Here is a 72,089-nt window from a genome sequence, read left to right as displayed (position 1 = left end):
TGCATACATGGGAAGGCCCCCCTTGAATTCCTATGAAGAACCCTTGATATAAAAGCACTGGCAAGTATCACGATGATTTAAAAGAGACAAATAAAAGTATTTTGTTTGATGGGGCTCACTTCAGAGAATGGCTGTCAGAGCTTGAAACGCTGTAAATGAGTAGTCCAATCCACAGCTGGTATAGACAACCCTTCATCATCATGTATACTTATATCACACTCAGCCTCAACACCTTTAGAAGTTATGTTGCAAATTTTAATGTGTGGGCTTTGCTCTTGGGAAATCACACATCATAGTTTTTAAAAATGCTATTGGCAAATGGTCTAGTGCCTTCTCACGTGTTATGCAATCAGTATTACTATGTTGTTACCATGTAACATTACAAAGGTTAGCAATCTATCTACACATTTTGTTGTTAGGACAATTTGTTTTTAATTGTTTTTCTACAGAACTCAGTCAAATGGGATCTCACACAGTGTCAATATACATCTCCCTCCCTTCTCCCCCCACACACAAATCCACATACATTCAGTCTCACAGAGGGATACGCAAAGAAAAACACAAGGGCAAAAAAATCTATCCAAAACAAATTGACATTCACAAATAGAAACAACTCAAAACAAGACACCCACTATACAGCATGTTCTCTAAGGGTGTTTTCAGACTTGGTCCCTTTCAGACAGTTTTTGTGACACTAAGCTCCGCAGTTGGCTTGTCATTATTCCCACACCACACACTAGACTACTGCAACACCGTTTCCACTGCCTTAACCCTTTCACATTGGAGAGAGAAGTTGATGATGTGCCTGTTCGCGGAAAAAAACGTGTGCTGTTTTTGGATATTGATTAGCGGTTGTCAAGGATGCACAGAAATGCCAAAATATGTGTGGAGTTTTGTACTGACATGACGTCCAGATGATTTGTTTGCATTATGTTGATCAATAGTCTAAGAGCTTCATAAACTGTTTATTCAATTGTGGGGTTTAAATAGTGTGAGAAGACAACATATTTGGTGAGAATCACAACATATGTACAAAATCTGATCTCGCTCTTAAAGGGGCAGTAGCCTATACAATTTTCAATTAGGCCTACATGATTTATTCTGCAGTTATTCTACTGGTATTTGATATGTTACCAATAATATTTACATGTTAATATTATCTTCGCATTACAATGATTATGTCTCATCTTTAAAGAAAATGCAATCAATTAGCTTCCAAAGTATAAGTCGGTATATCTAGAGTGCATTGAGTGAATGTTGGAAAAATATCTTAGTAACTTTCTTAACATAGCAATGTGAATGCAAAGAGGACTTGGACCTCAAAAAAGGTGAAGTGAACTGGCAAATAAGTTGAGTCCTCATTCAAAGGCAAGGACAGTGTGAATACAAAAAGAACAGAGTATTTTTCTTCTTCTTTCTTTTACCCCAGAGGACTGAGATATATTAAAGAGGACTATATGTGAAAACACCCTAAGATTCCACATTTGATCAAATATGTCTAGTTTATGTTTGATGTTATATTATATAGAGTCTAATGGGATGTATACTGTAGTTCAGTCCTCCAGTTAGTTATTGCGGGTGGATATGAGGCTTTCCAATTGAATGCTATACATTTTTTGAAGCAATTAGACCTAGATTACAAAAGTTCTCTGATATTGATCACTAATATTTACATTTCTCAACAGACATGATCGTGGTGATGGGTGGCTATAAATTCCTAGACACAATGAAATGAAAGCACATGCAGTACCAGTCAAAGGTTTGGACACACCTACTCATTCAAGGGTTTTTCTTTATTTTTAATATTTTCTACAATGTAGAATAATAGTGAAGACATCAAAACTATAAAATAACACATATGGAATCATATAGTAACCAAAAAAGTGTTAAACAACTAAAAATATATTTTATATTTGAGATTGGCCACCCTTTGCCTTAATGACAACTTTGTACACTCATGGCATTCTCTCATCCAGCTTCATAAGGTAGTCACCTACATGGAACTCAAAAGAGTTTTGAGAACCAAAAAAGGCTTCTACCTGGAACCAAAAAGGGTTCTCTTATGGGAACAGTCGAAGAACCCTTTTGGAACCCTTTTTTCTGAGTGTACAACGTTTCGCAAAATGACTGCATACTCTGAGGATGATATACATTACCAGTCAAAGCGTTGGATACACCTACTCATTCAAGGGTTTTTCTTATTAAAAAAAAAAACTATTTTCTACTTTGTAGAATAATAGTGTAGAATAATAGTGAAGACATCAAAACTATGAAATAACACATTTGGAATCATGTAGGAACCAAAAATGTGTTAAACAAATCAAAATATGTTTTACATTTGAGATGCTGCAGCGATACGCCATCCCATCTGGTTTGCGCTTAGTGGGACTATCATTTGTTTTTCAACAGGACAATGACCCCAAACACCTCTCCAGCCTGTCAACGGGCTATTTGACCAAGAAAGAGAATGATGGATTGCTGCATCAGATGACCTGGCCTCCACAATCACCCGACCTCAACCCAATTGAGATGGTTTGGGATGAGTTGGACTGCAGAGTGAAGGAAAAGCAACCAACAAGTGCTCAGCAAATGTGGGAACTCCTGTCATGTTTTGTCATTGATTATCATGTCTTGTCCCTGTGCTTCCCCTTCTATTCGTTTCCCTCTGCTGGTCTTATTAGGTTCTTTCCCTCTTTCTATCCCTCTCTCTCCTCCCTCCCTCTCTCCCTCTCTCGCTCTCGCTCTCTCTCTCTCTATCGTTCCGTTCCTGCTCCCAGCTGTTCCTCATTCTCCTAACTACCTCATTTACTCTTTCACACCTGTCCCCTATTTTGCCCTCTGATTAGAGTCCCTATTTCTCCCTCTGTTTTCCGCTTCTGTCCTTGTCGGATCCTTATTTGATGTTTGCTGTTCTGTGTCCTTGTTCCGCCCTGTCGTGTTTCTGCCTTCTTCAGATGCTGCATGTGAGCAGGTATCTATATCCGCTACGGCCTGCGCCTTCCCGAAGCGACCTGCAGTCTGTGGTCGCGTATCCAGTTGTTCCCCTCTACTGCCTAGAGGCTCCTTGGCAGAGGCTAGTTTGGGGAGAGGAATGAAGTGGGCCGCTTTGGAAAACCGATCCACCACAGTCAGGATGGCGGTGTTTCCATGAGATGGTGGAAGTGGGACCAGGGACGGTGAGGGACAGGCAGAGGTTGGAGGAGACCAGCCGAAGCTTGTCAAGGAGTCTTGTTTTGTGCACACACCGTGCAAGCGGCGATGAATGCTGAGACCAGGGACCATGGTGGGCCACCAAAAGCGTTGTCACACAAAAGCCAGGGTCCGGCGGGAGCCCGGTTGGCAGGCCAGTCTGAAGGAGTGGGCCTACATCCGGTTATCTGTACCCCCCCCCCCCCCCCCCCCCGTGGCCAGGCACGAGGTGGGAAGGATGGTCTTGGACTCCGGGGTAATAGCCGTGGGGCTATAACGGCGAGGCAGTGCATCCGGCTTGACATTCTTGGATCCCGGACGATATGAGAGGGAGAAGTTGAACCGTGTGAACAGCAGGGCTGTTTGGAATAAGTCATGCACCAATTTATTGCAATAATTACATTATACTCATATGCCCAGTGCAGTTGTATTCTCATCTTAACCCAATAACCAGTGCTGCATTTCACAATATGGCTAAGCACACCTAGACCCTTTTTGTTCATTGCTGAATGTCCGGAAGAGCATATGACCCATGACCTTACCCTCCTATCATTTTAAAATGAACCATATTACAATATTGTCATAGGCAGACTGAATACAGAACTTAGTAAAGAACCCCAGATATTCGTATCCCTCTTCACCCCGTCATTGACTGATGGCCATGCTGTTGCTTAGCTAACCAAAAGCTAACGAGGCAGCTAATGATTAACGTGTGGGTGATTAATGATCGTGCTAATTAAAGGGACAGAGGTTAGAAGCTGAATTACGTGACGTGACATTGGATGTGGCTGGAGGGGGCAGATATTTCTCCTCAAGTTACCTTCAAAATAGCCTGGTCCCTGATCTGTGTGTGCTGTCGGAAGACAACTCCTAATGTAAGACTACACAAATAGATCTGGAACCAGGCTAACCTTTGAAAATATGAAGATAATAAAACTCCTTTGTGAAAATGTCTCTGCCAGTTCAAGCCTCTGGCGAATGGGGTGCTGTCAGTAGTGATAGTCCCGTCCAAGTTGAGGTCCCTATCTGGGACAATTGGCAACAGCAGAACCTTGTCAGACACATAGGTATTGTCTTACTGTCCTTCAGCAGCAGGGGGCACCAGAACTGATGGGTAGACTGAATGTTCTCTAGTCTAGTGAACTGTGAGGTGGAATACAAAGCTCCTGATGTGTGTGGATTTCCTCACATTATAGTTTTCCATATTTACTGTCACCTGTTGCATTTGTGTCTACTGTACTTTTATTTAACTCTAGTGTCTAAAAATAATTTGTGTAAACTTCTGTTAGCTTGTGCCCTTTAGGTGATCTGAGAGGGACTAAAATGGTCATGGCAGGCCGATGTAAGAGGTCACCAGACCAGTCTGGTTACTTAGCCTGGCCCACTGGGGACAGACAGGCCTGGTCTGGGGCAGTGTGTGTGTGTGAACAGACAGAGCTGTCCTTTCTGATCTTGTCTATCTGTCCCGACAGACACCACACTAACCCGGTGGGCACAGAGTGGCGCTGGAAGATGGACCTGCTGAGAAGATACTACTGGAGGCTGTGGAGAACCACCAGAACATGTTCTGACAGTTGAGCTGAGTAACACACACACACTAAAAAATATGATCCGACAGTAGACAGGTAACCTTAATAACACTTTGGCTATGTTTACGCTTATAACAGAAAACAAAATTGCAACCAATTCTGGAATAGGTTGGCCTAACAGCTCATCACAATACCTAATCTAGATTCAAGAGGCTATACTTCACCATCAAGTTGAGAGTCACGACACATGCTTTAATGAAGCAGAGCTGTATGAGCGCTAGAACTGTGTCACAGACCTGGTCAGGCTAACAGACAGACAGACGCTGGGCCTGGGGGATATTTGGCTGACACTTCGGTCCCCACAGTGCAGTGTCATCATAGTTTATGCGTCCCAAATGGCACCCTATTTCCTACACAGACCCCTGGTCAAAAGTAGTGCACTATAAAGAAATAGGGTACAATTTGGGACACAAAAAGTGCAGTGAGGCTCTGGGCTGATTCAGTCATCAGCACCCTGTCTGTCCAGCCGCTGTCACACCTCTCCTCACCGGGCCCAGAGTGTGACGCACTTGTCACTGGGCCTGTCTCTGACCTGTCTATGCTTTGTCCATGACAGTTCATGACATTTAGCCATGACAGTTCCAGCAGTTAGTAAAGAGAAAAACATGGCATCTATCTTAGTTTGTAATCAATGGATGATGTGCACACTCGGCTTGACTGCAACAGCAGCTTCTACCCCCAAGTTATAAGACTCCTGAACAGCTAATCAATGGCAACCCAGACTATTTGCATGCCCCCTCCCTTCCTCTTCTACTCTGCTGCTACTCTGTTATTACCTATGCATAGTCACTTTAATAACGCTACCTACATGTACATATTATACCTCAATTACCAATACACCGGTGCCTTCGCACATTGACTCTGTACTGGTACCCCCTGTATATAGCCCGTCTATTGTTATTTACTGCTGCTCTTAAATGATTTGTTCTTATCTCTTACTTTAAAAAAAAAGTGTGCTATAGGTATTTTCTTGAAACTGCACTGTTGGTTAAGGGCTTTAAAAGTAGGCATTTCACTGTTGTACTTTGCGTATGTGACAAATCATTTGATTTGAAAAAGCATCCTCTCACTATATTATTCAGTGGTTTATTAGATGGCCTTTGACTATAGCAGTTGATGATTTATTCTAGGATAACCCAAACGTGTCACACATGACCCATCACAAAACAATATAAATGCCTCCCCATTGGGATCAACGGAGCTCCCTCTCCCTGCCCTCTGTCGACTGCACTGATTCAGTCAGTTTAGCCAGGAATGACTCAAGTGTCCCTGTTTCTCTCTTCGTCAAGTGCCAATTCCATCCACTCAAAGGAACATGTCATTGCAATTTGTTTCTCATACTCAGCCCTTTGATGGACATCTGGATTGGAGTAGTTAGCGACATGTCTACTGGGACTGAAATGAACCCAACCCAGTTGCATTGCTGATTAGTGAGCTTGTGGTTGAACCAGAGGGTTGCTGTTGGCAGGTGTGTGTGTGTGTGTGACTCCTCTCCAAAGTTCCTGATTTGCTCAGTACTGCTTGTCACGTTCATCAGTGGTGGTGATCTGTTTTCATTTGACCACCTAGTTTAACTGAGTTATGTCGGCACAGAATAAAGCCATTTGGAGTCCGTTTTGGTTTTTGATGTTTTTTTTTCAATTAAACGTTCAGGGTTAATGATTGGCATTAGGTCAAGTCAATCTTAGGGGCTCTCTTGAGGACTTCTGATGGAAATGTAATCCGGATAGTCGGATCTGATCACTAAACCCCTTGGGATAATGGTCTTGGAGTATAAACATGTCTATTGTAGAGAGCTTTAGAGGACAATGGTAATGATGTGGATGTATTCCTGCAAGACACTAATACTCAGATTCATAACCATTTGGTCCTTCTGTAGCTCAGTTGGTAGAGCATGGCGCTTGTAACGCCAGTGTAGTGGGTTCGATCCCCGGGACCACCCATACGTAGAATGTATGCACACATGACTGTAAGTCGCTTTGGATAAAAGCGTCTGCTAAATGGCATATATTATTATTTCCTTTCCTCCGTCCCGCTATCCATCGTTCTCGTTAGAATAGATACTTTTAATGGAGCACCATGTCAGCATTGATACAGTACTGTATGAACAATCCACTTTAGAGGGAATGAGTGCCCTTCCAGAGGACAGCCAGCGACCCATGTGGGAGTGTAATGTGATTCCACATCACATAATATAAATAAAATAAACACATAATGAGGCCTGAGGGACCTGTGGGGGGTATGTGTGTGTGTGTGTGTCAGCATGGGCTGGTGATATGACTGAATTAAAGTGTGATTTCTCCAAGGGCCCTGTATGAGGGCCCGGGGAATGTACAATTATCTTTTTCAGTTTGATGTCTCTGTGTGAAGCTGTTCTGTGATGTGATTTACCCTTCAAATGTATCAGAGGCAGCAGCCATTTACCTGGCTTCATCAATGGAAATAATTATATGGATTTGTTGTCGCTTGCTGCCATTATTCAGGTTAATGTTGTTTCATACTGCATTGATCCACAGCATATAACTTTTGGGGGGGTCATGCAATTAGTGCATGAAATCAATCTTTTGAAAACTTTACTGTTTACTTTTCGAATCAATTTTGGTTAGTTTTTTGGGCTTGTGTGAGAGTGCTTGGCATGTGCATCTGTATGTGTGCGCATCGGTGTGTTTGTGTGTGCATGCAAGGAAAAATATACTGAGTGAGTGTGGCGTGTGTTGATTCTAGGCAAGGGAGTAACGTCTAGGCACTGCCAGGAGATCCATAGTGATCAGTGGTAGCTGAAGAGACTGAGACCTCCCAGTGGGAAGAGGAGAGGGACTTGGCCTGGCTCCAATGTACTCTCTCTCTCTCTTTCATTTTTGTATATCTCTCTCCCTGACTGTTCTCTGATTCTCCCACACCATTTTCTTCCCACCAGTCCATTCCTTTTAAAGGGGAATGGGAACACAACCCTAAATAACCCCTTTCTTGCTTTTATTATTCATAATAAGACATTGAGGGGGAGTGAACAAGTGTACATCACAGGCAGAGGAGGTTTGTGCAGTCATTAGGCTCTCCAGCTTCATGGCTTCATGGTCCCCAAGGCACAGTTCCCCCAGGAGATCAGGTGGAGGTGCCACTGAAGGTGTTGGAGGTGAAGAGAAGTTGTATTGGCCCAACCCTAAGGGAGAGGAGAGATGGCTTCTCCAGCTTTGTCTCTTTCTTTCTTTGGGTCTCCCTTTCAGTCCTAATGCCATTTGGCCTGACAAAAACATAATCCGTTTCTTTCTTTTCTTACTGTAACCGTTCCTTTCTCTAGGGTGTGTTCGGGCGGCGCTCTTTCGCTCTGACCGTCACCTCTTCTCTCTTTTGAAGTCTATACAAACACAGAAGCACATTGAGGCTTCTGACTAAGGCAGGGCCGAGCCAGGTCATAGAAGAGCCTTAATCTTGAACAGAATTGCAAATCACAGTTTCAACTGTCTGTCAGCCTAGCATCGTCTCCGTCTCGCTCTTTTTACCAGCATCCCTGAGGAATGCTTTCGACACCTTGCAGATTCCTTGCCCAGACAAAATGGTGCTGTTCTGCTGTGTACAGTGAATTCGGAAAGTATTCAGACCCCTTGACTTTTTCACATTTGGTTATGTTACATTATTCTAACATGGATAAAAAATAAATAACAAATCTCATCAATCAATCTACACAAAATACCCCATAATGACAAAGCAAAAGCAGGGTTTTAAGAAATGTTTGCAAATGCATAAAAGTGAATAAAATAAATATCACATTTACATAAGTATTCAGACCTTTTACTCAGTACTTTGTTGAAGCACCTTTGGCAGAGATTACAGCCTCGAGTCTTCTTGGGTATAACACTACAAGATTGGCACACCTGTATTTGGGGAGTTTCTCCCATTCTTCTCTGTAGATCCTCTCAAGCTCTTTCAGGTTGGATGGGGAGTGTCACTGCACAGATATTTTCTGGTCTATCCAGAGATGTTCGATCGGGTTCAAGTCCGGGCTCTGGCTAGGCCACTCAAGGACATTCAGAGACTTGTCCCAAAGCCACTCCTGCGTTGTCTTGGCTGTGTGCTTAGGGTCGTTGTCCCATTGGAAGGTGAACTGTCTTCCCAGTCTGAGGTCCTGAGCACTCTGGAGCAAGTTTTCATCAAGGATCTTTCTGTACATTGCTCCGTTCATCTTTCCCTTGATCCTGACTAGTCTCCCAGTCCCTGTCGTTGAAAAGCTTCCCCACAGCTTGATGCTGCCATCACCATGCTTTACCATAGGGATGGTGCCAGGTTTCCTGCAGACCTGACGTTTGGCATTCAGGCCAAAGAGTTCAAACTTGGTTTCATCAGACCAGAGAATCTTGTTTCTCATGGTCTGAGAGTCCTTTAGGTGCTTTTTTGGTAAACTCCAAGCGGGCTGTCATGTGCCTTTTTACAGAGCACTGGCTTCCCTCTTGCCTCTCTACCATAAAGGCCTGATTGGAGGAGTGCTGCAGAGATTATTGTCCTTCTGGAAGGTTCTCCTATCTCCACAGAGTAGCTCTGTCAGAGAGACCATTGTGTTCTTTGTCATCTCCCTGACCAAGGCTCTTCTCCCCCGATTGCTCAGTTTGGCAGGGTGGCCTGGTGGATCCAAACTTCTTCAATACACACACACACAGTCCCCCTTATCGGCAAGAAGGGGCATTGAGGAGCACAATAAGAGAAGCAGGTTAAGTGTCTGAGTCTGGGGAACAAGAGAACACAACAGCACACTGTCAGTTCAGAATGTCTCTCTCTCCCCCTGTAGAAGACACTGTTTTTCTCTGCTAAGCATTCTGAGGACAGAACAGAACACTTTGGCAACACACAATTAAAACCTCTTTGGAACTGCTGAATAGATTAGAGAAGTCTTGGAGAGGCGCTGACTGCTCTGCTTGCCTGTGTCTCTGATTCAACAACCTCCCAATGTTCCTACAACGTGTTTGTACAACATTTCCGTTCTTATGAGAAAGCTGAAATGGAATTTGATTGAACATGTTAAAAGCAGACTTCACAGCATTGTATGTGCGTTTTTATTTGCTACGGCTACCTACAGTGCTGTAACACTCTACTCACGTTTGTGTTATGTTAATGTTGTCATCTAAGGTGACATTGACACACAGGCACAGAGGCTCAAGACTAAGGACATTTTATTTTGATGGCATTGGGATTTTTGTAACTTCTTACCTATACAATACTAAGGTCCCTCAGTTGCCAAGTTATTGCCAAAGCATTGACCTCAAGTCACATATCAGTTTTAGAGGTAAACATTGACACTCATGCCCACATATTTACCTTTGTGGTCCCTGATTTCAAAGCAACCTCTGACCTTTGAACCACATCCAAACAGATTATTCCTCACAGGCATATGCCCAACCAGACAGCTTGTTCCTTCCAGGTCATCCTATCGTGTCAATAGTTGTGGCCCTGCCTTGTCTGTCAGAGATCTGACTTACAGTATAGTCCCTGCTCCCTGGTCTGTCAGAGTAGGTGATGGCACCACATGACAATACCCACAGCCACGGACAAGCTGTCTGAATTTATCGAGCCAGATGCCCAGACATGACTTTGATTGGAAAACGCAAGTGTTCACTTAGGGAAGGGGAGGTTGTGCGTGTATGTATGTGTGTGTGTGTGTGTGTGTGTGTGTGTGAAATCCTTCCAACAGTTGCTTATTTGGCTAATTGAACTCTGCCATTGCCTGTGTCCTTGCCACTCTGGGTAATTACTATGGTTGTACTGTGGGATATTTATTGGATTTAAAAGTGTTTGTGTGGTTACAACCTCTACCAAATCTCTTTGACATTGTCTGTTTCCTTTGTTTCTCATGTAGCTACATCCTCCTCCTGCTGCTGTACTGGCAGTTTACAGCCAATTGCAATCAAGCCTCCCCTCTCAAAAAAGACCTGAATACTAGTAACGATGGTGCGCTCGCTCCTTTTTTATATCCTTATACTCACTCACTCACTCACTCCTGAAATGGCAGAGATATCAGTGTACAGCAAAGTGTTTTCAATCACTGCTGAACGAACTACTTCCTTTGCTTGGCTCTCTTATGTTGAACATAATAAACGGCTCCTTATCCTCCGGATGTGTACCAAACTCACTAAAAGGGGCAGTAAATAAAGCCTCTTGAAAAAGTCAAACCTTGACCCGGAAAATTTAAAAAACTATCGGCCTATATTGAATCTCTCATTCATTAAAAAAAATGAAAAAGCTGTTGCTCAGCAACTCACTGCCTTCCTGAAGACGAATAATGTATACAAAACCCTCCTGTCTGGTTTTAGACCCCATCATAGAACTGATACCGCACTCGGTGAAGGTGGTAAATTATCTTTAAATGGCGTCAGACCAAGGAACTGCATCTATTCTTGTGCTCCTTGTGCTCCTAGACTGCCGCTTTCTAGAGTATCGATCACCACATTATTTTGAAGAGATTGGAAACTGTAATTGGTCTACGCCAGGCCTGGTCAAAGGCCAGCCCATATGCGTCCCGCAACCTGATTCAATATGGCCCGTGGAATCATGCTCAGCTCACAAAGAATTTGCAATAGTAAAATTGAAAAACGTATTTGTTATTCAAATTAAAAGCCCAATGAATACTCGCCTTTGTGTAATGATTTAACTCCCACCGCTTGTGGGACATTTTATTTTGAAGGCACTTATAAATCACAACTGCACGAGCACAGACAGTGACTGACGGATCCTGTGTTCTGCCTTTCACCCAGGACAACGGAATGGATCCCAGCCGGCGACCCCAAAAAACGACTTCATAAAAGGGGAAAATGAAGCAGTCTTCTGGTCAGACTCCGGAGACGGGCACATCGTGCACCACTCCCTAGCATTCTCCTCACCAATGTCCAGTCTCTTGACAACGAGGTTGATGAAATCCGAGCAAGGGTAGCATTCCAGAGGGACATCAGAAACTAACATTCTTTGCTTCACGGAAACACGGCCCACTTGGAGCGGCATTATCGGAGTCGGTGCAGCCAGCTGGTTTCTTCACGCATCGCGCCGACAGAAACACACATCTTTCTGGTAAGAAGAGGGGCGGGGGCGTATGCTTCATGGTTAACGTGACGTGGTGTGGCCACAACAACATACAGGAACTCAAGTCCTTCTGTTCACCTGATTTAGAATTCCTCACAATCAAATGTCAACAGCATTATCTACCAAGGGAATTCTCTTCGATTATAATCACATCCGTATATATTCCACCCCAAGCAGACACATCGATGGCTCTGAACGAACTTTATTTGACTCTTTGCAAACTGGAATCCATATATTTCCGGAGGCTGCATTCATTGTAGCTGGGGATTTTAACAAGGCTAATCTGAAAACAAGACTCCCTAAATTTGATCAGCATATCGATTGCTCAACCAGGGCTGGAAAAACCTTGGATCATTGCTATTCCAACTTCTGCGACGCATATAAGGCCCTGCCCCGCTCTCCTTTCGGGAAAGCTGACCACGACTCCATTCTGTTGATCCCTGCCTACAGACAGAAACTAAAACAAGAAGCTCCAGAGCTGAGGTCTGTTCAACGCTGGTCCGACCAATCTGATTCCACACTCCAAGACTGCTTCCATCACGTGGACTGGGATATGTTTCGTATTGCGTCAGACAACAACATTGATGAATACGCTGATTCGGTGAGAGAGTTCATTAGAACGTGCGTTGAAGATGTCGTTCCCATAGACCCTGGGTCTCGACCCCGCCCTGTGCAACTGGGTACTGGACTTCCTGACGGGCCGCCCCCAGGTGGTGAGGGTAGGCAACAACATCTCCACCCCGCTGATCCTCAACACTGGGGCCCCACAAGGGTGCTGTCATGTTTTGTCTTATATCATCTTGTCATTTTGCTTTTCCTTCTGTTCGTTTCCCCCTGCTGGTCTTATTAGGTTCGTTCCCTTTTTCTATCCCTCTCTCTCCCCCTCCCTCTCTCTCCTCTCTCTATCGTTCCGTTCCTGCTCCCAGCTGTTCCTATTCCCCTAATCATCATTTAGTCTTCCCACACCTGTTCCCGATCCTTTCCCCTGATTAGAGTCCCTATTTATTCCTTTGTGTTCCGTTCCTGTCCCGTCGGTTCCTTGTTTTGTATTCACCATGCTGTGATTGTGTTTCGCCCTGTCCTGTCGTGTTTTTTGCCTTCATCAGATGCTGCGTGTGAGCAGGTGTCTCTGTCTACTACGGCCTGCGCCTACCCGGCGACCTGCAGTCTGTGGCCGCTTCTCTTGTTATTCCCCTCTACAGACTAGAGGATTTCTGTTACTCCCTGTTTGGATTTGAATAAACTCTGTTTCTGTTAAGTCGCTTTTGGGTCCTCTATCACCTGCATGACAGAAGGAACCGACCAAGTAATGGACCCAGCGACTTCAGACGCTCGTTACACTGCCGTCGAGATCCAAGGAGCCATGCTCGGCAGACACGAGCAGGAATTGTCTGCTGCTCGCCATGCCGTGGAGAACCTGGCCGCTCAGGTTTCCGACCTCTCTGGACAGTTCCAGAGTCTACGTCTCGTGCCACCTGTTACTTCCTGGCCTGCCGAGCCTCCAGAACCTAGGGTTAATAACCCACCTTGCTACTCCGGGCAGCCCACTGAGTGCCGCTCCTTTCTCACGCAGTGTGAGATTTGTGTTCTCTCTCCAACCCAACACATACTCTAGAGAGAGAGCTCGGGTTGCTTACGTCATTTCACTCCTTACTGGCCGGGCTCGAGAATGGGGCACAGCTATCTGGGAGGCAAGGGCTGATTGCTCTAACAAGTTCCAGAACTTTAAAGAGGAGATGATTCGGGTTTTTGACCGTTCAGTTTTTGGTAGGGAGGCTTCTAGGGCCCTGGCTTCCTTATGCCAAGGTGAACGGTCCATAACGGATTATTCTATTGAGTTTCGCACTCTTGCTGCCTCTAGTGAGTGGAACGAGCCGGCGCTGCTCGCTCGTTTTCTGGAGGGACTCCACGCAGTGGTTAAGGATGAGATTCTCTCCCGGGAGGTTCCTTCAGATGTGGACTCTTTGATTGCTCTCGCCATCCGCATAGAACGACGGGTAGATCTTCGTCACCGGGCTCGTGGAAGAGAGCTCGCATCAACGGTGTTTCCCTGCTCCGCATCGCAACCATCTCCCTCCTCTGGCTTTGAGACTGAGCCCATGAAGCTGGGAGGGATTCGCATCTCGACTAAGGAGAGGGAACGGAGGATCACCAACCGCCTGTGCCTCTATTGCGGAGTTGCTGGACATTTTGTTAATTCATGTCCAGTAAGAGGCCAGAGCCCATCAGTAAGCGGAGGGCTACTGGTGAGCGCTACTACTCTGGTCTCTTCATCTAGATCTTGTACTACTATGTCGGTCCATCTACGCTGGACCGGTTCGGGTGCTACATGCAGTGCCTTGATTGACTCTGGGGCTGAGGGTTGTTTCATGGACGAAGCATGGGTTCGGAAACATAACATTCCTTTCAGACCGTTAGACAAGCCTACGCCCATGTTTGCCTTAGATGGTAGTCATCTTCCCAGTATCAGATTTGAGACACTACCTTTAACCCTCACAGTATCTGGTAACCACAGTGAGACTATTTCTTTTTTGATTTTCCGTTCACCGTTTACACCTGTTGTTTTGGGTCATCCCTGGCTAGTATGTCATAATCCTTCTATTAATTGGTCTAGTAATTCTATCCTATCCTGGAACGTTTCTTGTCATGTGAAGTGTTTAATGTCTGCCATCCCTCCCGTTTCTTCTGTCCCTACTTCCCAGGAGGAACCTGGCGATTTGACAGGAGTGCCGGAGGAATATCATGATCTGCGCACGGTCTTCAGTCGGTCCCGAGCCAACTCCCTTCCTCCTCACCGGTCGTATGATTGTAGTATTGATCTCCTTCCGGGGACCACTCCTCCTCGAGGTAGACTATACTCTCTGTCGGCTCCCGAACGTAAGGCTCTCGAGGATTATTTGTCTGTGTCTCTTGACGCCGGTACCATAGTGCCTTCTTCTTCTCCGGCCGGGGCGGGGTTCTTTTTTGTTAAGAAGAAGGACGGTACTCTGCGCCCCTGCGTGGATTATCGAGGGCTGAATGACATAACGGTTAAGAATCGTTATCCGCTTCCCCTTATGTCATCAGCCTTCGAGATTCTGCAGGGAGCCAGGTGCTTTACTAAGTTGGACCTTCGTAACGCTTACCATCTCGTGCGCATCAGAGAGGGGGACGAGTGGAAAACGGCGTTTAACACTCCGTTAGGGCATTTTGAGTACTGGGTTCTGCCGTTCGGTCTCGCCAATGCGCCAGCTGTTTTTCAGGCATTAGTTAATGATGTTCTGAGAGACATGCTGAACATTTTTGTTTTTGTCTGTCTTGACGATATCCTGATTTTTTCTCCGTCACTCGAGATTCATGTTCAGCACGTTCGACGTGTTCTACAGCGCCTTTTAGAGAATTGTCTCTACGTAAAGGCTGAGAAGTGCTCTTTTCATGTCTCCTCCGTTACTTTTCTCGGTTCCGTTATTTCCGCTGAAGGCATTCAGATGGATTCCGCTAAGGTCCAAGCTGTCAGTGATTGGCCCGTTCCAAGGTCACGTGTCGAGTTGCAGCGCTTTTAGGTTTCGCTAATTTCTATCGGCGTTTCATTCGTAATTTCGGTCAAGTTGCTGCCCCTCTCACAGCTCTTACTTCTGTCAAGACGTGTTTTAAGTGGTCCGGTTCCGCCCAGGGAGCTTTTGATCTTCTAAAAGAACGTTTTACGTCCGCTCCTATCCTCGTTACTCCTGACGTCACTAGACAATTCATTGTCGAGGTTGACGCTTCAGAGGTAGGCGTGGGAGCCATTCTATCCCAGCGCTTCCAGTCTGACGATAAGGTTCATCCTTGCGCTTATTTTTCTCATCGCCTGTCGCCATCTGAGCGCAACTATGATGTGGGTAACCGTGAACTGCTCGCCATCCGCTTAGCCCTAGGCGAATGGCGACAGTGGTTGGAGGGGGCGACCGTTCCTTTTGTCGTTTGGACAGACCATAAGAACCTTGAGTACATCCGTTCTGCCAAACGACTTAATGCCCGTCAAGCTCGTTGGGCGTTGTTTTTCGCTCGTTTCGAGTTTGTGATTTCTTACCGTCCGGGTAGCAAGAACACCAAGCCTGATGCCTTATCCCGTCTGTTTAGTTCTTCTGTGGCTTCTACTGATCTCGAGGGGATTCTTCCTTATGGGCGTGTTGTCGGGTTGACAGTCTGGGGAATTGAAAGACAGGTTAAGCAAGCACTCACGCACACTGCGTCGCCGCGCGCTTGTCCTAGTAACCTCCTTTTCGTTCCTGTTTCCACTCGTCTGGCTGTTCTTCAGTGGGCTCACTCTGCCAAGTTAGCTGGTCATCCCGGTGTTCGAGGCACTCTTGCGTCTATTCGCCAGCGCTTTTGGTGGCCGACTCAGGAGCGTGACACGCGCCGTTTCGTGGCTGCGTGTTCAGACTGCGCGCAGAAGAAGTCTGGTAATTTTTTTCTGCTTCTGCTCCTGGTCTTGCTGGGTCTCAGTCTGTTCCCTGCCATCGCATCTCTCCTGTTCTTGTTCCTGCCCTTGCTGTGTCTCAGTCTGTCCCTAGTTCTCATTTTTTTTTAGAGTAGTACCCTAGTTTCCCTTTTTATCGTTTTTGTTACGGTCCTGAGGAGAGGAGTTGGGTTCTTTCTCGGGACGTGCTGGACCGTTTGATCTATGATTTCCTCCGTTGCCGCCAGTGTTCCTCCTCGAGAGCGCCAGGAGGCGCCGGTGAGTGGGGGTACTGTCATGTTTTGTCTTATATCATCTTGTCATTTTGCTTTTCCTTCTGTTCGTTTCCCCCTGCTGGTCTTATTAGGTTCGTTCCCTTTTTCTATCCCTCTCTCTCCCCCTCCCTCTCTCTCCTCTCTCTATCGTTCCGTTCCTGCTCCCAGCTGTTCCTATTCCCCTAATCATCATTTAGTCTTCCCACACCTGTTCCCGATCCTTTCCCCTGATTAGAGTCCCTATTTATTCCTTTGTGTTCCGTTCCTGTCCCGTCGGTTCCTTGTTTTGTATTCACCATGCTGTGATTGTGTTTCGCCCTGTCCTGTCGTGTTTTTTGCCTTCATCAGATGCTGCGTGTGAGCAGGTGTCTCTGTCTACTACGGCCTGCGCCTACCCGAAGCGACCTGCAGTCTGTGGCCGCTTCTCTTGTTATTCCCCTCTACAGACTAGAGGATTTCTGTTACTCCCTGTTTGGATTTGAATAAACTCTGTTTCTGTTAAGTCGCTTTTGGGTCCTCTATCACCTGCATGACAGGTGCGTTCTGAGCCCTCTCATGTACTCCCTGTTCACTGACGACTGCGTGGCCACGCACGCCTCCAACTCGATAATTTTTAATTTTTTTATTTTTTATTTTACCTTTATTTAACCAGGTAGGCAAGTTGAGAACAAGTTCTCATTTACAATTGCGACCTGGCCAAAATAAAGCAAAGCAGTTTGACACATACAACAACAGAGTTACACATGGAGTAAAACAAACATACAGTATAAACAAGTCTATAGACAATGTGAGCAAATGAGGTCAGAAGGGAGGTAAAGGCAAAAAAGGCCATGGTGGCAAAGTAAATACAATATAGCAGGTAAAACACTGGAATGGTAGTTTTGCAATGGAAGAATGTGCAAAGTAGAAATAAAACTAATGGGGTGCAAAGGAGCAAAATAAATAAATTAAATACAGTTGGGAAATAGGTAGTTGCTTGGGCTAAATTATAGGTGGGCTATGTACAGGTGCAGTAATCTGTGAGCTGCTCTGACAGCTGGTGCTTAAAGCTAGTGAGGGAGATAAGTGTTTCCAGTTTTAGAGATTTTTGTAGTTCGTTTCAGTCATTGGCAGCAGAGAACTGGAAGGAGAGGTGGCCAAAGAAAGAATTGGTTTTGGGGGTGACTAGAGAGATATACCTGCTGGAGCGTGTGCTATGGGTGGGAGATGCTATGGTGACCAGCGAGCTGAGATAAGGGGGGACTTTACCTAGCAGGGTCTTGTAGATGACATGGAGCCAGTGGGTTTGGCGACGAGTATGAAGCGAGGGCCAGCCAACGAGAGCGTACAGGTCGCAATGGTGGGTAGTATATGGGGCTTTGGTGACAAAACAGATTGCACTGTGATAGACTGCATCCAATTTGTTGAGTAGGGTATTGGAGACTATTTTGTAAATGACATCGCCAAAGTCAAGGATTGGTAGGATGGTCAGTTTTACAAGGGTATGTTTGGCAGCATGAGTGAAGGATGCTTTGTTGCGAAATAGGAAGCCAATTCTAGATTTAACTTTGGATTGGAGATGTTTGATATGGGTCTGGAAGGAGAGTTTGCAGTCTAACCAGACACTTAAGTATTTGTAGTTGTCCACGTATTCTAAGTCAGAGCCGTCCAGGGTAGTGATGTTGGACAGGCGGGTAGGTGCAGGTAGCGATCAGTTGAAGAGCATGCATTTAGTTTTACTTGTATTTAAGAGCAATTGGAGGCCACGGAAGGAGAGTTATATGGCATTGGTCCAGATTGTCTAGCCCGGCTGATTTGTAGGGGGTCCAGATTTTGCAGCTCTTTCAGAATATCAGCTGAATGGATTTGGGAGAAAGAGAAATGGGGAAGGCTTGGGCGAGTTGCTGTTGGGGGTGCAGTGCTGTTGACCGGGGTAGGAGTAGCCAGGTGGAAAGCATGGCCAGCCGTAGAAAATGCTTATTGAAATTCTCAATTATGGTGGATTTATCAGTGGTGAGTGTTTCCTATCTTCAGTGCAGTGGGCAGCTGGGAGGAGGTGTTCTTATTCTCCATGGACTTTACAGTGTCCCAGAACTTTTTTGAGTTAGTGTTGCAGGAAGCAAATTTCTGCTTGAAAAAGCTAGCCTTGGCTTATCTAACTGCCTGTGTATATTGGTTTCTAACTTCCCTGAACAGCTGCATATCACTGGGGCTGTTCGATGCTAATGCAGAATGCCATAGGATGTTTTTTGTGTTGGTTAAGGGCAGTCAGGTCTGGGGAGAACCAAGGGCTATATCTGTTCCTGGTTCTAAATTTCTTGAATGGGGCATGTTTATTTAAGATGGTTAGGAAGGCATTTTAAAAAAAAATATCCAGGCATCCTCTACTGACGGGATGAGATCAATATCCTTCCAGGATACCCCGACCAGGTCGATTAGAAAGGCCTGCTCGCTGAAGTGTTTCAGGGAGAGTTTTACAGTGATGAGTGGAGGTCGTTTGACCGCTGACCCATTACGGATGCAGGCAATGAGGCAGTGATCGCTGAGATCTTGGTTGAAGACAGCAGAGGTGTATTTAGAGGGGAAGTTGGTTCGGATGATATCTATGAGGGTGCCCGTGTTTAAGGCTTTGGGGGGGTACCTGGTAGGTTCATTGATAATTTGTGTGAGATTGAGGGCATTAAGTTTAGATTGTAGGATGGCTGGGGTGTTAAGCATGTTCCAGTTTAGGTCGCCTTGCAGCACGAGCTCTGAAGATAGAGGGGGGGCAATCAGTTCACATATGGTGTCCAGAGCACAGCTGGGGGCAGAGGGTGGTCTATAGCAGGCAGCAACGGTGAGAGGCTTGTTTTTAGAGAGGTGGATTTTTAAAAGTAGAAGTTCAAATTGTTTGGGTACAGACCTGGATAGTAGCCTGCAGAGTTCTGTCCTATCTTTGCAGTAGATTGCAACACCGCCCCCTTTGGCAGTTCTATCTTGTCTGAAAATGTTGTAGTTTGGAATTAAAATTTCTGAATTTTTGGTGGTCTTCCTAAGCCAGGATTCAGACACAGCTAGAACATCTGGGTTGGCAGAGTGTGCTAAAGCAGTGAATAGAACAAACTTAGGGAGGAGGCTTCTAATGTTAACATGCATGAAACCAAGGCTATTACGGTTACAGAAGTTGTCAAAAGAGAGCGCCTGGGGAATAGGAGTGCAGCTAGGCACTGCAGGGCCTGGATTCACCTCTACATCGCCAGAGGAACATAGGAGGAGTAGAATAAGGGTGCGGCTGAAAGCAATAAGAATTGGTCGTCTAGAACGTCTGGAACAGAGAGTAAAAGGAGGTTTCTGGGGGCGATAAAATAGCATCAAGGTATAATGTACAGACAAAGGTATGGTAGGATGTGAATACAGTGAAGGTAAACCTAGGTATTGAGTGATGAAGAGAGAGATATTGTCTCTAGAAACATCATTGAAACCAGGAGATGTCATTGCATGTGTGGGTGGTGGAACTAATAGGTTGGATAAGGAAAAGTGAGCAGGACTAGAGTCTCTACAGTGAAATAAGCCAATAAACACTAACCAGAACAGCAATGGACAAGACATATTGACATTAAGGAGAGGCATGCTTAGTCGAGTGATCAAAAGGGTCCAGTGAGTGGAGAGGTTGGTTGGGGGTCACGGCGATTTAGACAGCTAGCCAGGCCATCGGTAACAAGCTAGCATAGGATGGAGATCTGTTGTTAGCCACCTCTTGTGTTCCGTCAGTAGATTAGTGGGGTTCCGTGTGGTAGAGGGGATTAATCCAAATCACACAACAACAACAAAAATAAAAACAATAGATATAGTTACATAATATTATTATTAATAATAATAATAATAATAATAATAAATAAATTGTCCGATTGTCTATTCAGATAGTAGCCGGTAAGACAGCTAACGGTTAGCAGGCCGCAGATGGGCGTTCAGGTAACGTCGCGACGGAGGAGCCAGCCGGATCTCCTTCAGGTAGATAACGTCGGCAGTCCAGTTGTGAAGGCCCGGTGGGGCCTAGTAGGCAGTAAAACGGGTCCGGATAGGTGACTGCAGCCCCGGAGAGATTGATGGAACTCAGGAGTGATTGACGGAGCTGGCTAGCTCCGGAATAATTGATGTTTGCTCCGGAATCAACGAAAGCCGATAGTCACACGGATAGGAACTAGCTAGCTGTGAGATCCGGGTATGAATGAATCATCAAGTTTGAGGACGACACAACAGTGGTAGGCTTGATTACCAACAACGACGAAACGGCCTACAGGGAGGAGGTGAGGGCCCTCGGAGTGTGGTGTCAGGAAAATAACCTCACACTCAACGTCAACAAAACTAAGGAGATGATTGTGGACTTTAGGAAACAGCGCAGAGGGAACACCCCCCTATCCACATCGATGGAACAGTAGTGGAGAGGGTAGTAAGTTTGAAGTTCCTCGGCGTACACATCACAGACAAACTGAATTGGTCCACTCACACAGACAGCATCGTGAAGAAGGTGCAGCAGCGCCTCTTCAACCTCAGGAGGCTGAAGAAATTCGGCTTGTCACCAAAAGCACTCACAGAGGGTAGTGAGGTCTGCACAACGCATCACCGGGGGCAAACTACCTGCCCTCCAGGACACCTACACCACCCGATGTTACAGGAAGGCCATAAAGATCATCAAGGACAACAACCTCCCGAGCCACTGCCTGTTCATCACGCTATCATCCAGAAGGCGAGGTCAGTACAGGTGCATCAAAGCTGGGACCGAGAGACTGAAAAACAGCTTCTATCTCAAGGCCATCAGACTGTTAAACAACCACCACTAACATTGAGTGGCTGCTGCCAACACACTGACTCAACTCCAGCCACTTTAGTAATGGGAATTGATGGGAAATTATGTAAAATATATCACTAGCCACTTTAAACAATGCTACCTAATATAATGTTTACATACCCTACATTATTAATCTCATATGTATACGTATATACTGTACTCTATATCATCTACTGCATCCTTATGTAATACATGTATCACTAGCCACTTTAACTATGCCACTTTGTTTACTTTGTCTACATACACATTTCATATGTATATACTGCACTCAATACCATCTACTGTATCTTGCCTATGCCGCTCTGTAACATCACTCATTCATATATCTTTATGTACATATTCTTTATCCCCTTCCACTTGTGTCTATAAGGTAGTAGTTTTGGAATTGCTAGCTAGATTACTTGTTGGTTATTACTGCATTGTCGGAACTAGAAGCACAAGCATTTCGCTACACTCTCATTAAAATCTGCTAACCATGTGTATGTGACAAATAAAATTTGATTTGACAGGCTGACACGCATGTCACAAATTGCACAAAATGGACACCAAAATATTTATTCTTAGCTTCCTACTGCCTGAGCTATATTGTTGATGCAAATTGAGAAGAGCGTGGGGCCTAGGATCGAGCCTTGGGGTACTTACTCCCTTGGTGACAGGCAGTGGCTGAGACAGCAGATTTTCTGACTTTATACACTGCACTCTGAGAGAGGTAGTTAGCAAACCAGGTCAAAAACCCCTCAGACACCAATATTCCTTAGCCGGTCCTCAAGAATGGAATGGTCTACCATATCAAAAGCTTAGGCCAAGTCGATAAAAATAGCAGCACAACATTGCTTAGAATCAAGGGCAATGGTGACATCATTGAGGACCTTTTAAGATTGCAGTGACATATCCATAGCAGAGACCAGATTGCATACCAGAGAGAATACTATAGACATCAAGAAAGCCAGTCAGTTGATTATTGACACGTTTTTCCAACACTTTTGATAAACAGGGCAAAATAGAAATAGGCCTATAACAGTTATGATCAGCTTGATCTCCCCCTTTAAATAAAGTATGAACCGTGGCTGCCTTCCAAGCAATGGGAACCTCCCCAGAAAGGAGAGAGAGGCTTGGCGGTGATAGGGGCAGCAACCTTAAAAGAAGAAAAGGTCTAAACCATCTGACACAGATGTTTTTTGGGGTCAAGTTTCAGGAGCTCCTCCAGCACCTCGGATTCAGTGACTGCTTGCAGGGAGAAAGTTTATAGCGGAGCAGGGGAAAAAGAGGGAAAAGCATCGGGGATAGTCACATTAAAAGGGGTGGGAGATGAGGAAATGTTGGACGGGCAAGGAGACATGGCTGAGTCAAATAGGAATTTAAAGAGCTCAGCCATGTGCTTATTGTCAGTTACAACCACATCATCAACTTTAAGGGACATGGGCAGCTGTGAGGAGGAGGGTTTATTCTCCAGGTCTTTAACTGTTTTCCAGAATTTCTTGGTGTTAGACCCACAGAGAGAGAACTGCTCCTTTAAGTAACTAACTTTGGCCTTCTGGATAGCCTGAGTGCACTTATTTCTAATTTGCCTGACCGAGAGCCAGTCAGCCTGAGTATGCGTATGCCGAGCCTTTCGCCAAATGCAATTCTTGCGGTGGAGTAACTCTGCAAGGTCACGGGGGCTGAACCTGTTTTTAATTCTAATTTCCTTCATGGGGGTGTGTTAACAATACCTCTGAAAATATAAAAAAAATAGGTCCAAGCGTCTTTGACAGAGGGGATCAAGTTGATTCTATACCATTTTACAGAGGCGAATTCATGAAGGAAGGCTTGCTCATTAAAGTTTTTTTACCTTGCATCTAGGACAAATCAGGACAGGTCATGGCATCATGGCCCTCATGAATGAACTGAATTCCAAACTACAAGGCAAAAGCCTTTTTGCACATCAGATGTACAGCCTTGTCAAAGCCTTGAAGGAAAAATGACTCCTCCTGACCCGCCAAGTAGAAGTCAACAATCTCACCCACCTTCCGATACTACTAGTCTGTTCCCTAGCAGATGACAACAATCTCCCCCACCTTCCGATACTACTAGTCTGTTCCCTAGCAGATGACCACAATCTCACCCACCTTCCGATACCACTAGTCTGTTCCCTAGCAGATGACAACAATCTCCCCCACCTTCCGATACTACTAGTCTGTTCTCTAGCAGATGACCACAATCTCACCCACCTTCCGATACCACTAGTCTGTTCCCTAGCAGATGACCACAATCTCACCCACCTTCCGATACTACTAGTCTGTTCCCTAGCAGATGGCAACAATCTCACCCACCTTCCGATACTACTAGTCTGTTCCCTAGCAGATGACCACAATCTCACCCACCTTCCGATACCACTAGTTTGTTCCCTAGCAGATGACCACAATCTCACCCACCTTCCGATACCACTAGTCTGTTCCCTAGCAGATGACCACAATCTCACCCACCTTCCGATACCACTAGTCTATTCCCTAGCAGATGACCACAATCTCACCCACCTTCCGATACTACTAGTCTGTTCCCTAGCAGATGACCACAATCTCACCCACCTTCCGATACCACTAGTCTGTTCCCTAGCAGATGACCACAATCTCACCCACCTTCCGATACCACTAGTCTGTTCCCTAGCAGATGACCACAATCTCACCCACCTTCCGATACTACTAGTCTGTTCCCTAGCAAATGACCAGCAGGAGAAGTATACGCTGCTGCGTACTTTGAACGGTGAGTTGGTGTTGGTTTCCTCTCCTTTCACCTTCAATGTGGATAACGCTCCCACTGACCTGCAACTTGAGCTTATCGGTCTTCAGTCTGATGCAGTGGTTGATTTGAATAGTTCTCCAATGTCACTGACGATGTTCTATGCATCTCTCGATGAACAAAACTTTCAAAAGATTAGGAGTCATGCTCAGAAGATGTTTGTACTGTTTGGGTCAACCAATGTATGTGAAGACATTTTCAGTGATAGAGAAATAAAACAAGTCAAGGAACAGCTCATCTCTTACTGACTCTCACCTTTCAGCAATCCTGTGCATAGCGACGTCAGAAACGATACCTGACTTCACTGCTCTAGTCAATGCCCATTAGAGACTTCACTCCTCACACTGATTGAGTAGTTTAAATGTAATGCTGAGCTCTCTCTTTGTGTTTTTGTGCATTCCTGTTAACAAGAGTTCTGTCCGTGGTGCTGAATGCAAAGTGTACTTTTCCCTCTGAGGTCATTGCATGTTTAATAATGAAAATACCTATCAAAAGGAGAACATGGTGTAACGATCTTCGTCGGATGAGGAGTAGGAAGGATCGGACCAAAATGCAGCGTGGTAAGTAAGTGTCCATGATTATTTATTAGAACAGAACACGGACATACAAAATAACCAAGTGAATGTAAGCAATTAAAATCGAAACAGTCCTGAAAGGTGAAAACAGGAAACAACTACCCACAAACACCAGGTGGGAAAAGGCTACCTAAGTATGGTTCTCAATCAGAGACAACGATAGACAGCTGCCTCTGATTGGGAACCTTACCAGGCCAAATGCATCGAAAAGAAAACAGAAAAACAACAGAATGCCCACCCCAACTCAGGCCCCGACCAAACCAAACTAGAGACATAAAAAAGGAACTACGGTCAGGGTGTGACACATGGAGGGAACATTATTTTTGTGCATGTTAAAAAAGTAAAATAATTAGCATATTTGGATGTGATTTACAGTAGATATATCTGTCAACACAGTCATACACATGATATATAATTCTGACCCGCGATGGAAAAATATATTCTAATGTGGCCCTCATGGATAAATAATTGTCCAAGCCTGGTCTACACGGTCAAGTTCTTGCCTGGTTTAGGTCTTATCTGTCGGAAATATATCAGTTTGTCTCTGTGGATGGTTTGTCCTCTGACAAATCAATGGTAAGTTTTGGTGATCCTCAAGGTTCCATTGTTTTCACTATATATACTACCTCTTGGTGATGTCATTCGGAGTCTCGATGGATGTACAGTAGTTTCAAATAAAACTGTGAAGGACCTTGTCGTTACTCTGGACCCTGATCTCTCTTTTGAGGAACATATCAAAAATATTTAAAGAGTAGCCTTTTTCCATCTTCGTAACATTGCAAAAATCTTAAACTTTTTGTCCAAGACTCATGCAGTAAAGCTAATCCATGCTTTTGGTCCTTCCATACATACCTACACGCACACTACAGTCACAAGACGCAGGCCTCCTTATTGTTCCTAGAATTTCTAAGCAAACAGCTGGAGGCAGGACTTTCTCCTGTAGAGTAAAATATGTATGGAATGGTCTGCCTACCCATGTGAGATGTAGACTCGGTCTAAACCTTTAAGTCTTTACTGAAGACTCATCTCTTTAGTGGGTCATATGATTGAGTGTAGTCTGGCCCAGCAGTGTGAAGGTGAACGGCAAGGCACTGGAGTGACAGAACCACCCTTGCTGTCTCTGCCTGGCCGGCTCCCCTCTCTCCACTGCAATACTCTACCTCTGACCCTATTACGGGGACTGAGTCACTGGCTTGCTCCCACTCTCCCATCCTTTCTGTCCTCGGGCTCGTACAGTGGTGGGCTATATATCTTTGTGGGCTATACTCAGCCCTGTCCGGGAGTAACTTTGGATGGGGCCACTGACTTGCTCACCGGACTTGCTACCTTGTTGTGCTGCTGTTCCAGTTTCTACATTTACATTACATTTAAGTCATTTAGCAGACGCTCTTATCCAGAGCGACTTACAAATTGGTGCATTCACCTTATGACATCCAGTGGAACAGTCACTTTACAATAGTGCATCTAAATCTTAAGGGGGGGGGGGTGAGAGGGATTACTTATCCTATCCTAGGTATTCCTTAAAGAGGTGGGGTTTCAGGTGTCTCCGGAAGGTGGTGATTGACTCCGCTGTCCTGGCATCGTGAGGGAGTTTGTTCCACCATTGGGGGGCCAGGGCAGCGAACAGTTTTGACTGGGCTGAGCGGGAGCTGTACTTCCTCAGTGGTAGGGAGGCGAGCAGGCCAGAGGTGGATGAACCAGTGCCCTTGTTTGGGTGTAGGGCCTGTCAGAGCCTGGAGGTACTGAGGTGCCATTCCCCTCACAGCTCCGTAGGCAAGCACCATGGTCTTGTAGCGGATGCGAGCTTCAACTGGAAGCCAGTGGAGAGAACGGAGGAGCGGGGTGACGTGAGAGAACTTGGGAAGGTTGAACACCAGACGGGCTGCGGCGTTCTGGATGAGTTGAAGGGGTTTAATGGCACAGGCAGGGAGCCCAGCCAACAGCGAGTTGCAGTAATCCAGACGGGAGATGACAAGTGCCTGGATTAGGACCTGCGCCGCTTCCTGTGTGAGGCAGGGTCGTACTCTGCGGATGTTGTAGAGCATGAACCTACAGGAACGGGCCACCGCCTTGATGTTGGTTGAGAACGACAGGGTGTTGTCCAGGATCACGCCAAGGTTCTTGGCGCTCTGGGAGGAGGACACAATGGAGTTGTCAACCGTGATGGCGAGATCATGGAACGGGCAGTCCTTCCCCGGGAGGAAGAGCAGCTCCGTCTTGCCGAGGTTCAGCTTCAGGTGGTGATCCGTCATCCACACTGATATGTCTGCCAGACATGCAGAGATGCGATTCGCCACCTGGTCATCAGAAGGGGGAAAGGAGAAGATTAATTGTGTGTCGTCTGCATAGCAATGATAAGAGAGACCATGTGAGTTTATGACAGAGCCAAGTGACTTGGTGTATAGCGAGAATAGGAGAGGGCCAAGAACAGAGCCCTGGGGACACCAGTGGTGAGAGCGCGTGGTGAGGAGACAGATTCTCGCCACGCCACCTGGTAGGAGCGACCTGTCAGGTAGGACGCAATCCAAGCGTGGGCCGCGCCGGAGATGCCCAACTCGGAGAGGGTGGAGAGGAGGATCTGATGGTTCACAGTATCGAAGGCAGCCGATAGATCTAGAAGGATGAGAGCAGAGGAGAGAGAGTTAGCTTTAGCAGTGCGGAGCGCCTCCGTGATACAGAGGAGAGCAGTCTCAGTTGAATGACTAGTCTTGAAACCTGACTGATTTGGATCAAGAAGGTCATTCAGAGAGAGATAGCGGGAGAGCTGGCCAAGGACGGCACGTTCAAGAGTTTTGGAGAGAAAAGAAAGAAGGGATACTGGTCTGTAATTGTTGACATCGGAGGGATCGAGTGTAGGTTTTTTCAGAAGGGGTGCAACTCTCGCTCTCTTGAAGACGGAAGGGACGTAGCCAGCGGTCAGGGATGAGTTGATGAGCGAGGTGAGGTAAGGGAGAAGGTCTCTGCTGTTCTGCCTTGTCCTGGACCTGCTGTTTCTACCTTGGAATGTTTGGCTATGAAAAGCCAACTGACATTTCCTCCTGAGGTGTTAACCTGCTGCACCTTATATAACCACTGTGATTATTATTTGACCCTGCTGGTCATCTATGAATGTTTGAACATCTTGAAGAATGATCAGGCCTTAATGGCCATGTACTCTTATAATCTCCAACTGGCAGAGCCAGAAGCGGACTGGTCACCCCTCAGAGCCTGGTTCCACTCTTCCTAGGTTCCTGCCTTTCTAGAGATTTTCTTAGCCACCGTGCTTCCACATCTGCATTGCTTGCTCTCTGGGGGTTTTTAGGCTCGGTTTCTGTATAAGCACTTCGTGATAACTACTGGTGTAAAAAGGGCATTATAAATACATTTGATTGATCTCTCTGGAGAGAGAACCCAATCCTGTGGCGTTATTGGAGTCGACCGTAATCCAGTAACATTCACCGGTTAACATGTTGCGGTGCAAAATCGTCTTGGCATTCTGCCAAACTCAAGGAAGAGAGGAAGAGCGAGGCGGCGCAAACCAAAATGTTTCTCACCTGCTGTGTCCCACACTGATTTCTCTCTCGCTCTCTCTCGCTGTGATCTCTCTCTCACTATCCCCTTGTTCTCTTTCTCTCCCTGTCTCCCCATTCCCTCCCCCTCTCTCGCTCTCATCCCTGTATCCTATTCCTCTCTGACCTCTTCCCCTCCAAGAGTCTGGTACCGGTGACCAAGCTGTATGTGAGTGTGGGTGCCGGCACCAAGGGCAGTCTGAAAAAGATCGACCGGCTGCTCTTCAATGACTTCTGGCTGAGGTTCCTAGACAGCCTCAAGGATCTGGGTGAAAAGGTGAGTACCTCTAGTACCCTTCGTTCTAACACTACTAAGATAAACCGAGCCAAGGTAAGCTGTACTACACTGTGCTGGCCTGGATACAACACCACAACAGTTGTTGGAACCATGCTGGGAATGGGAATGGAAAGCAACTTGTTCATTTTATAAATACTAGTAGCCAGTTTGGACAGGCTCAGTGCTCCAGCCCCAGCCCATCAAAACTAATTGACTAAGTTGGTGTCAAGCCAACCAAACCCTCGCCTTAATTTTTACTGAATGTTCATCCAAACATCAAAATCATTGTTATGGAAAAGCCCTGATAAGTACTGTTTCTATTAGCTGAGTGACTGCTATTGTGTCCTCACATCAGGGATTCAATATTATAGCCTGTTTATTATCCAAATGAATTGTAGCATTGAGCCTCTTTCATTATCTGCCTGTTGCGCTTCAATTATACGGTAATTGGCTTCACACCACTAGCAGATATCAATAAATGGCAATTTTCCACTTTTATAACACTGTAATACAACCGATGTTCATTGGGGAACAAAGACCAATTTAATGCGTAGGTAAGTTGCCGTTTTTTCCCTTGTATGTGAGTCATGTTGCTGTTTTATACTGTGACTAGCCTGGTTCCAGATCTGTTTGTGCTGCCTTGCCAATGCATGCCAATGACTATAGGAGTTTGGTTGAAAATTAAAATCTGTCCAATAGCATGATCATTATCATTATCCATGGAAAGTGTCCTAATTTGATGAGGCAACAGTAGAGAATTCTCATCTCCACGATTCAAAATTAAAAGCCAGGAGAGTTAAAAAAGAAACTCCAAACAGATACGAGTGGTTGGCGATGAGGGACACCTTCTGATGCCTTATATTTTCACTCTCAAGGAGCGCAGTGCATCCTGGGAGTTTTCCTTTACCAATCAAAGCGGAGAGGGAATACAGTAGCACTCTCCCTGTCCCCTCTATGAGAAGTATCACTAGCTTTACATACTGGCTGGCATAACAGGAATATGCTACACTGTGATTTCTATTCAACAAAAATATAAACGCAACATGCAACAATTTCAAAGATTTTACTGAGTTACGGTTTATATAAGGAAATCAGTCAATTGAAATAAATACATTTGGTCCTAATCTATGGATTTCACATGACTGGGCAGGGGTGCAGCCATGGGTGGGCCTTGGAGGGCATAGGCCCAGTCACTTGGCAGCCATGCCCAACCACTGGGGAGCCAGGCCCAGCAAATCAGAATGGGGTTTTCCCCACAAGGGCTTGATTACAGACAGAAATACTTCTCAGAAACCCTCCATGCCCTTCAGACGATCCCGCAGGTGAAGAAGCCAGATGTGGATGTCCTGGGCTGGCATGGTTACACTAGGTTTGCTGTTGTGAGGTCAGTTGGACATAATGCCAAATTCTCTAAAAACTATGTTGAAGGCAGCTTGTGGTAGATAAATGAACATTCAATTATCTGGCAACAGCTCTGGTGGACATGCAGTCTGCATGAAAATTGCCCAGCATTGTGTTGTGACAAAACTGCACATTTTAGAGTGGCCTTTTATTGTCCCCAGCACAAGGTGAACCTGTGTAATGATCATGCTGTTTAATCAGCTTCTTGACATGCCAGATCTGTCAGGTGGATGGATTATCTTGGCTAAGGAGAAATGCTCACTAACAGATATATATATTTGTATATACATATTTGTACCCAAAATTTGAGAGAAATAAGCTTTTTGTGCACATGGAACATCTCTGGGATGTTTTATTTCAGCTCATGAAACATAGGACCAACACTTTACATATTGCGTTTATATTTCTGTCAGTGTATATGTAAATTCTGAAATTCACATTCACAGACCTCGCAATGTCACTTTGCTGGATGGTTGGAGAGGTATGGTACAGTGTGATGATAATATATGTTCATACATCAGGATGCTGATCCTTTATTGTGGCTGAGGTTAGTGGAAATGTCTATTTCCTCCTGATTATAATGGTATACAGTACCAGGAGCACTGAAGTGTAATGTGGTTCCATTCATTATCATATATTTCCCTGTACTTGAAATGAGAGAAATATCAATACGAAAGTAGGAAAGGTCTGTTTACCTCATTGGGGAACTTTGAGTGACAAATAATGGCAGTGGTCTCTGCAGCTTTCTACTCAAGCTTTTTTAGTTGGTCAACGACACCTCAGTGTAATGGGAATCTCAGTGTTTCTTTGTAATCCATTCCAAGCCTATTTTTAATGGTTTGTTGTTGCCAGATAGCTTCTCAGCTTCTTGAGGAACCTCAACTCAACTCTGGGACTGATTTTATGAACAGTGACCCCCAAACGAATCTCTGAAAATGCAAGTCACTGGCAAAGTCTGGAATTGAAACCGTCTTCATTTCATTGTACCCTCTGGAAAATGCAAGGAACTACAGATGTAGGCTGTTTTATGAGTCGAGTTTTACAGTAACCCTCTCTTATTCTCCCAAGACTTATATTCCCTGTGAAATGTTTCAAAGAGAGAGACTTAATATTTTGAGAAAGTTCTGTCCGCTATCATTTGCTGCCATATCAGACTGGAAGAGAAACATTGTCTGCCATCCTGATTGAAAACAGTTCACAAAGTTCACTCTGCCCTGCGATGCACTGGAGAAGTAGAAGAGGGGGAATTTTTGTTCTAACTTCTAAGAAGAGGACCTTGAGTCTGCTTGCAGCACATGTTTTCCATCTGAATAGAATAGTTGGAACTCCAATGCTTTCATCAATGGTGACGTTCCGTAGAATAACTATTTATATTTAATCATGCCTTTTATTACAGACTTGCTCACTGTCTGACAGACACAGCCATTCAACACAACATTCTCTCCATCTCCACACACACACACACACACACACACACACACACACACACACACACACACACACACACACACACACACACACACACACACACACACACACACACACACACACACACACACACACACACACACACACACACACACACACACACACACACACACACACACACACACACACACACACACACACGTACACATAGACACTCATTCCCCCATATTTTTGTGTTTCTCTGACTGAGTCACCCAATGAATGAATTCCAAGAAGTGACGTGAGGAATAATAGGAAATGTACAGTCCACTCCTATAAGTTTTATCAGACACTGTGGATGTGTTCTTTCTTTGGAGAATTTATATGACAACATGAAGTTGCTACGGTGAAGGTGGTAACTAGAAAATGAGTCTCCTCCCCAACTCTCCCTTCCTATCCTTTCAGGGTAGCCTGATTTTACCCAGTATTATAAGAATACCTAGCTTCTAACAGTGTGAACACACACACACACACTCTCCCTCTAACAGCGTATCTAATTTCAATCTCCTTCATTAGCCCTTTTCTAGAAAGCATTGGAAGAAAAACTGCACTCAGTGGCCTCGTAGCATAACAACCTTGAACATAGATGTGGGCTGTAAAATGTTTTATTGGGATTTCTTCACTTCCTGGCTACAATCAACCTGCCAGCTTCCCCCCCCTCTGAGGCACAGTCTACTCTAGACAATGGACAGGTTTATTACAGCTTCATGTGTGAACCTCTTTTCACTGTAAATCTGGTGCTAAATGCAGCCAAATGGATTGCTGTAATTGCCGTCCGTGTGAGGCGTTTCACCAGTTATCGAAGTGATTTACTCGGTGATTTACTCGGCATTCGGGTAACTCATCGTTATCCACTACCTATGAATGTTTTTAACACTTAATAAAGCAAATTTCATGGCAGAAAAACATTCACTATGCACCAGGAATAGTTGTGGTTAGCGTTTCTTTTATTGTCAAGTGAGCAAATTACTGGTAGACTGTATAAACTGTTGTTTACTTATTATCACTTAGTACCTGTACCCAGTGGTTTTTATTCAGTTCTGCCTGGTTCGTTTTCTGCAGCTAGTAGGATAGACCAGTCAAGTTTCATGTCTAGGAGTAGTGAGGTCTCAATCTGTCTCTTGTCTCTCTTTCTTTCTCTAGCTCTCCTTCTCGCCTTCCCTGGCCCAGTGACTTGTGATGATGTAGATCTGTACATTCTTGTGATGGATGGTGCAATATTGGCAGATATACATGGTATATACAGTAAGGGATGGCTGAAGAAGGGGTTGTCAATGTATCCTTTTACATGGTGTATGGGATGCTTACAAGAAGGTTGCTTCTGAAGAACAAGGTAGTTACAGACATATTTTTTGTCTGCATTCCTACGATTCTATATACAGTATATATATATATATATATATATATATATTAGACAAAGCACCTGTCTGCCGACCAGACTCAAAATATGACCAAAAAAACAGGTGTGCCTGCCTGCCAGTCTTGAACAGCCTCTCTAGGGAACAGGCAGAGACACTAACAGAGGTAGTGAGTTAGGCCATAGTGATCCCATCTCTGTGTGGCTCAGCTTCCTCTCATGGTGGGCTCCACCCCCATCCCTGGTTGCTAAGCTCCCTCTCCCCTGATATTCTCTTCTCTCATTCTGACCATTCCCTCTTTCTCTCTGCTCTGCTTTCCAACCTGGCCTCATCCCTGTGCTGAGGGACTGATGGAGCTGTGCTGTGGCTGCTCTGTTAGCTTTGGACGGGAGGTGGTTGCAAATACCTCACCTCCCTGCCTTCCTCCCTGGCACCATGGCCCAATTATCCATACCCCACTGAGCTGACGGGGCCAGAGCCACCACTTCTCCCTCTCTCTGAGAAGAGGATAAGGGTAGCGAGAGAGAAATGGAGTGAGATAGAGAGAGAAGTATAGGAACAGGGGAGGAGTGTGTACCCAATTCCCATTCTTTTCTTCTCTCCCATCACCATTTACTTAGTCTTTCTGCTAGCTCCAACCTTTTCTCCCCTCACCTATTTACTTTGAGAAAATAGGCAGTATGAAGTATACTGTGCTTAGTATAGATGTGAAATATGAGGCAGTTAATCCGGGGAGAACCATTCCTTTGTCAGGGAATGGGGGTTTTATCCTATTTATTTCGACCCCCATTCCATTTCCTGTTGGTGTGTTCCTGACCGTCACAGGTTAATAGATTGCCAGGGGACCTCAGCAGGTGGAGCTCGCCCCTGGATGACAGGTGTTAGGGGCGGTGACCGTGATGAAGGTTCACCTGTGGGTTGACCTGTTTGACAGCCGTAAAATGACAGGAATGAGATTGATAGAGGGGCCTCTTACAGACAGTTCCATGGGTGGTTTTTCATGTCATTATACCCTACAGATATGGGGTAACAGCTCGGGAAACACCTTAGCAGTGTACAAAATCATGGAGATCTTTCGAAAAACATAACATTTCAAATACTCTGCACAGCATTTAAGACAAAATGACATTCTAAATGTGCAGCTTGTGGATGCATCATGTCTCACTCTCCCTCGATCACGACAGACAGATGGGGGTGAGGCATGAAGCATCATCACAATCTGGATAGAGACGAGTGACATTAATACATTTATTAATTCTTCTATACGTCCCAATGCTGGCACTCTCAATTGAGCATGTCTTTTACTGTGCTGTGTTTATAATTAACGGTGATTACATTCTATAGGTCAATCGGCTATGGGGCGGCAGGTAGCCTGGTGGGTAGGAGTGTTGGACCAGTAGCTGAAAGGGTGTTGGATCGAATCCATGAGCCAACAAGGTAAAAATCTGTTGTTCTGCCTCTGAGCAAGGCAGTTAACCTCCAACAACAACTACTCCCCGGGTGATGATGATGTTGATTAAGGCAGGCCCCCTGACAGAGGGGTTGGGTAAGATGCAGAAGACACATTTTAGTTGAATGCATTCAGTTGTGCAACTCCCTCTCTCCCTCTCCTCCCCCCGCCCTCTTTCTCTCTCTCTCAATTGTTTCAATTCAATTTAAGGGCTTTACTGGCAAGGAAAACATATGTTAACATTGCCAAAGCAAGTGAAGTAGATAATAAACAAAAGTGAAATAAACAATAAAAGATGTACACTCCCAAGTTCCAAAATAATAAAAGACATTTCAAATGTCATATTATGTGCAAATAGTTAAAGTACAAAAGGGAAGTCAAATAAATATGGGTTGTATTTACAAATGTGTTTTTCTTTTGGCAATAGGTCACACATCTTGCTGCTGTGATGGCACACTGGTATTTCACCCAATATATATGGGAGTTTATCAAAATTGGGTTTATTTTCAAATTCTTTGTGGGTCTGTGTAATCTGAGGGAAATGTGTGTCTCTATGTTCATATATTTGGCAGTAGGTTAGGAAGTCTCTCGACAGAGGACAGTGTACAAACTGACTGGTGAAGACGTGGACTGTAGACAAACTGAAGGCCTACTCAGAGCTCGCTGGGACAACTTGACTTCATTGAGGTCGAGGTAGGTGGTGACTCTTCCATCCAATCCATCTCTGCCCCCTCCATTCCTCCACCCTCATTCTTGTTCCATGGCAGGAGCTATGAAAACAACAATATCTAGAATTCAGAGCTCCTTGTGGAGTGCAGTCAAGTCATTTCTTGGAAAACCCTCTTTGGTAGTGTCTCTATCCTCGCCTCATTTGCCTTGTTTCTCTGCCTCTTTCCCCCTCTTCCTCTCTCTGACAGTGCTATGTTATGTATATAGGGAGTACAACCACTTAATGACCAGACTCACATTTACTCTCCTCATTACGATGTTTGTGTGAAAGCAAACCAATCACTGACTGACTCTACTGCAAATTAACTCATATAGGGGGCATAGAAAACACACAACATATGGTTAAATACCTCAGAAATGCAATACAGCTCCCCCTTATATTCCCTGCAGTATGTCAATAAATAATATTTAATGACAATGTAATGGCAAAACTCCCAATGAATACAGGTTTAATGAAGTCTGAGCATGTCATACCCAATTATCTGCATTTTGTGCTGCACGTCTTCTTCCGACTCAATTTACTGACGGGGTTTATCGTCCTCTGATAACGGTCAGCTGGCCCTGTTTAGATGTGCCCTTCATAAGAACTGAAGTGCTAAGAGAAAATGGCTGATGTATAATGTAAAAAGGGAATTATCTGAACAACTGAGTCCGATCTGATGGCTTTTTCATGACATCCCAGATTAATCTCGCCGCACGCCAAACGCTGTACCATTAGTCATTGTTGAGTGATCTCCCACCACACGTATCCCAAGTGGCACCCTATTCCCTTTATATTGTAGGGCCTAATGTTTTTGTTCAGGTGCCTTAGTTCACTATATAGGGAATAGGGTTCCAATTGGGACACATACAGTGTGTGTGTAATTCATCTGAATGGCAGGGAGACTCACTACAGTACAGTACATTGACCCTGGCGTAGTAATTAGGCTGATAAAATATTAATGTGATGGGAGGAGGAAGGCTGAGCCGTTCCCTTGTTGCACCACCATCATCATTTGATCCATCTGCAGTTGTCATAGTGACACACGCTGGTCTGGGGCCCCTGCCATTATTTAATTCAATACTCTTAAAGGAGATCGCTACGCCATTTCCTGGTTGCTAAAATTCGAATAGTTTGCTTGTTTGTCACAAACAAGAAATTAGGCGATGTATAGTGTAGAGAATCATTGCAGACTCTAAACCGCTGTGAAATATCCTTTCAGTAAACAAAAATATAGTATTTTCAGCTGTTTGAAGCTGGTCTACAAAACCTCAAAAGATACAAAACTTAAGAATGGGAAGCATAGAAATAGCACACATTGAACAGATATAACGCTTCTTAGACTTGCTTTCAATGACAATCACAGATCTATAACTCTCATTTCTATGTACATTTTGTCAGGTCCCCCAAAAAGTTACACATTGCAAGCTTAAGCTTTGTTCTTTGTAGTGCTGTGGAGATTGCCATTGTCTCAGTGACCTAAGCGTAGAGACTTGAAGGAAAAGACTGAAAGCTAGACAAAGGTCGCCTTGATTTGAAGTGAACTAAAAAGGAAACCATGTAAGAACCCCGACTCTTGAGGCCACAGGTTGCCTAGTGGTCAGAGCGTTGTGCCGTAACCGAAAGGTTGCTGGATCGAATCCCCGAGCTGACAAGGTGTAAATCTGTCATTCTGCAACTGAACAAGGCAGTTAACCCACTGTTCACCTGTAAGCTGTAATTGTAAATAATAATTTGTTCTTAACTGACTTGCCTAGTTTAAATAAAGGTTACATTGAATTTTGTTTTTGAGCAGCCTTGTCTGGCCAGCATGTGGTTTGGATAGTTGGTTTGTCTTCATGCCTTTTTCTTTTTAGATTTTTTTAGGGTATTCCTTTTGACCCCTTTCTCCCCAATTTCGTGATATCAAATTGGTAGTTACAGTCTTGTCCCATCGCTGCAACTCCCGGACGGTCTCAGAGCCGAAGAGAGCCATGCATGCTCTGAAACACAACCGCCAAGCCGCACTGCTTCTTGACACACTGCCCACTTAACCCAGAAGCCAGCCATACCAACGTGTCGGAAGAAACACTGTACAGCTGGCGACCAAAGTCAATGTACATGTGCCCGATGGGACAAGGACATCCAAGCCGGCCAAACCCTCCCCTTACCCATCGAACGCGATGTAGTGCCTTAGACCGCTGCGCCAATTGGGAGGCCCTCTGTATGCCTATTTCAGTTGGTCTTCTAGATGCAATTATTTATTATTATTTATTTTGTGTGTGTTTTCATTCATCCCTTGAATGGGATGCTTAACAACATTCTACAACTGCAATTCACTGCAATATCCGTGAGGCATGATACAGTTTAGTTCAATAGACTCAGGAACTTGGGGGTAAACTGTTGAACCTGTAAAATCTCCTCATATTTACTTCTCACAGCTATGCTGTCCAGTGCTGTCAGACTTTAAACTCCAAAATGAAACATCCTCAAAGCAAAGAAAAGCACACAGGTAATTTTCTCATCAATCTGATATAAGACATTTATACCACCAACATTGAAGTATAATTTCTGGTCTATTATATTCTATTACCTAATCTCTTCCTTTGGCAGTACAGTAATTGTCTGATGCTAGAGGTACAATACGATGGCCCCTTTCTCCTGCTCTTTATCGCATCTTCTCCTTTAGACTCACCTCCCCTGAAGGAGAGGAGGAAGATGTGAAGAGGAAGTTGCGCAAGATAGGCCACTATATCTCTGTGGTCCTTCCGTAGCTCAGTTGGTAGAGCATGGTGCTTGTAACGCCAGGGTAGTGGGTTCGATTCCCGGGACCACCCATACGTAGAATGTATGCACACATGACTGTAAGTCGCTTTGGATAAAAGCGTCTGCTAAATGGCATATATTATATTATTATTATATTATTATATTATTCCTGTAAACTCTAAACAAGGCCGTCAGAATGGGAGGGGCCCTCCTTCCCCTCTCAAAAAAACCCACACCCCTCTCATTTCAAAACCGGGAGCATGCTTCGGCCTGATAAGTTACATGTGTAACTGTTTGTCACACACTTTGATCCAACGCTGTGTCCTGGGTTTAGGATTTACAGACACACACTGACTCTGGTGCTCCTCCCATCATTCACTCTCTCAGCTATTATTACAGCTCAGTCAGTTCAACATCTGCTTCTCTCCTTGAACTTCGCTTCTTCACCTCCTGCTGTGGGGAAGCTGTGATCACCTGCTCTCCTCATCCACACACGCACACACACACACACGTATTAATGAAAATCCACCACACTTCTCACACCTTCCGTTAGCTTACATTTACATTTACATTTAAGTCATTTAGCAGACGCTCTTATCCAGAGCGACTTACAAATTGGTGCATTCACCTTATGACATCCAGTGGGACAGTCACTTAACAATAGTGCATCTAAAACTTAGGGGGGTGGGGTGAGAGGGATTACTTAACCTATCCTAGGTATTCCTTAAAGAGGTGGGGTTTCAGGTGTCTCCGGAAGGTGGTGATTGACTCCGCTGTCCTGGCGTCGTGAGGGAGTTTGTTCCACCATTGGGGGGGCCAGGGCAGCGAACAGTTTTGACTGGGCTGAGCGGGAGCTGTACTTCCTCAGTGGTAGGGAGGCGAGCAGGCCAGAGGTGGATGAACGCAGTGCCCTTGTTTGGGTGTAGGGCCTGATCAGAGCCTGGAGGTACTGAGGTGCCGTTCCCCTCACAGCTCCGTAGGCAAGCACCATGGTCTTGTAGCGGATGCGAGCTTCAACTGGAAGCCAGTGGAGAGAACGGAGGAGCGGGGTGACGTGAGAGAACTTGGGAAGGTTGAACACCAGACGGGCTGCGGCGTTCTGGATGAGTTGAAGGGGTTTAATGGCACAGGCAGGGAGCCCAGCCAACAGCGAGTTGCAGTAATCCAGACGGGAGATGACAAGTGCCTGGATTAGGACCTGCGCCGCTTCCTGTGTGAGGCAGGGTCGTACTCTGCGGATGTTGTAGAGCATGAACCTACAGGAACGGGCCACCGCCTTGATGTTAGTTGAGAACGACAGGGTGTTGTCCAGGATCACGCCAAGGTTCTTGGCGCTCTGGGAGGAGGACACAATGGAGTTGTCGACCGTGATGGCGAGATCATGGAACGGGCAGTCCTTCCCCGGAAGGAAGAGCAGCTCCGTCTTGCCGAGGTTCAGCTTGAGGTGGTGATCCGTCATCCACACTGATATGTCTGCCAGACATGCAGAGATGCGATTCGCCACCTGGTCATCAGAAGGGGGAAAGGAGAAGATTAATTGTGTGTCGTCTGCATAGCAATGATAAGAGAGACCATGTGAGGTTATGACAGAGCCAAGTGACTTGGTGTATAGCGAGAATAGGAGAGGGCCAAGAACAGAGCCCTGGGGGACACCAGTGGTGAGAGCGCGTGGTGAGGAGACAGATTCTCGCCACGCCACCTGGTAGGAGCGACCTGTCAGGTAGGACGCAATCCAAGCGTGGGCCGCGCCGGAGATGCCCAACTCGGAGAGGGTGGAGAGGAGGATCTGATGGTTCACAGTATCGAAGGCAGCCGATAGATCTAGAAGGATGAGAGCAGAGGAGAGAGAGTTAGCTTTAGCAGTGCGGAGCGCCTCCGTGATACAGAGGAGAGCAGTCTCAGTTGAATGACTAGTCTTGAAACCTGACTGATTTGGATCAAGAAGGTCATTCAGAGAGAGATAGCGGGAAAGCTGGCCAAGGACGGCACGTTCAAGAGTTTTGGAGAGAAAAGAAAGAAGGGATACTGGTCTGTAATTGTTGACATCGGAGGGATCGAGTGTAGGTTTTTTCAGAAGGGGTGCAACTCTCGCTCTCTTGAAGACGGAAGGGACGTAGCCAACGGTCAGGGATGAGTTGATGAGCGAGGTGAGGTAAGGAGAAGGTCTCCGGAAATGGTCTGGAGAAGAGAGGAGGGGATAGGGTCAAGCGGGCAGGTTGTTGGGCGGCCGGCCGTCACAAGACGCGAGATTTCATCTGGAGAGAGAGGGAGAAAGAGGTCAGAGCACAGGGTAGGGCAGTGTGAGCAGAACCAGCGGTGTCGTTTGACTTAGCAAACGAGGATCGGATGTCGTCGACCTTCTTTTCAAAATGGTTGACGAAGTCATCTGCAGAGAGGAGGAGGAGGGGGGAGGGGGCGGAGGATTCAGGAGGGAGGAGAAGGTGGCAAAGAGCTTCCTAGGGTTAGAGGCAGATGCTTGGAATTTAGCGTGGTAGAAAGTGGCTTTAGCAGCAGAGACAGAGGAGGAAAATGTAGAGAGGAGGGAGTGAAAGGATGCCAGGTCCGCAGGGAGGCGAGTTTTCCTCCATTTCCGCTCGGCTGCCCGGAGCCCTGTTCTGTGAGCTCGCAATGAGTCATCGAGCCACGGAGCGGGAGGGAGGACCGAGCCGGCCTGGAGGATAGGGGACATAGAGAGTCAAGGGATGCAGAGAGGGAGGAGAGGAGGGTTGAGGAGGCAGAATCAGGAGATAGGTGGGAGAAGGTTTGAGCGGAGGGAAGAGATGATAGGATGGAAGAGGAGAGAGTAGCGGGGGAGAGAGAGCGAAGGTTGGGACGGCGCGATACCATCAGTAGGGGCAGTGTGGGAGGTGTTGGATGAGAGCGAGAGGGAAAAGGATACAAGGCAGTGGTCGGAGACTTGGAGGGGAGTTGCAGTGAGGTTAGTGGAAGAACAGCATCTAGTAAAGATGAGGTCGAGCGTATTGCCTGCCTTGTGAGTAGGGGGAAGGTGAGAGGGTGAGGTCAAAAGAGGAGAGGAGTGGAAAGAAGGAGGCAGAGAGGAAAGAGTCAAAGGTAGACGTGGGGAGGTTAAAGTCGCCCAGAACTGTGAGAGGTGAGCCGTCCTCAGGAAAGGAGCTTATCAAGGCATCAAGCTCATTGATGAACTCTCCGAGGGAACCTGGAGGGCGATAAATGATAAGGATGTTAAGCTTGAAAGGGCTAGTAACTGTGACAGCATGGAATTCAAAGGAGGCGATAGACAGATGGGTAAGGGGAGAAAGAGAGAATGACCACTTGGGAGAGATGAGGATCCCGGTGCCACCACCCCGCTGACCAGATGCTCTCGGGGTGTGCGAGAACACGTGGGCGGACGAAGAGAGAGCAGTAGGAGTAGCAGTGTTGTCTGTGGTGATCCATGTTTCCGTCAGTGCCAAGAAGTCGAGGGACTGGAGGGAGGCATAGGCTGAGATGAACTCTGCCTTGTTGACCGCAGATTGGCAGTTCCAGAGGCTACCGGAGACCTGGAACTCCACGTGGGTCGTGCGCGCTGGGACCACCAGAGTAGGGTGGCCGCGGCCACGTGGTGAGGAGCGTTTGTATGGTCTGTGCAGAGAGGAGAGAACAGGGATAAACAGACACATAGTTGACAGGCTACAGAAGAGGCTACGCTAATGCAAAGGAGATTGGAATGACAAGTGGACTACACGTCTCGAATGTTCAGAAAGTTAAGCTACGTAGCAAGAATCTTATTGACTAAAATGATTAAAATGATACAGTACTGCTGAAGTAGGCTAGCTGGCAGTGGCTGCGTTGTTGACACTACACTAATCAAGTCATTCCGTTGAGTGTAATAGTTTCTGCAGTGTTGCTATTCGGGGGCTAGCAGGCTAGCTAGCAGTGTTGTTTACGTTACGTTGCGTTAAAAGAACGACAATAGATGGCTAGCGAACCTAGAAAATCGCTCTAGACTACACAATTATCTTTGATACAAAGACGGCTATGTAGCTAGCTAAGTAGCTAGCTACGATCAAACAAATCAAACCGTTGTACTGTAATGAAATGAAGTGAAAGTGTGATACAACCTGTGAATGCGACCGGGTAGTTGAGTTCTATACAGAAGACGTTGGCTAGCTGTTGGCTAGCTAGCAGAGTCACCTACGTTAAGGACGACAAATAGCTGGCTAGCTAACCTCGGTAAATTAAGATAATCACTCTAAGACTACACACTCTAAACCTAAACAGCACAATTATCTTGGATACGATGATACGATGATACGAAGACAGCAAAGACAGCTATGTAGCTAGCTAACACTAAACTAATCAAGTCGTTCAGTTGAGTGTAAAAGTTTCTCAGTGCAGCTAATCAGTGGACGTTAGCTAGCTGGCTAGTGAAGACTACGTTAGGACGGCGAAATACGATAATTACGCAATTATCTTTGATACAAAGACGGCTATGTAGACGGCTATGTAGCTAGCTGAGAAGAAATTGCTAAGATAAGACAGATCAAACCGTTGTGATATAATGAAATATAATGAAAAAGTTATACTACCCGTTGGAGCGACGTGCAGATGCGACCACTCGCTCAATCTCTCCACCAGCTGACTCAGAATGCTCATCTCATGTGTGCTGAGTGTGTTTGTGTGCATAATAATACAATCATTTGGTGTGTATTTATATTTGTCCTGTTTCACACGTATAAGTGTGTATTATACGCATGTGTGAATTGGAAATACAGTGTGTTTTTTTTTGTAAATATCCCATTCCCCCTGAAATCACAGCCAGGGTCAGCCATTATCATGTCAAGGAGGCAGGAGCTGTGGATCCCTCCCAAAACACCTGACAACAGCTGAGGAGATATGTTGTTCCAGAGATTATTTAGAGATGCAGACACAAGATCTTCTTGCCAATCCAACGGCACCATGAGATATTGGCCATCGGACACGGTGCCAGGCAGGCTGCATCATCAGGTCTGATGCCAACACTGTTGAAATGGATCGTTCGGCCAATCAGTGAGAGCCAAGGTTACCTGCAAAGATATTTCAATTGTGTTTTGTCATAGCATCAAGCCACAGAGTAAATGTATGGATCTGAGGCGGAAGCTATTGTGTCAAGGGACAGAGTAAATGTATGGATTCGGAAATGAGGAATCCTCCATACAGTTTAGGAGTTAAGAAAATAGCCCCCTTTATGAATTACATTATTGTTGTGCAGACGTCAAGGTTGACTGTAAACCCGAGTTTATAGTGCATTACCACTCCCACTCTAATCAACCTGTGTCTGGGCATTTAGAGAGGACAAACCCCAGGGATTTCCAACACAGACACATTCATCAACATTTATGCCATGCTGCATGCGCTAATATAATAGCCTACCTCAATTTTCGCTCTTTGGAACAAAATATTCAGGAATTATTAATATATTTTGAGTTTATGCCAGGTTAATGCAGGCATTATTTGGAGCCTGTGTGTGCTGCACTGTTTATATTTTCAGAATCACTATATTGAGAGTACAGCATTAAAATATTAGGCGCTGCTCATGGTTAATATAACCATGGCTAGATAGGGCTGATGGTTCGGATAGTTTCCTAATAGCTAAAATGGAGAGCACATAAGTGGATTATTTTACATTTTTACACTCATGGTTACAGTTATATCCAACTATCCACCATACCTAAAGTTACTGAAGTGTCTAGAAATGCCTGCATTTCTGAGGATTGTGTCAATTTCAGTGTATATCCTAGTTCTTTGAAGAGCTGAGATTCGACAACAACGAGCTGGTAGCAGCACAGTGACAAACTATAAAAATGATTTCCATTAGCTGGGCAGAGGGATGTAACTGAGTGGAACATGTAAAAGTTGCCCTATTTTCACCACCATGGGACAGACATTTGGGACCTACTTGATATGGGAAAGTACTTACTACGACACAGCCTAGTGACCATGGCTTTTGCACAGCTAGAGATTCTAGAGATCAGGGTTTGGGAGAAGGCAAAGTGGTATACAATGCAACCCCTTTCAACACCTCAACTACAAATACCTAGGTGTCTTGTTAGACTACAAACTCTCCTTCCAGACCCACATCAAACATCTCCAATCCAAAGTTAAATCTAGAATTGGCTTCCTATTTTGCAACAAAGCATCCTTCACTCATGCTGCCAAACATACCCTTGTAAAACTGACCATCCTACCAATCCTCGACTTCGGCGATGTCATTTACAAAATAGCCTCCAATACCCTGCTCAACAAATTGGATGCAGTCTATCACAGTGCCATCCGTTTTGTCACCAAAGCCCCATATACTACCCACCATTGCGACCTGTACGCTCTTGTTGGCTGGCCCTCGCTTCATACTCGTCACCAAATAAAGGTGATAAATTAAGGTGAAATTAAAAAATAAAATGATGAAACCCAGAAACACGCTTTGGGAGCTATCAGAGTGTTCTGTATTCACTGAATGTTTTCCTTCACAATAATTTGACTCAGAAATGAACAAAGCAATTGTACAAAAAATGTCAAATGTCAAAACATTTGTCGTAAAGAAAGAAAAAACCATCAACAGCGTCTCAACAGATCAAAGGAGCCGTGATGTTGACAATTGACACATTTTTTTAAGAGCGGTATCTTACATCACACCATTATCATCAATTCACTTGGTTTTGTGCGTAGAACCTAGCTGTTGCTGCAACAGCTGATGACCCACCTGACTGCATTGCACTTTAGCCCAACCCAATTAATCATTGAAGCTGGAGACTTATATCTCCCTCACTAACTTTAAGCATCAACTGTCAGAGCAGCTTACCGATCACTTCACCTGTACACAGCCCATCTGTAAATAGCCCACTCAACTACCTCATTCCCCAAATGATTTATTTTTGCACCCCAGTATCTCTACTTCCACATCATCATCTGCACATTCATCACTCCAGGGTTAATGCTAAATTGACACTCATAGGACATCTTGTTCGATAATGTGCATATTTATATCCAAAAATCTCAGTTTACATTGGCGCCTTACGTGCAGTAATGTTTCGATTCCAAAACATCCGTTGATTTTGCAGAAATACCCATAAAACATTGCTAAAAGATACTAGTGTCATTCACAAAATTAAAGAGACTTCTCCTTAATGCAACCGCTGTGTCAGATTTTCGAAAAAGCATAATCTGAGAACGGCGCTCAGAACCCAAAACAGTCAGAGGAATATCCGCCATTTTGGAATCAACAATGTTAGAAACAACACTATAAATATTCACTTACCTTTGATCTTCATCAGAAGGCACTCCCAGGAATCCCAGTTCGACAATAAATGACTGATTTGTTCCATCATTCATGTCCAAATAGCCACTTGTTGTTAGCGTGTTCAGCCCAGTAATCCATCTTCATGAGGCGCAGGCACTTCATCCAGAAAAACTCGAAAAGTTCCATTACAGTCCTTTAGAAACATGTCAAACGATGTATGGAATCAATCGTTAGGATGTTTTTAACATGAAACATCAATAATGTTTCACCTGGAGAATTCCTTTGTCTTCAGAGAAGCACTGGAACGAGAGGTAACTCTGTCGGGATCGCGCATCATGAGACCAAGGCTCTCTGCCAGACCACTGACTCAAAGAGGTCTCATGAGCCCCTCCTAGAACCCTCATTCAAGTTTCAAAAGACGGTTGACATCTAGTGGAAGCCCTAGGAAGTGCAACTTCATCCATATCTCAATGTGTATTCGGTAGGCCAAGCTTACCGAAAAACTACAAAACTCAGATGTCCCACTTCCTGGTTGGATTTTTATCAGGTTTTCGCCTGCCATATGAGTTCTGTTATACTCACAGACATCATTCAAACAGTTTTAGAAACTTCAGAGTGTTTTCTATCCAATACTAATAATAATATGCATATATTTACTTCTTGGACAGAGTAGGAGGCAGTTCACTCTGGGCACGCTATTCATCCAAACGTGAAAATGCTGCCCCCTATTCCAAAAAGGTTAAGAATATGCTGTATCTTTGTTAAAGCAGGAGGCATTTCAGTCCAGTCTTATTGCACTGGTGATGTCTTGTTAGTGGCCTCAGGAACCAGAATAGAATCCATTTTATATTTCAGTTTCTTCTCTCTTTCCTCACCTTCATTTTTATTCTCTTTCAGGAATGTTATAATTTGATTGTAAAGATACTGTATGTGAATATGCCAGCTTACCAGGTACCACAGTTGTTCCCTGACCATGGCTAAGGGGGACAAGGAACTCTGTGACATATCATTCATATAACAGACATAACCAATGCCCCAAAAATACTTTAGAATAACCCGTCAGTAGAGCCCACTACTAGTCTCAGACACACTTCATGAGAGGTCATGACGTGTGTCGGAGACTAGAGGCTGGTAAGTATTTAACGTGCAGAACACACAGTTCACACCTTCACTTCCCCATAACCCACTGTGTCTTACTAGACACTCACATACCAATTCTGAAACCTTGCATAACTTGCTTCGTATTCAATTTTAGCTCAGTGTGAAAACGCACCGTACCTGATTCTTTGGTTCTATGGCTGAGAGCCTATTTGCTTAGACCGCTGTAACCTGGACACTGACAGGTCTGTTGGTTCTGGAATCTGAGAACAATGTAACCTGGACACTGACAGGTCTGTTGGTTCTGGAATCTGAGAACAATGTTACATGGACACTGACAGGTCTGTTGGTTCTGGAATCTGAGAACAATGTAACCTGGACACTGACAGGTCTGTTGGTTCTGGACTCTGAGAACAATGTTACATAGACACTGACAGGTCTGTTGGTTCTGGAATCTGAGAACAATGTTACATGGACACTGACAGGTCTGTTGGTTCTGGAATCTGAGAACAATGTTACATGGACACTGACAGGTCTGTTGGCTCTGGAATCTGAGAACAATGTTAAATGGACACTGACAGGTCTGTTGGTTCTGGAAGCTGAGAACAGCATGGGGATGCAAAGCTGGCACCCAAACTCACCTCTCACTGTGGTGTCAGAAACCCACCTCTCACTGTGGCGTCAGAAACCCACCTCTCACTGTGGCGTCAGAAACCCACCTCTCACTGTGGCGTCAGAAACCCACCTCTCACTGTGGCGTCAGAAACCCACCTCTCACTGTGGCGTCAGAAACAAGCTCTTTATTTCTACATTGGTGTGATGCATCTTAATCAGTGGTGTGATTCAGCCGAGAAAGCTGCTGGCTCCTTGCCTGAGAACATGCCTGTGGGAAACATAATACCAAAACACATACTAAATCTGTACACACACAAACAGAAAAAGAGACACAGACATGCACCCATAATGGGATAATTAACACACATGGGTGCCAGAGGAGGCTGGTGGGAGGAGCAATAGGAGGACAGGCTCATTAATTTCCATAAATGTTGTGTTTGATACCGTTCTATTTATTACATTCCAGCCATTAGAATTAGCCTGTTCTCCTATGATGTGTAGAAATTGTAATTGCTGCAAACGAATTGTCCTTTGGGGACTATAAACATTTACAGAACACACAAATCAAATCAAATCAGCAGACACAAATGCAACCATGTTTTAAAAGAGAACATGGCGCACCCCTGCATGGGTTCACACTCCCACATGTGACTGACAGAAATAAAGAACACACAATTATCACATCTGTACTAATGGGTATGGTACCCCCGCATTCCTCTGCTTACTATTGAGAAGGAATATATATTTATCAATTATTTATTTGGACTGCATTAGTCTGAGTTCATTATGCTGTTAAAATGCAAATCCCCTGTTCAGAAAAAAATGTATATGCCTGAGACAAAGACGTTTGACGCCTCTTTCAAACGGTGGTCATTTGGTTAATTGACTCCTCTCAGTTAACAAGATGATTAGCGTTGAGGCTAATTAAGGCCATCCCCTGGGTGTGTGCCATGCCACCATGTGAAGCATGTGATCCCAGTCAACACACTATACTGCTTGATGAACATTCAGGGTCAAAACTGAGAAAATGACGACTACAGCCTGCCAGATACTTATTGACAACAATGGATGAGCAGAGTCGAAGAACTGAGCTCTCAATGTACAGTACCAGTCAAAACTTTGGACACCTACTCATGAAAGGGTTTTTCTTTATTTTTACTATTTTCTAAATTGTAGAATAATAGTGAAGACAAACTATGAAATAACACATATGGAATCATTTGTTTAACACTTTTGGGGTTACTACATTAAAAAAAATGTGATATTTGATATTCTTCAAAGTAGCCACCCTTTGCCTTGATGGCAGCTTTGCTGGTTTAGAGAAAGCATTCCTCATGAAGCTGGTTGAGAGAATGCCAAGAGTGTACAAAGCTGTCATCAATGCAAAGGGTGGCTACTTTGAAGAATTTAAAAAATATATATATATTTTCATTTGCTTAACACCTTTTTGGTTACTACATGATTCCATATGTATTTTTCATAGTTTTGATGTCTTCACTATTATTCTACAATGTAGAAAATAGTCAAAATAAAGAAAAACCCTTGAATGAGTAGGTGTCTCAAAACTTTTAACTGGTACTGTATGTCTCAAAAGTATCTAAAAGTATGTATTTTGTGAGCAACAATCCCTTGTAAACAAGGTATTTTGACACCAATGGGACTTCCTGGAAAAATACAGGTTAAATAATAACAGCTAAAATAAACATTACAGGCATGGCTAAAATGCGGCTTTTAAAGCAATTTTCCCGGGTAAAACGCTGCAGATGTTGGCTCAATAGAAAATTACCTTCAAAACTGCATTTTTAACCAGCAACGATCGGATTGAATCCCGTCCTAGATTTTGTTGATCTCACCAGGCTCAAATATCATTTGTTTCCTGCTGCCAAATAATAAATGTTCTCAGATGGCAGCTCTGATTTGAAAATGCAGCAGAGTGCAGTGCAAGGTGGACGGTGTGATCCTAAATCATTTTGTAGTATCACCCGCGGTCATCATTAGAGCATCAGATTATCATTTGAGTGTTAGATTATGTGATTTTAAAGCTTTGGGTTCAGAAAGAAAATGAAGAAAATATTTACTGACTGAAAGTGTCCCCAACTCCACCACTCCCACACTCAGACACCAAGTCGCACCGAATTCTGTTAGGGTCTCCATTGGTGTCAGTGTTCTCATGCATTTTGGGCTGTTGCTGTCATTTCCAGCAATTTCCTCTTTGGCAGAGGGCAGATTTCAGTTTGGCTCCTGTGCCCTTCAAATCTGTTTGCTTGACTGAGAGCCCAGAGTTCTCCCCCTGTGATGCTAATACACACACACACTTATTGTGCTCCTCAATGCCCCTTCTTGCCGATAAGGGGGACTGTGTGTGCACACACACACACACACACACACACACACACACACACACACACACACACACACACACACACACACACACACACACACACACACACACACACACACACACACACACACACACACACACACACACACACACACACACACACACACACACACACACACACACACACACGTATGTATATTGTGCACACACTCATGCAAAAGCATGAACTCCCACAAGCTATTCTATTCAACGACAAGAATAGTGATATTTGCAATGAGAGGGTAAAAAAATAAGTAATTGCTATGTAGCCCCTCTTTTGCCAAAGTAAAGGCCTTAATGTATCCCCTTAACAAATGTCAGTGACACAAGCATCAAAGACCTGGCTTCAGAACGCGTGCACACACGGGCATTAGACAGTGTGTCATCAACACAGGCTCAATGGCGGTGTGCAGAATGGGGTGTGGCTCAGGGCTCTGGTACTGTCTCAACACCCCTCCATCTCAGGCTGAGTATGCACCTGTGTGCACCAATAGCAGCCTGAGAATGAATGAGGATGCCACCTTGCCAAACACAGTGAAAAAATGTCAAAAAGACACCATTCTTCAACAGACCACCCCCCATTTTAATGAAAAATACATTTACATTACATTTAAGTCATTTAGCAGACGCTCTTATCCAGAGCGACTTACAAATTGGTGCATTCACCTTATGACATCCAGTGGAACAGCCACTTTACAATAGTGCATCTACATATTTTAAGGGGGGTGAGAAGGATTACTTTATCCTATCCTAGGTATTCCTTAAAGAGGTGGGGTTTCAGGTGTCTCCGGAAGGTGGTGATTGACTCCGCTGTCCTGGCGTCGTGAGGGAGTTTGTTCCACCATTGGGGAGCCAGAGCAGCGAACAGTTTTGACTGGGCTGAGCGGGAACTGTACTTCCTCAGTGGTAGGGAGGCGAGCAGGCCAGAGGTGGATGAACGCAGTGCCCTTATTTGGGTGTAGGGCCTGATCAGAGCCTGGAGGTACTGAGGTGCCGTTCCCCTCACAGCTCCGTAGGCAAGCACCATGGTCTTGTAGCGGATGCGAGCTTCAACTCGCAGACGGGCTGCGGCGTTCTGGATGAGTTGTAGGGGTTTAATGGCACAGGCAGGGAGCCCAGCCAACAGCGAGTTGCAGTAATCCAGACGGGAGATGACAAGTGCCTGGATTAGGACCTGTGCCGCTTCCTGTGTGAGGCAGGGTCGTACTCTGCGGATGTTGTAGAGCATGAACCTACAGGAACGGGCCACCGCCTTGATGTTAGTTGAGAACGACAGGGTGTTGTCCAGGATCACGCCAAGGTTCTTAGCGCTCTGGGAGGAGGACACAATGGAGTTGTCAACCGTGATGGCGAGATCATGGAACGGGCAGTCCTTCCCGGGAGGAAGAGCAGCTCCGTCTTGCCGAAGTTCAGCTTGAGGTGGTGATCCGTCATCCACACTGATATGCCTGCCAGACATGCAGAGATGCGATTCGCCACCTGGTCATCAGAAGGGGGAAAGGAGAAGATTAATTGTGTGTCGTCTGCATAGCAATGATAGGAGAGACCATGTGAGGTTATGACAGAGCCAAGTGACTTGGTGTATAGCGAGAATAGGAGAGGGCCTAGAACAGAGCCCTGGGGGACACCAGTGGTGAGAGCGCATGGTGAGGAGACAGATTCTCGCCACGCCACCTGGTAGGAGCGACCTGTCAGGTAGGACGCAATCCAAGCGTGGGCCACGCCGGAGATGCCCAACTCGGAGAGGGTGGAGAGGAGTATCTGATGGTTCACAGTATCGAAGGCAGCCGATAGGTCTAGAAGGATGAGAGCAGAGGAGAGAGAGTTAGCTTTAGCGGTGCGGAGCGCCTCCGTGATACAGAGAAGAGCAGTCTCAGTTGAATGACTAGTCTTGAAACCTGACTGATTTGGATCAAGAAGGTCATTCTGAGAGAGATAGCGGGAGAGCTGACCAAGGACGGCACGTTCAAGAGTTTTGGAGAGAAAAGAAAGAAGGGATACTGGTCTGTAGTTGTTGACATCGGAGGGATCGAATAGGTCTTATAGTAACTATGAATCTGCTGAGTAACAAAATCAACCCATGGGTATAATACATTAACTGGTCCCTGTATTTTGAAATCCAAAAACACTGTATTCATAAATGTTTATGGCTTTAGAGGGAGCCAGCATTATTGCTACAAATTTAGATCTCCACTCCAAACTCTCCTTAATCGTCCCCCAAATGGGAACTGGGCTACAAAATGGTTTGAACAAACCCAAGCACATTTACTTTCCATCTGTCCTTATGAATTCCTGGCCAAGCAGCCATTCTGATCATCCCCCATATGCTATGTTGTTGGATAATAAAGGAAGAGAAGGGAAGGGTTGGGTCTGGATGGAACTCTGATGTTCCGTTCTGAGAGTACAAAACATTCTGAGGATGGGTTCTGATTCTGAAGCCAGGGCAGGAATGGATGTGACAATGTTGGCATCACCAGGCTCATTATGCTACCCTGCCTCCTGTCCTATCCAGTCCTGTCCCTCTCTGTGCCTGGCTGGCTCAAGTCACAGAGACGCACAATGTCTACACTAGCATTCTACCTAGAATAAAGCAATGTATTCAGCATGTATTTAAAGTTATGTGTGAATATTTGAATGTAGCCTAGCTAGCCTGAGGAGATACTTGATTATAATACCTTTTTCGGGACCAAACCTGTGCCTGCCTAGAGTGGGCCATATGTTTTCTCAAGGTTGGGTGGATTTCCAAATCACACTCTCGTTGTTGACTAAATTAAATATAAACCGTGGCGCAGCAGGTTTTCTAAAGGCAGTGTGTGGGAGGGTGCCAGTTTAAAGCTAAATCTGTCTTTAAAAATGTATGGTAAACAAACTCAACAACTCAGAGGAGAGTGGGACTGCATTTTAGTCAGAGATAAAAAACATGATGTGTGTGTGTGTGTTTACCATAACACACACAAACATTCTAACTAAGGATTCTGGTCATACCCTCTCCTTGAACTCTGTGGGCTAACTTTAGATGGAATCTACAAATTGGTTCTGAGGACTTAAGGATGGTGAGGTAGCTGGCTAAAAGATCCACATTACTGCGGAGACAACTTAGATGAATGAACACATACACACACCGCACATAAACACACTTATCTGTTGTTAAAAGCCTGAGTAATCTTTACAAAAACAAATATACAAACATATATCAACACACTTAGTATTTCTTTATAAACCATGATAGTGGTAGTCCATAATAATAATAATAATGTTTATCATTATACTTAGTTTCAACAAATTGTTCCATATGCTAAATAGCAATGCGTTGCTAAAATGAATTCAGGATGACACATCGCATACGTCACTTAGAGAAATTAAGTGAACCAACCACAAAACCATTCCAATCTCACCAGGGTTGATGCACGCCTCTGGTAATCTGAATAGAAGTGACCATCAATCCTAGCCCACCTTCTCCATCTCACGAAGACATGCACACACTAACAAAAATGCACACACGCACACATACACGGACTAACAAAAATGCTCACATGCATGTGCACACACAAACCAATGAAAGAAATCACCTGCATTAATACACAATTTTGTAGATATTTTCAACTTAATTGCTCTTGCTAGCAAAAAACTGATTGTTAACTCTTGATATTTTTGAAAAAGACACTGACAATATCCTAAGGGTTTAGGTAATTTAAGGTTGTAACTGTGATGTTTAAGAACTTTGTAATTGTTGTACTTTAAATGTTAGAAAAGCGGTTAGCTTTTGGCTAACTGCGGTTAGCTTTTGGCTAGCCACAGTTAGCTGCTAGCTCGGTTAGTTGGTTGCTAGCTCCGGTTAGTTGGTTGCTAGCTCCGGTTAGTTGGTTGCTAGCTCCGGTTATGTTAGCTTGTTCAATCATTTTCCAATAATTAGCATTAATCTCAGTTGCAATAGTCTTGTCTTTCTATATGCCCTCTTCTTATACTGGTTAAATGTATTTTGAGCATGGGTATAACGTACACTTCTAATGAGATATACCAGTCTTTAAAGGCTTTCATGTTTTAGAGTCTCCTATAGGGCTATAGTAGGCAACAGTCTTCTACATAATTATAACCTGAACAGGTGAATTAAAGTTAAGAGTAAATGTGTTTGCGGTATAAATGTAAAGAATTTGAGGATGTGAATATGTCAGGGATTTATGAGACAGATCACTAAATACACTTTAAAGAAAACAAAAGAAAACATTGAAGTACGATGAAAAGACGGTTTGCACTTGAGAAAATGTTGAATAAAATAATTGAGAGAACCTTTGAAAGAGAAGCCACGCTCTCCTGTTTCTTTATTTATCCTGTGTTACAATAACTATTATCTGCTGCACCAGTCTAAAAACTGGGACCTGTAACTGTCATGTTTGTCATTTATTATCATGTCTTGTCCCTGTGCTCCCCATTCTATTCGTTTCCCTCTGCTGGTCTTATTTGGTTCTTTCCCTCCTTCTATCCCTCTCTCTCCCCCTCCCTCTCTCACTCTCTCGCTCTCTCTTCTCTCTATCGTTCCGTTCCTGCTCCCAGCTGTTCCTATTCCCCTAATCATCATTTAGTCTTCCCACACCTGTTCCCGATCCTTTCCCCTGATTAGAGTCCCTATTTATTCCTTTGTGTTCCGTTCCTGTCCGGTCGGTTCCTTGTTTAGTATTCACCATGCTGTGATTGCGTTTCGCCCTGTCCTGTCGTGTTTTTGCTGTGATTGTGTATCGCCCTGTCCTGTCGTGTTTTTTGCCTTCATCAGATGCTGCGTGTGAGCAGGTGTCTCTGTCTACTACGGCCTGCGCCTACCCGAAGCGACCTGCAGTCTGTGGCCGCTTCTCTTGTTATTCCCCTCTACAGACTAGAGGATTTCTGTTATTCCCTGTTTGGACTTGAATAAACTCTGTTTCTGTTAAGTCGCTTTTGGGTCCTCTATCACCTGCATGACAGAAGGAACCGACCAAGGAATGGACCCAGCGACTTCAGACGCTTGTTACACTGCCGTCAAGATCCAAGGAGCCATGCTCGGCAGACACGAGCAGGAATTGTCTGCTGCTCGCCATGCCGTGGAGAACCTGGCCGCTCAGGTTTCCGACCTCTCTGGACAGTTCCAGAGTCTACGTCTCGTGCCACCTGTTACTTCCTGGCCTGCCGAGCCTCCAGAACCTAGGGTTAATAACCCACCTTGCTACTCCGGGCAGCCCACTGAGTGCCGCTCCTTTCTCACGCAGTGTGAGATTGTGTTCTCTCTCCAACCCAACACATACTCTAGAGAGAGAGCTCGGGTTGCTTACGTCATTTCACTCCTTACTGGCCGGGCTCGAGAATGGGGCACAGCTATCTGGGAGGCAAGGGCTGATTGCTCTAACAAGTTCCAGAACTTTAAAGAGGAGATGATTCGGGTTTTTGACCGTTCAGTTTTTGGTAGGGAGGCTTCTAGGGCCCTGGCTTCCTTATGCGAAGGTGAACGGTCCATAACGGATTATTCTATTGAGTTTCGCACTCTTGCTGCCTCTAGTGAGTGGAACGAGCCGGCGCTGCTCGCTCGTTTTCTGGAGGGACTCCACGCAGTGGTTAAGGATGAGATTCTCTCCCGGGAGGTTCCTTCAGATGTGGACTCTTTGATTGCTCTCGCCATCCGCATAGAACGACGGGTAGATATTCGTCACCGGGCTCGTGGAAGAGAGCTCGCATCAACGGTGTTTCCCTGCTCCGCATCGCAACCATCTCCCTCCTCTGGCTTTGAGACTGAGCCCATGCAGCTGGGAGGGATTCGCATCTCGACTAAGGAGAGGGAACGGAGGATCACCAACCGCCTGTGCCTCTATTGCGGAGTTGCTGGACATTTTGTTAATTCATGTCCAGTAAGAGGCCAGAGCCCATCAGTAAGCGGAGGGCTACTGGTGAGCGCTACTACTCTGGTCTCTTCATCTAGATCTTGTACTACTATGTCGGTCCATCTACGCTGGACCGGTTCGGGTGCTACATGCAGTGCCTTGATTGACTCTGGGGCTGAGGGTTGTTTCATGGACGAAGCATGGGTTCGGAAACATAACATTCCTTTCAGACCGTTAGACAAGCCTACGCCCATGTTTGCCTTAGATGGTAGTCATCTTCCCAGTATCAAATTTGAGACACTACCTTTAACTCTCACAGTATCTGGTAACCACAGTGAGACTATTTCTTTTTGATTTTCCGTTCACCGTTTACACCTGTTGTTTTGGGTCATCCCTGGCTAGTATGTCATAATCCTTCTATTAATTGGTCTAGTAATTCTATCCTATCCTGGAACGTTTCTTGTCATGTGAAGTGTTTAATGTCTGCCATCCCTCCCGTTTCTTCTGTCCCTACTTCTCAGGAGGAACCTGGCGATTTGACAGGAGTGCCGGAGGAATATCATGATCTGCGCACGGTCTTCAGTCGGTCCCGAGCCAACTCCCTTCCTCCTCACCGGTCGTATGATTGTAGTATTGATCTCCTTCCGGGGACCACTCCTCCTCGAGGTAGACTATACTCTCTGTCGGCTCCCGAACGTAAGGCTCTCGAGGATTATTTGTCTGTGTCTCTTGACGCCGGTACCATAGTGCCTTCTTCTTCTCCGGCCGGGGCGGGGTTCTTTTTGTTAAGAAGAAGGACGGTACTCTGCGCCCCTGCGTGGATTATCGAGGGCTGAATGACATAACGGTTAAGAATCGTTATCCGCTTCCCCTTATGTCATCAGTCTTCGAGATTCTGCAGGGAGCCAGGTGCTTTACTAAGTTGGACCTTCGTAACGCTTACCATCTCGTGCGCATCAGAGAGGGGGACGAGTGGAAAACGGCGTTTAACACTCCGTTAGGGCATTTTGAGTACCGGGTTCTGCCGTTCGGTCTCGCCAATGCGCCAGCTGTTTTTCAGGCATTAGTTAATGATGTTCTGAGAGACATGCTGAACATCTTTGTTTTTGTCTATCTTGACGATATCCTGATTTTTTCTCCGTCACTCGAGATTCATGTTCAGCACGTTCGACGTGTTCTACAGCGCCTTTTAGAGAATTGTCTCTACGTAAAGGCTGAGAAGTGCTCTTTTCATGTCTCCTCCGTTACTTTTCTCGGTTCCGTTATTTCCGCTGAAGGCATTCAGATGGATTCCGCTAAGGTCCAAGCTGTCAGTGATTGGCCCGTTCCAAGGTCACGTGTCGAGTTGCAGCGCTTTTTAGGTTTCGCTAATTTCTATCGGCGTTTCATTCGTAATTTCGGTCAAGTTGCTGCCCCTCTCACAGCTCTTACTTCTGTCAAGACGTGTTTTAAGTGGTCCGGTTCCGCCCAGGGAGCTTTTGATCTTCTAAAAGAACGTTTTACGTCCGCTCCTATCCTCGTTACTCCTGACGTCACTAGACAATTCATTGTCGAGGTTGACGCTTCAGAGGTAGGCGTGGGAGCCATTCTATCCCAGCGCTTCCAGTCTGACGATAAGGTTCATCCTTGCGCTTATTTTTCTCATCGCCTGTCGCCATCTGAGCGCAACTATGATGTGGGTAACCGTGAACTGCTCGCCATCCGCTTAGCCCTAGGCGAATGGCGACAGTGGTTGGAGGGGGCGACCGTTCCTTTTGTCGTTTGGACAGACCATAAGAACCTTGAGTACATCCGTTCTGCCAAACGACTTAATGCCCGTCAAGCTCGTTGGGCGTTGTTTTTCGCTCGTTTCGAGTTTGTGATTTCTTACCGTCCGGGTAGCAGGAACACCAAGCCTGATGCCTTATCCCGTCTGTTTAGTTCTTCTGTGGCTTCTACTGATCCCGAGGGGATTCTTCCTTATGGGCGTGTTGTCGGGTTAACAGTCTGGGGAATTGAAAGACAGGTTAAGCAAGCACTCACGCACACTGCGTCGCCGCGCGCTTGTCCTAGTAACCTCCTTTTCGTTCCTGTTTCCACTCGTCTGGCTGTTCTTCAGTGGGCTCACTCTGCCAAGTTAGCTGGTCATCCCGGTGTTCGAGGCACTCTTGCGTCTATTCGCCAGCGCTTTTGGTGGCCGACTCAGGAGCGTGACACGCGCCGTTTCGTGGCTGCTTGTTCGGACTGCGCGCAGACTAAGTCGGGTAACTCTCCTCCTGCCGGTCGTCTCAGACCGCTCCCCATTCCTTCTCGACCATGGTCTCACATCGCCTTAGACTTCATTACCGGTCTGCCTTTGTCTGCGGGGAAGACTGTGAGAGCCGCCAATAAACGCAGGATTAAGAGTCCAAGGTATTGTTGCGGCCAGAGAGTGTGGCTTTCCACTCGCAACCTTCCTCTTACGACAGCTTCTCGTAAGTTGACTCCGCGGTTCATTGGTCCGTTCCGTGTCTCCCAGGTCGTCAATCCTGTCGCTGTGCGACTGCTTCTTCCGCGACATCTTCGTCGCGTCCATCCTGTCTTCCATGTCTCCTGTGTTAAGCCCTTTCTTCGCACCCCGTTCGTCTTCCCTCCCCCCTCCCGTCCTTGTCGAGAGCGCACCTATTTACAAGGTACATAAGATCATGGACATGCGTTCTCGGGGACGGGGTCACCAATACTTAGTGGATTGGGAGGGTTACGGTCCTGAGGAGAGGAGTTGGGTTCCGTCTCGGGACGTGCTGGACCGTTCACTCATCGATGATTTCCTCCGTTGCCGCCAGGATTCCTCCTCGAGTGCGCCAGGAGGCGCTCGGTGAGTGGGGGTACTGTCATGTTTGTCATTTATTATCATGTCTTGTCCCTGTGCTCCCCATTCTATTCGTTTCCCTCTGCTGGTCTTATTTGGTTCTTTCCCTCCTTCTATCCCTCTCTCTCCCCCTCCCTCTCTCACTCTCTCGCTCTCTCTTCTCTCTATCGTTCCGTTCCTGCTCCCAGCTGTTCCTATTCCCCTAATCATCATTTAGTCTTCCCACACCTGTTCCCGATCCTTTCCCTGATTAGAGTCCCTATTTATTCCTTTGTGTTCCGTTCCTGTCCGGTCGGTTCCTTGTTTAGTATTCACCATGCTGTGATTGCGTTTCGCCCTGTCCTGTCGTGTTTTTGCTGTGATTGTGTATCGCCCTGTCCTGTCGTGTTTTTTGCCTTCATCAGATGCTGCGTGTGAGCAGGTGTCTCTGTCTACTACGGCCTGCGCCTACCCGAAGCGACCTGCAGTCTGTGGCCGCTTCTCTTGTTATTCCCCTCTACAGACTAGAGGATTTCTGTTATTCCCTGTTTGGACTTGAATAAACTCTGTTTCTGTTAAGTCGCTTTTGGGTCCTCTATCACCTGCATGACAGTAACACTAAATTTAATTGACTGCAATTTCAGCAACAAGAATCGTTGAATCTCGATCTGACTGTGAACATTTGAAACTACAGCTGGCGAGTCTGGGGACCTTCTCCCCTGCAGACGGAAGCCCTGTTTTGACCGGCTCTGTTGGACCAGCATGTAATGCCAAAGGGACCTGTAGACTGAAGGCACTCAGCCATCCCTAACATGTAAGCATCTGTTCCCCTGAGGCCGAAGCCATTATAGTTTAGCCTCTAACCTACACTCTCTCTATAAGCAACACTCCCTCTCTCCCTAGAGGGCTGGCCAACCTGCACCTATCAGTTGTCTTGCTACACACAATGCAGGAGACCTACAGTAGCCTTAGGAAAGGTATGATGAGTGTGGTACTGTAGAGAGTGGGAGGTGTGAAAAAGATCTGTGAATAAAGAGTGAGAGCAGATGATCATTGTTCACGGCATGCCCAGAGTGAGAGGAGGGATTGATCGCTTTTCTGTCACTCCGTATGACATGTCTGTCTCGTCAGAGTGGTTAGCAACTCTCTAAACCTCTGAGAAACACTGAAGGAACATGACTACTTTTCAGGGGCAGCAGGGTAGCCTAGTGGTTAGAGCATTTGACTAGTAACCGAAAGGTTGCAAGTTCAAACCCCCGAGCTGACAAGTTACAAATCTGTCCCTGAACTGGCACTTAACCCACTCTTATTTTATAAAAAATAAGAATTTGTTCTTAACTGACTTGCCTAGTTAAATAAAGGTACAATTAAAAATTAAAAATTAAAACTCCTCCTGCAGGTAGATGATCAATCAAACATCCATTACCTGGGATCTGAGGACCTACAGGCATTCAAATCTGAGTTCAAAACGCAACCACAGTCTGCCAAAGATTTTGAATTCTGTAATTTCCTACTGTTGCCTGACCCAACCCACTCATTCCATCCACAGTGACACCCCCTCCCACTCAGTGACCTACTTCACTGACCAATAAACACAAACTATAAACCCCTTTACAGCCAACCCCCTGAGGGCTTACAAGAGTGTTAAAATGTCATTCCAATTCTGGAGCCTATAAAAAGATGGAGATGAATAGAAAATGGGGGTTTAGAGGCTGTGCTGATGCAATACTCTCCCTGCCAACACACCGAATATGTCCTTCATATACCAGTGGATGTTTCCTGGTAAAAGGGAGAAAGGACAGGTCATTCTCAAGTCATATACAAATGTATTGCAATGAAATACAAACACACCCGCTGTTATGTTCCCGATATGGCAGTCATTCCAGTAACATGAAGGAAACTACACAAGATGGAAGAGAAAAAAATCTATGAACAATAAATCAGCAACAAACAACAAAAGATAACATTGTGTACACGAAATGTACTGATTGTGAATGCATGCACTTGCCTTCGCTACAGACTTGGGACATGGAAAGGTAGGAGCAAGTGGTAGGGGTTAATGCTGGACTTGAGGCCAGGGAAGGTAGGAGTGAGGAATAGAGGTTAAACTTCTTGATGCACCCATCCTGTTAGCGGGATCATTTTCATCAACATCCGTTGAATTGCAGCGTGCCAAATTCAAATTAAATTACTAAAAATATTACATTTTCATGAAATCACAAGTGCAATAGAGCAAAACACAGTTTAGCTTGTTGTTAATCCACCTGGCGTGTCAGATTCCCCAAAAACTTTTTGGCGAAAGCATACCAAGCGTTTATGTAAGGACATCTCTCTCAGTAGACAAAACATTACAAACAGCTAGCAGCAACGTAGATTGGTCACGAAAGTCAGAAAATCAATCAAATGAATCGCTTACCTTTGATGATCTTCGGATGTTTGCACTCACGAGACTCCCAGTTACACAATAAATGTTCCTTTTGTTCCATAAAGATTATTTTTATGTCCAAAATACCTCCATTAGGTTGGCGCGTTATTTTCAGAAATCCACAGGCTCGAGCGGTCACGACATCGCAGACGAAAATTCCAAATAGTATCTGTAAAGTTCTTAGAAACATGTCAAATGTTTTTTATAATCAATCCTCAGGTTGCTTTTACAATATATAATCAATAATATTTCAACTGGGACTGTAGCTTCTTCAATAGGAGAGAGATAGAAATGTCTGCTCCAAGCTGTTGCAAAATGCAAAATGCTGCTGGCACCCAGCCATACAATGACGCGATGTGATCTTTCTCGCTCATTTTTCAAAATAAAAGCCTGAAACTATGTCTAAAGACTGTTCACACCATGGGGAAGCCATATGAAAAGGAATCTGGTTAATATCCCTTTAAATGGTGCTAAGGCAGACAATGGAACAGAGAGCTTTCAGGAATAACAGCACTTCCGGGTTGGATTTTCCTCAGGTTTACGCCTGCAATATCAGTTCTGTTATACTCACAGACAATTTTTTGACAGTTTTGGAAACTTTAGAGTGTTTTCTATCCTAATCTGACAATTATATGCATATTCTATATTCTGGGCCTGAGAAATAGGCAGTTTCATTTTGGTAAGTTTTTCATCCAAACATCAAAATACTGCCCCCTGCACTCAAGATGTTATTAATGTTGGACTTCAGTCCCAAATGGCACTGTCACTTTCTGACCATAGTTCTGTTATTTTATCTTTGTTTTAGTATGGTCAGGTCGTGAGTTGGGTGGGCAGTCTATGTTTGTTTTTCTATGTTGGTTTTTGAGTTCGGCCTAGTATGGTTCTCAATCAGAGGCAGCTGTCAATTGTTGTCCCTGATTGAGAATCATACTGAGATAGCCTGGGTTTCAGTTTTGGGTTGTGGGTGTTTGTCTTCCGTGTTATTGTTCGTACCACATGGGACTGTTTTGTTCATTTCACGTTTATTCTTTTGTATTTTCGTAGTGTTCAGTTTATGTATTATAATAAACATTATGGACACTTACCACGCTGCAAATTGGTCCCCGATCCTTCTCGCTTCTCCTCCTCGGAAGAGGACGAGGTTCGTTACAGGCACCATATTCCCTATATAGTGAACTACTTTTATGGGCTCCGGTCAAAAGAAGTACACTATATAGAGAGTAGAGCACAGAAGACTACTGAGGGGAGGACGGCGCATAACAAACCAAGCTTTAAGTTTCTGTCTTTCCATTCACACAAGTGACAGACAAATATACAGTGCGTTCGGAAATTATTCCGACCCATTCATTACATTACAGCCTGATTATTATTATTATTATTATTTTTAAATCCCTTCATCAATCAATGTACAATACCCCATGATGAGAGTGAGTGAACAATGGAGTGAATGAATGAATGGCATGAAACACATGGAAACCATGCATTTGATGTATTATATACCATTCCACATATTCCGCTCCAGCCATGACCACAAGCCTGTCCTCCTCAATTAAAGTGCCACCAACCTCCTGTGGAATAGTGTGCCATTTGTCCACCCTACCCTTCTCTAAACTCCTCTGTCTCAGCATTACACCATCCAGCAGCCAGGTATAATCACTTGCATAACCAGTAGCAGTGTGTGGGTAAATTCACTGGGGAAGCCAAGCCAGGAAAAATAACGTGTTGTGATAATTGCATTTTTTGTGATATACACTGCCTTCGGAAAGTATTCAGACCCCTTGACTTTTTCAACATTGTTACCTTACAGCCTTATTCTAAAATAAAATATGTTTTAAATCCTCAGCAATCGACGCACAATACCCCATAATGACAAAACGAAAACAGGTTTAGCCATTTTTGCAGATTTATATATTAAAAAATTTAAAAACTTTTTTACATAAGTATTCAGACCCTTTGCTATGAGACTCAAAATGAGCTCAGGTACATCCTGTTTCCATTGATCATTCTTGAGATGTTTTTACAACTTGATTGGAGTCCACCTGTGGTAAATGCAATTGATTGGACGTGATTTAGACAGGCACACACCCGTCTGTATAAGGTCTCACAGTTGACAGTGCATGTCAGAGCAAAAACCAAGCCAGGGGTCGAAGGAATTGTCCGTAGAGCTCCAAGACAGGATTGTGTCGAGGCACAGATCTGGGGAAGGGTACCAAAAAAATGTCAGCAGCACTGAAGGTCCCCAAGAACACAGTTGCCTCCATCATTCTTAAATGGAAGAAGTTTGGAACCACCAATACTCTTCCTAGAGCTGTCCGCGTGGCCAAACTGAGCAATCGGGGGAGAATGGCCTTGGTCAGAGAGGTGACCAAGAACTCAATGGTCACTCTGACAGAGCTCTAGAGTTCCTCTGTGGAGATGGGAGAAACTTCCAGAAGGACAACCATCTCAGCAGTACTCCACCAATCAGGCCTTTATGGCAGTGGCCAGACGAAAGTCATTCCTCAGTAAAAAAAAAGCACATGACAGCCAAAGCACATGACAGCCCGCTTGGAGTTTGTCAAGAGGAACCTAAAGACTCTCAGACCATGAGAAACAAGATTCTCTTGTCTGATGAAACCAAGACTGAAATCTTTGGCATGAATGCCAAGCATCACATCTGGAGGAATCCTGGCACCATCCCTACGGTGAAGCATGGTGGTGTCAGTATCATGCTGTGGGGATGTTTTTAAGCAGCAGGGAGAGACTAGTCAGACTAGTCAGGATCGAGGGATAGATGAATGAAGCAAAAGAGATATGAATGAAGTAAAGTGAAATCCTTGATGAAAACCTGCTCCAGAGCTCTCAGAACCTCAGACTGGAGTGAGGCTTCACCTTCCAACAGGACAACGACCCTAAGCACACAGCCAAGACAAAGCAGTAGTGGCTTAGGACAAGTCTCTGAATGTCCTTGAGTGGCCCAGCCAGAGCCCGGACTTGAACCCGATCGAACATCTCTGGAGAGACCTGAAAATAGATGTGCAGCGAAGCTCCCCATCCAACCTGACATAGCTTGAGAAGATCTGCAGGGAAAAATGGGAGAAACTCCCCAAATACTGGTGTGCCAAGCTTGTTGCGTCATACCCAAGAAGACTCGAGGCTGTAATAACTGCTAAAGATGCTTCAACAAAGTACCGAGTAAAGGGTCTGCATAGTTATGTAATATTTCAGTTTTTTTAAATATATATAAATTGTCAAACATTTCTAAAAACCTGCTTTTGCTTTCTCAGCACGGGGTATTGTACATAGATTGATTAAAACATTTTTTTTTTAAATAAGGCTGTAATGTAATGAATGGGTCAGAATACTTTCCGAACTGCACTGTATATTTGCCTATGTCACTTGTGTGAATGGAAAGACAGAAACTTAAAGCTTGGTCGCAAATGGATCTTCCAAATGGACAATGACCCCAAGCATACTTCCAAAGTTGTGGCAAAATGGCTTAAGGACAACCAAGTCAAGGTATTGGAGTGGCCATCCCAAAGCCCAGACCTCAATCCTATAGAACAGTTGTGGGCAGAACTGAAAAAGCATCTGCAAGCAAGGAGGCCTACAAACCTGACTCAGTTACACCAGCTCTGTCAGGAGGAATGGGCCAAAATTCACCCAACTTATTTTGGGAAGCTTGTGGAAGGCTACCTAAAACGTTTGACCCAAATTAAACAATTTAAATGCAATGCTACCAAATACTAATTTAGTGTATGTAAACATCTGACCCACTGGGAATGTGATGAAAGAAATAAAAGCTGAAATAAATCACTCTCTACTATTATTCTGACATTTCACATTCTTATAATAAAGTGACATAACTGACCTAAGAGAGGGAATTTTTACTAGGGTTAAATGTCAGGAATTGTGAAAAACTGAGTTTAAATGTATCTGGCTAAGGTGTATGTGAACTTCAACTGTATATACAGGGGGTACCAGTACTGATTCAATGTACGGGAATACAGGTTAGTCGAGGTAATTTGTACATATAGATAGGGGTAAAGTGACTATGCATAGATAATAAACAGCAAGTAGCAGCATTGTAAAAACAAAGGGGGGGATCAATGCAAATAGTCCGGGTGGCCATTTGATTAATTGTTCAGCAGTCTTATGGCTTGGGGGTAGAAGCTGTTAAGGAGCCTTTTGGACCTAGACTTGGCGCTCCGGTACCGCTTGCCGTGTGGTAGCAGAGATAACAGTCTATGACTTGGGTGACTGAAGTCTGACAATTTTTTAGGCCTTCCTCTGACACCTCCTAGTATACCTCCGGTACCACTTGCCATGCGATAGCAGAGAGAACAGTCATTGACAGCGCACCAGCTGTTATTGACAAATAGACACACACCCCCAATCTCTCATACTCCTCCCTCCTCTCATAGATGAGTTAACATCCAGAGGTTGATATGTTTGATGAGTCACTGTACTTCTGATTGGTTAATGAATGCTCCTGTAAGGCTGGCAGCTCATTGGAGACTGGAGACTGCTGCTCCATGAGCCCTATAGTCCCTTAGTGTGATTTATGATTGATTGAAGAGTCTCTCTGCATCTGTAATGCTCTCTCTGCGTGTGCATGTCTGCACACTGTTGTGTGCATAGGTATGCTGTATGTACTGTACTAGCAATATCCCTGTGTGTGTTTCCCTATGCAGTTAAAGGTGGAGGGAGAGTGGTGGACGTGGATAGACTACGAGCGGTTCCAGGAGCTTGTCCAGGCCTATGAGGCAGCCAAACCTTCTCTGCCCAGGACCACATGGCCAAGACACCATCCCAGGCCCTGTTTGGTGCCCAGGAGTGAGGTTTCGACCCAACAGACACACGCTATCATAGGAGACACAAGACCAAAGGTATCTCAGGATGCTGAGAAAGAGAGAGAGTAAAAGAGAGGAGAGACAATTCCTCCTCTCCTTCCAAACAATTTTAGACTTGTACTATTCACAATCAGTTTTAATGTATTGAGAGAGACTGAAAGTGAGTGATAGAATGGAAGAGAGAGTATTATGGATATTAAACCATTTGGAACATACAAGTGTCTTATATCGGTAAAACTTAAATTCTTGTTAATCGAACTGCACTGTCCAATTTACAATAGGCTTTAAAGCGAAAGTATGCCATGCAATTATTTGAGGATGGCGCCCCACATCAAAATATTTATCCACCAACACAGGTTTAAAAAATTCACAAATAGTGATTAAATATTCACTTACTTTTGGAAAATCTTCCTCTGATTTGTCTTCCAAAGGGTCCTAGCTACAACATGTAATGCCGTTTTGTTAGATCAAATCCTTCTTTATATCCCAATAGGTCTGTTTAGTTGGCGCCATTGATTTGAGTAATCCACTCGTTCAACATGCAGAGAAAGGAATCCAAAAGGCTACCGCAAAACTTTGTTAAAACAAGTCAAAATATGTTTCACCATATCTATTGTGTTATAGTCTCCAACATTATTTCATAATTTCTACAAACTTCAGTGTTTTCTTTCCAATGGTACCAATTATATGCATAACCTGGCTTCAGGGCCTGAGCAACAGGCAGTTTACTTTGTGCATGTCACTCAGGTGGAAATGGAGAAAAATAGACCCTAGCTTGAAGAAGTTTAACTTCTATTTTTGTCTTGTATGTTTAGTCAAGTCAACCAGCGTTTTTTTCTTGTACTCCTTTTCTCTTCTCTTTTTATTGTCCTCCTGGTTCTGACCCCTGCCTGACTCTGGACTACTTTCCTGCCTGCCTGATCATCCTGCCTGCCCTGACCTTGATTCTGCCTGTCCTTCGGTACCTATTGGAGTCTGAACTGGTGTTGACCTTTATGCCTGTCCACGATCATTCTCTTGCCTACCCCTTTGTATTAATAAACATTATAAGACTCCAACCATCTGCCTCCTGTGTCTGCATCTGGGTCTCTCCTTGTGCCTTGATAGTACGAACTGGCCCTGACAGACCCAGCAGACTTCGACCAGCTCCGCCACACTGTCTCCCTGCAGGGAGCCACCATTAGGAGACATGAGGAGTCAGCATTTCACTGTTAGTCTACAGAACACCTGTTGGTTGCCAAGCATGTGACAAATACAATTTTATTTGAGCTTACTTACTTTCTTGTGTTCTTATTATTTTATTTCTTGTGTGTTTTTGTACTACTTTACTTTATAATATAATATTTTGTTAGGTTCTGATTATTAGAATTAGAACTAGAAGTCAATGTACTCCGTGAAAGTTCAAACCAAGTTAATTCTTTCCAAGGGATCGAACAGCTGAATCGACCAAAATATGGTGTATATGTACCCAACTTTGGGTGGAGTCTCCTTCTTCTTGCTAAACATTGTATCTTTATCGCTAGGCAGGAAACAAAGTGATACAGGCCATAAACTTTTCCTTCTCCCTTAACGTGACCTGACCTCGACCCCCTTCATCACTAATCCATGGCTTTGTCCCCTTATCAATGCCTGCCACGTGATTGTTTTCCCTACACTCAGTACATCAAACAGAAGTGTATTTGTCACTTGCACCAAATACAATAGTGCAAAAAGGGGTATTTGGTGAACAATAGGTAGGTAAAGAAATAAAACAACAGTAAAAAGACTGGCTATATAGAGTAGCGAGGCTATAAAAGTAGTGAGGCTTCATACAGACACCTGATTGAGGTAGTATGTACATGTAGGCATGATTAAAGTGACTATGCATATATGATGAACAGAGAGTAGCAGTAATGTAAAAGAGGGGTTGGCGGGTGTTGGGTGGTTGGGACACAATGCAGATAGCCCGGTTAGCCAATGTGCGGGAGCACTGGTTGGTCGGCCCAATTGAGGTAGTATGTACATGAATGTATAGTTAAAGTGACTATGCATATATGATAAACAGAGAGTAGCAGCAGCGTAAAAATATTTTTTTGGGGGGGCACACAAAGCAAATAGTCCTGGTTGCCATTTGATTACCTGTTCAGGAGTCTTATGGCTTGGGGGTAAAAACTGTTGAGAAGCCTTTTTGTCCTAGACTTGGCACTCCGGTACCGCTTGCCATGCGGTAGTAGAGAGAACAGTCTATGACTGGGGTGGTTGGGGTCTTTGACAATTTTTAGGGCCTTCCTCTGACACCGCCTGGTGTAGAGGTCCTGGATGGCAGGCAGCTTAGCCCCAGTGATGTACTGGGCCGTACGCACTAACCTCTGTAGTGCCTTGCGGTCAGTGGCCGAGCAATTGTACCAGGCAGTGATGCCCATATATTCCAAGATAACAATTAACTTCTGGTTTAGCCCCTCGGCTATGGCACCCCTCAGGTCTCTATGACAACTAATGATCAATAACATTTAAAGTTCAGAAATCCAAACCTATCAATTTGTACGACTGATATTGATTACTGCATTGTTGGGAAAGAGCTTGCAAGAAAGGCATTTCACTGTACTTGTGCATGTGACAATAAAACTTAACTCAGCCAGTCAAGAAGATGTGTATCTTTATATAGACATAAGAAACATCTAAAGCCAAATTCAAAAACATGTTTTTGTCTTGCATGTTTACTCCCTGAGTAGAGACTGGAATCGTTAAGGCTAGGAATCAGTGGTCAAAGTCACACAGTGCATTTCCAAGCAGCTGTCTCTCCATTAATCACACTCTCTCCTCACTAACCCACCCTCCTCCTGAGAGAGGGTAAGAGAGAGAAAGAGTGCAAGAGAGCGAGAGAGAGAGAGTGAGAAAAAAAGAGAAAGAAAAGACAGAAAATGAGATGAGTGTTTGAGAGAGAGATGGAGGACAGAGAGAGGTCCCTGTATTCATTCCTCCTCATCTCTTTTCTGTTTCCCGTCACAGCTGAGATGAGGATGAGGGAAGGGGAGGGTGACTCCTGGTATGCCAGCTTGCATTAGTGCTTTCCAGCTGTTCTGATTGGCTTCCACAGATGCCACACGCTGAGACAAACCACAACTAACACTGCTGCAGTCCCCCAGGGTGGGAGCTGCTCTGCTCGGTAACTGTAGTACGCAATCTGTAGTGCTGCAAAGTCACTTCAGCAGGCATACATGAGAGAGATTATTTTCCATTTTGTACTTTAACTATTTTTTCACATCGTTACAACACTGCATATAGCTAAAATATGACATTTGAAATGTCTCTATTCCCTTGGAAATTTAACGATTACCTCTCATTTTTTATGATCTATTTCACTTGCTTTGGCAATGTAGGCATACAGTATGTTTCCCATGCCATGAATTGAATTGTTTTTACAGAGACAGAGAGCAGGAGGGAGGAAGGGGGGTAGAGAAAGATCTAGGATAGGGATGGCCGAGATAGAGATCTGCTTCAAAAGCCCCTGCTGCTGAAAACCCCAGCATGGTCCCTTGTCACTAGGAGAGCTGCTGAGGAACTGCACACAAATTGAACTGAACAGAACACAGCATGACAAAACACACCAAAGAGACCTTACATAAGTGACATGGAAATATATTTCACTGGAGTTTGTCTGTGTAGTGTCCGGAGTGATCTTGGGTTCAGTCTTCTAAGTGTCGAAGATTATTTGTATTATTAAATTTCAATTTTTCCCCCACCTTTATATCCCCAATTTTGTGATATCTAATTGGTAGTTACGATATTGTCTCATCGGGCTCGGAGAGGCAAAGGTCAATGTGTCCTCAGAAACATGACCTACTAAGCCGCGCTGCTTCTTAACAGCTGCTCACTTCAACCGGAAGCCAGCCACACCAATGTGTCGGAGGAAACGCTGTTCAACTGACGACTGAAGTGTCTAGTGACTGTCTAGAGGAGAGCTAGCCGCTATGTAGCTACGCTAATGAAGCCTTTAAGAGAAATGTAAAAAGAACCGACTGGGCGCTAATGTTTGTGCTAATAAGGAATGAGACCATTTGTAGGGCCGACACACCAGAGCAAGAAAAAGAGAGAAAAAAGAGACAAGAAAAAATCTCAACATTTATTTATTTATTATCCAGTCTAAAAGCAACTTACTTCTATGCTATTGTATAGAAGGCATTATGTATCCACTGTGTATTTTCCTAAACACCCTATATTTTCTGAAGATCGCTCAGGTACCATGAATAGTCGTGAACTAAACCACAGAAGTATTATCTAGCTATCTAGCTGAGCTAGTCATTCTTCAGCTATCTCTTCATTCTGATTCTAGAGCAGTTTCCTCACACCAACCGTTCCTCCAACACTATCTATCTCCCTGGTTGTTCTCTCTAACCATTCTGCCCAGTTGCTGTCTCTGGGGAGACTGTCTGTTGGCTTGCTGTTTTCATAACACACTAATCTGCTGGTGTGAATGAAAGCACTGGGGCCTCCCCACACACAGAGAGCCACAGAGAATAAGGCCCTGGGCTTATAGCTGCCTGGTCCTCTGGGGAAACACACCAATGCGACACAAGAGTCGTTCGAAAGTAAGGGGTTCTTCTACGTAGAAGATCATAGGAAATCCCAGGACATAGTGTCTCTAATACTGTAATAAGTTCACATAGTTGCTGTCACAAACTCCAAACTCCACACAGTTGTCACTGACTAGTTGGATATTAATTTCCCACTGAGCAAACAATTTATGTACTTACAGCACTCATATCTATTCATTTTTATCAGGTTTTTGCTTTGACAGACCATAAGTCCCTCTAGTTCTATGGGAACATTTACAGGATGAGAAACTCTATATTGTTTTCACTATACATTTTACCTCTTGGGGATGTTATTCGAAAACATAATGTTAACTTTCACTGCTATGCGGATGACATACAGCTGTACATTTCAATGAAACATGGTGAAGTCCCAAAATAGCCCTCACTAGAAGCATGTGTTTCAGACATAAGGAAGTGGATGGCTGCAAACTTTCTACTATTAAACTCGGACAAAACAGAGATGCTTGTTCTAGGTCCCAAGAAACAAAGAGATCTTCTGTTGAATCTGACAATTAATCTTAATGGTTGTACAGTCGTCTCAAATAAAACTGTGAAGGACCTCGGCGTTACTCTGGACCCTGATCTCTCTTTTGAAGAACATATCAAGACCATTTCGAGGACAGCTTTTTTCCATCTACGTAATATTGCAAAAATCAGAAACTTTCTGTCCAAAAATGATGCAGAAAAATTAATCAATGCTTTTGTCACTTCTAGGTTAGACTACTGCAATGCTCTACTTTCCGGCTACCCGGATAAAGCACTAAACAAACTTCAGTTAGTGCTAAATACGGCTGCTAGAATCCTGACTAGAACCAAAAAATTTGATCATATTACTCCAGTGCTAGCCTCTCTACACTGGCTTCCTGTCAAAGCAAGGGCTGATTTCAAGGTTTTACTGCTAACCTACAAAGCATTACATGGGCTTGCTCCTACCTATCTCTCTGATTTGGTCCTGCCGTACATACCTACACGTACGCTACGGTCACAAGACGCAGGCCTCCTAATTGTCCCTAGAATTTCTAAGCAAACAGCTGGAGGCAGGGCTTTCTCCTATAGAGCTCCATTTTTATGGAACGGTCTGCCTACCCATGTCAGAGACGCAAACTCGGTCTCATACTCTCGGTCTCGGTCTCTTACTGGGGCTCTCTCATGCCGTCCCTGCAGGGAGTGCGTCACCTGAGTGGGTTGATTCACTGTTGTGGTCATCCTGTCTGGGTTGGCGCCCCCCCCTTGGGTTGTGCCGTGGCGGAGATCTTTGTGGGTTATACTCAGTCTTGTCTCAGGATGGTAAGTTGGTGGTTGAAGATATCCCTCTAGTGGTGTGGGGGCTGTGCTTTGGCACAGTGGGTGGGGTTATATCCTTCCTGTTTGGCCCTGTCCGGGGGTGTCCTCGGATGGGGCCACAGTGTCTCCTGACCCCTCCTGTCTCAGCCTCCAGTATTTATGCTGCAGTAGTTTGTGTCGGGGGCTAGGGTCAGTTTGTTATATCTGGGTACTTCTCCTGTCTATTCGGTGTCCTTTGTTATATCATTTGGAGACTTACAGTCATGTGTGCATACATTCCGTATGGGTGGTCGAACCCACTACCTATTACAAGCGCCATGCTCTACCAACTGAGCTACAGAAGGACCACGAATCTAAGTGTGCATTCTCTAATTCTCTCCTTCTTTCTTTCTCTCTCTCGGAGGACCTGAGCCCTAGGACCATGCCCCAGGACTACGTGACATGATGACTCATTGCTGTCCCCAGTCCACCTGGCCATGCTGCTGCTCCAGTTTCAACTGACCTGAGCCCTAGGACCATGCCCCAGGACTACCTGACATGATGACTCCTTGCTGTCCCCAGTCCACCTGGCCATGCTGCTGCTCCAGTTTCAACTGTTCTGCCTTACTATTATTTGACCATGCTGGTCATTTATGAACATTTGAACATCTTGGCCATGTTCTGTTATAATCTCCACCCGGCACAGCCAGAAGAGGACTGGCCACCCCACATATGCTCTCTCTAATTCTCTCTTTCTTTCTCTCTCTCGGAGGACCTGAGCCCAAGGACCGTGCCCCAGGACGACCTGACATGATGACTCCTTGCTGTCCCCAGTCCACCTGACTGTGCTGCTGCTCCAGTTTCAACTGTTCTGCCTTGTTATTATTCGACCATGCTGGTCATTTATGAACATTTGAACATCTTGGCCATGTTCTGTTATAATCTCCACCCGGCACAGCCAGAAGAGGACTGGCCACCCCACATAGCCTGGTTCCTCTCTAGGTTTCTTCCTAGGTTTTGGCCTTTCCAGGGAGTTTTTCCTAGCCACCATGCTTCTACACCTGCATTGCTTGCTGTTTGGGGTTTTAGACTGGGTTTCTGTACAGCACTTTGAGATATCAGCTGATGTACGAAGGGCTATATAAATACATTTGATTTGATTTATATAGATATAGAGGAGACTGCGGAGTCTTCAAGCCAGGACAGCTTTAAAATACCAACAGAGCCATAGGAGTCAGTCTACATAGAAAGTAACTGAAGGAATATAACATCTATTTGTGTAATTAATAGACTTTTCACCAATCACTGATGGGCTCTGGAGGAGTTGTTGCGCTAACTATTAGCGTGTTAGCCATTAGCTGTGCTG

This window comes from Oncorhynchus gorbuscha, linkage group LG13, assembly GCF_021184085.1.
Source record: "Oncorhynchus gorbuscha isolate QuinsamMale2020 ecotype Even-year linkage group LG13, OgorEven_v1.0, whole genome shotgun sequence".
Classification (NCBI taxonomy): domain Eukaryota; kingdom Metazoa; phylum Chordata; class Actinopteri; order Salmoniformes; family Salmonidae; genus Oncorhynchus; species Oncorhynchus gorbuscha.
The sequence above is the reverse complement of the archived record's forward strand: the minus strand, read 5'-3'. Positions refer to the sequence as shown.